Source organism: Artibeus jamaicensis, unplaced genomic scaffold, assembly GCF_021234435.1.
Source record: "Artibeus jamaicensis isolate MK-2021 breed Jamaican fruit bat unplaced genomic scaffold, CSHL_Jam_final contig_64, whole genome shotgun sequence".
Classification (NCBI taxonomy): domain Eukaryota; kingdom Metazoa; phylum Chordata; class Mammalia; order Chiroptera; family Phyllostomidae; genus Artibeus; species Artibeus jamaicensis.
Window position 1 is genome coordinate 4,730,965 of NW_026521911.1, and position 70,485 is coordinate 4,801,449.

The window sequence follows — 70,485 nt, forward strand, 5'->3', positions numbered from 1 at the left end:
CCCCTTCCTGTCTGGAGAAACTGGTGGGCCACATCTCTTCCTCAGCCTTGGTGTCCTCAGCCAAAAAGAGGAGTTCTGGGTGGAAGAAGAGGAGAGAGAGCCCTCGACATGGTGCAGGCACCTTGCAAGCCCTCGAAATGTGGCAATTTTGGTTTTCCACCCTTTAAAAAAACACCACAATTCCTTCTATGGTAGTCCAGAAAGTACTTTTATCTTGTTTTTCCCCAATCCAAAGCTTACCCAGTTCCCTTTCCAAAGCTCACCTAGTCTCCCTTCCTGCTAGGTGGCCAGGACCCCTCCTCTCGCTGAGCCTGCCTCCCCAGGTGGTGTGGGGCTGCATTAGGTGATGCCTGAGGCCTTCTCTGCCTGTTCCGCTGGGTCCCGGGAGCCCCAAAAGGGCTCTAAAGGGCAGGAAGTGAGGTGAGAGGAGCAGGACACTGAGCCCCTGGGAAGGGCTGCCGGGACACCCAGCCTCCCGAAGCAGCCACCCTTTCTGTGTCAGGAGCTTCCAGTCCCAGGTCCAAGTTCAGCTGCCAGAGGGCCTGTCCCTGCCCCAGCACAAACTCCTGGGGTGACTGCCCAACCTCACGGGTGGACCTCGGTGCTCCCTTTTCCCTGTACCCTACAGGGTGACCATAACTTCAGGGCTAGTCTCCCTGGCTTGGGGCAGGAAAAAGGAGCAAAGTGAATCGAACCTGGCCCCCATCCTCAAGAAGTTCCTGGTCTAACAGGTGAGACAGCCTAGGGCCCATTTGTCAATTGCACTGTGAGTTCGACATCGACATGGAGGAGAGTTTGGGGCTGTGGAATCCCAGAAAAGGAAGCAAAGTAAACCAGGTCAGCCTGAGATCAGAAGGGGCGTCCTGAAGGAGGCAGCAGCTGACCTAGGCAGTAATGAGTGAGAGACCTCCCGGCAGGGATGTGGCAGATGGGCCCAAGTCAAGGAGCCCAGTTAGGAAAGGGGATTTGCCCCCAGCAGGGACCCAATCCAGAAAAGCCCCTCCCAGCTGGCCACCCTAAATCCTGTATCACCCAGCTGGACCCACTGGCCTGTGAGAGCAGTTTGGGGGAATGGAGTCCAGTATTGGCCCCTCTAGTCCTAGGTGAATGAAATGACCTTGGGCAAGTCACCTAACCTCTCTAGGCCTCAGCTTCCAACTCTGTAAAATGGGAATGATGGTACTTACCTGGCAAGATTAATAGTAAAAAAGGTACTTAAACATTCTAGCAGGCGCTAATCAAATGCAAGGTTTAAGTGCTTTCCCTTCCCTCTTCTGACTCCTCTAACTTCTGGTTTCTGGGGCGGGGACGGTAGAACCCCCTAGGGCTGGGAGGTGGGGAGGTGGAGCTCACCCTGCCTGGGCAGGGCTTCTTACCGTCTTACAGGGCACCTTGTCTCCGTGTGGGGAGGTGGCCAGGCCCAGGGTCAGCCCCAGGGTCAGCACGGCCAGGAGCGGCAGGATCTGGTGGCTCATGGCTCTGCCTAGGGCAGGGAGGAATGGGGAACACTGTAAAACCTCAGGCTCCTTCCCACGGCCAGGCCCCCCGGTCCTGTCTGCGCCTGCACTCAGGAGCCCCAGACCACAGCTGCATTTGACAATAAGGTGCGGTGAATGGGGCGCCTTGTGAAGCGGGTGGGGGAGCCCCATCACAAAGGGCCCTCCAAAGCCAAGCAGATAGACAGGAGTTGGGCCATTTTCCCCCAGCAAGAGTTTTGGTATGGTATTTTTTAAAAGACTTTATTTATTTATTGTTAGAGAGAAGGAAAGGGAAGGGGAAAAGAGGGAGAGAAACACCAATGTGTGATTGCCTTTTATGCGCCCCAACTGGGGACCTGGCCCGAAATCAGGCATGTGCCCTGACTGGGAATCGAACCAGCAACCCTTTGGTTCACAGGCCAGCACTCAACCACTGAGCCACACCAGCCGGGGCCCCAGCAAGAGTTTTTAAGCAGTGGGTGACATGGTCAGATTTGGGTTTCCGGTGACCCCACCTGGTAGAAGACACCTGGAGGGAGTCAGCAGGAGGCAGAGGGGCCCCACCGGGTGCCCTGGGCCGACCTCGGGGCAGATGAGTAGGGAGCTGGGCCTCCACCTTCACTTCTACCCAAGCCACAAGCAGGTCACCCTATCCTAACTCCTCTGACCCCAAAAAGGTTCCTCAACCCCCCTCCCGCCCTGGACTTTTATTTTGCCTATTTTCTTTTGATTTTCTGATTCTCATGCCCCTGCCATTGTTTGAAGCCTGGGCCCAGAGCCTGGACAGGAAGCCCACTGGGAGCTCTGCCCTGCCCCCAGCATGTGGCTGTGAACTTCCCCAGGAGCTGGCTGCCAGGCCCTTTACTTTCACTGAAGCCACCGCGTGTGCCAGGGCAGGGGACGCTCAGGCCTGCTGGACCCCCCCTTGTCTCTGTGAGCAGTCAGGGTGAGGCTGAGGGGGAGCATGGAGGCCCTCGGCAGGACGGAGTCCCAGGACTGCCAGGGGCTCACTCACCGAAGACCTGGGCCAAGGGCTAGGAATACACAGATGAATCCATCAATTTCATTCATTCATCCATCCATCCGTCCACCCGTTCATTCATTCATTCACTCACACTTTTACTGAATGCTTCCTCACATCAGGCTCTGTGCTGGGAACTGGGGACATAAATAAGTGCACAGAAGTGACCATAGTACCTACAGAGCATTGAGAAGGAGGGGCACATAAAGCCCTCCAAGAGCCCTGGACTCAGAGTCACTTATATCCAACTGTTCCCTCTCACTCCTTCACTTCCCTGTTCTGTGGCCTTATGCAAATCACCTTACCTCTCTGAGCCTCAGTTTCCTTTTCTGAGGTTAATGCTGACTTCATCAAGTTTTGTTGAGGATCAAATGAGATACAAGCCACTTAGAGAGCCCTTACTGTGTGCCAGGCACTCTCCTCCACCCCCCCCACATGTATTATTACCTCATTTAATCCTCACAGCAATCCAATGAAGTGGCCCCATGATTACCATCCCCATTGTATAGACAAGGAAACTAAAGCTCAGAGAGATTAAGAAACTTATCCAAGGTCTCACGGCCCACAAGTCTGGCTGCTGCCTCTGTGCCCTCACCCTCTGCTTTAAGGTCTCCCACCGGTGCTGACCGAATGAGTGCTGAATGGTGACTGAGGGTGCTTCAGAAGGGGAGGCATCTATAGGGCCTTTGAGAGCTGGGCCTTTCTGCCGGAACCCACCAGTGTTTCTATGAGAAATTTTAAATCCAGGTGGCTGCCCTGAGGTCCTCTGGTGCTCCAACAGTGGTCTTTTAAACCCGGTCCCCTGGGCTCCCCTGGGCCGTGGGCCTCCACCCACGGAGAGAGAGAAGAGCTGCTCTCTCTTCTCACCTGCATTACAGGTCAGGCTTTCACCGGAAATTTTGTTCTGCTGTTTAAAAAGCAGAACATCACCCGCCTCTGCAAGCCGGTGAACTCGGACTTGAGAGGAAACCCCTCAGCGGGGCCTTCGAGGCCCTGGGGAGTATGTCGTGCCCAGCCAGCTCCGCTCCCCAGCCTCGGTCTTCACCGTCCCCTCGCCCGGTCTGGGCCCTGGAAGCCTGCTGCCTCCTTCAGTTCTCAGGGCCCCTTTACAATGCCCCAAACCGTCACCTCCTCCCTTCTCTTGTGCTGAATACCTCCTTATCCTTCGGGTCTCAGGCGAGATGTCCCTTCCTCCAAGAAGCCTTCCCTGGTTCCCCAAGTCTGGGCTAGGTGTTGGCTCTTCCTCCAGGTTCCCACAGCCCCGGGGCTTCCAGTGGGCAGGGCGCCGAGCACTCTATGGTTTACCCCGGGGGGGTGCCCCTAGGGCAGAGGGGGCTCACTCTCCTTGGGGGCCCAACACCAACCACTGAGCAGGCGGGGGAGACACTGTGAATTGACATGAGGAGTCTTGGTGACACGGGGACACCAGTGAGAGCAGTTGCTCCCTCTAACTCTCCCTTCCCCTCCCTGCCACACTCCTTTTTGTCAGCAGCTTCTGCCTGTTCTCTCTGAGAAGCAACCCCCAGATCTGCCCACCTCCCTCCTCCATCATTGCCACAGAGACGCCACCATGACCCTGGGCCCGGACCACAGCAACACCCCGCTCCCACCCTGACGCCCCTGCAGTCTGTCCGACACGAAGCTGCCAGCGAGGCATTGTTAAATCGGAGATCCAATCACAAACCTCACTGCTGACAAACCCCCAGTTTAATCCAGGCTCTAGGCTTCTCCCCTCTGACTGGTCTCCCATCTGCCCTTCCCTCAGCAAGCTCCAGCACTCGCCATTCTTCTCGCCGTTCCTCGAACACAGAGAGCGGGTTCCTGCCTCAGAGCCTCTGCCCTGCTGTTTCCCCACCTGCAACGCTCTTCCCCTGACCCACGCAGGCTGCACAGTTTTCATCGCATTGATCATTTCCCGATAATTAATATTTTATTCCCTGAAAACAGGGGTCTATGAAGTGGTGCTCACCACAGGTCTAATGAGCAAACAGCAGAGCGAGGGGTAGGTGCTCTCCCGAAGTGGGCTGAGAGTAAAGAGCAAGGTGAGGACAAGCAAGGGCCCCGGCTTAGCAGAACCGGAAGGCGTCGCTGTGCAAAGGGGCCCTCATTTCCCCCTCCTCTGCTGCCAAATCCCACCCCACCCCCGCGGTGGGCATCAGAGCATCCAGCGGAGACGATCCCTGTGCCAGTGGACCTCTGCACTGGCATCTGACAGGAGGGGGCCCCTCAGCTGTGGGCATCCATCAGCAGTACCCAAAACAAAGAGTGTTGAATTTGAGGGCAACTCACTCTCAAGAGGGAGGACTGGGTCTCTTAGACCCAGGCTCACAGCCAGACTCCACTGCTCTCCCCAGCCTGTTCTCTGGGGCAAGTCCCTTACCTCTTCGCAAGTCCCTTATCTCTTACTTGTCCCATTGGTCAGGTAAGTAGCCTGGTGTCCGTTCTGCTGCAGGCTACCCCAGCCACTGCGATGATCAAGCCGAGAACACCTGCGAAGGTGCCCTGGACATGCATCATCTTTTTTGCTGGGAACAGGCATTGTTTGCAGGGCTGAACAGCCCAGGAGAGGTATGCTGAGAATGGAGGCCTCAGGCCTGCAGATAAGAGGCCCAGGCAAAAGGAGGAAAGAGATAGGAGTCTGCCTGGGAGAACTGTCAAACAATATCTGTGTGTGTGAGAGAGAGAGAGACAGAGAGATAGAAGGGCAGAGGAAATGGGGGGGGCAATGCAATGCCTACTATCATAAATAAACCCATCCATACTACTTAAGGATGTCAGACACTCTTCTAAGTTCCTGACCTATATTATCTCACTTGGTTCTCACAACAAACCAATAACGTAGTTAACTATAATTTCCATTTTGCAGATGAGAAAAAAACGAAGGCTTAGAAAAATGAAATGATTTACCCTGCACTTACCCAGCTCCTAAGCATTTGGGGATATAGCCCAGGTCTGTGTGACCCAAATGCTGTTTTCTCTGGCAGGGGCTGAGCTGCCTGCCCCTTTTAGAACTGTCCTCAATTTGCCCATGAGTACAAGGAGGCTCAGAGAGGTGACCTACCCAAAGCCACACAGTCAGTGCGTAGAGTCAGGACCAGAATCCAGCCTGCCTGCGTCCAGAGCAAACGTTCCCACTGCACCAGGCCATGATGTCCCCTCTAGCCCTCTCTGATGACAGCCCCACCCAATGTCCACCAGCTGACAGACTCATAGTGCTTGGTCTGGGGTGCGTCCCCGCTCCTCTCAGGCAGGATCACCCGCCGAGTAGGGCCCCCCTACACTGCAGTGATTCACTAAGGGCAGACGTGTGCATCCCACAGGGGAATTAGACTTTAACCCAAAGGAATGTGGCTGTGATGGTGGAATTTTAGGCAGCCGGGGGGCAGGGGTTGGTGGGGGGCTCCCTCACATCTTACCACCCATGAAGAAGGTTGGCTTCGGAGCCCCTTGGAGAGAGATGGGGGCCCCCTGCCAGGTGGGCAGGCTCTCTGGTGGGGTGGGATGGAAAGCCCCACCCACGGCTGGGTCAAAGGATGGTAGATCTGTATTCAAATCCTGATTTGCCTTCGACTAGCTCTGTGTTTCCCCCAAGTACTGGCCTTTCTGCCATTATTTTCCCATCTGTCAAATGGGAGCAGGGGCCCATTTCTTTCGGCGGGAAAGATCAGTTGAGACAGGAGCCTAGGAGACCTTTGCGGCAGCAGGCGAGTCAACCCTGGGTCCACTTGCGAGGTGGGGGTTACGGCGGGAGAAGGGGATAGACACCCTGAGGGCTGGCTCCAGTCCAGCTCCACTTCTCCTGCTCTAGGAGGGCGCGGGACAGCCGGTTCCCTAGAGGGCTGGCCAGCCTCGCCGCTGGGCGGCTCCTACCTGGCTCAGCGCGGCCGCCGCTCCTCTCCCGGGCAGCTACTGCACATTTTGCGCAAACCTGCCCCGCGGTCCCACCCCGCGCCAGACCTCGGGGTCACGGCCCCAGGAGGCGCTCGGTCGCTCCACTGCCCCACGGGAGCCCGACCCGCGAGGGGGCGGCTCGAGCTCCAATTTAAATACCTCTCCTGCCCCACCACGCCCCCCCTCGGCCAAGCCGCGGGGTCCTAGCGCCCGGCCGACGCTTCCCCGGCAGGATTTGGTTTGTCCGGAACCCACGAGGGAGCGAGGCATCAGCTTTATGCAGAAACACCGGCTGGGAAGGGGCGGATTGTAGGGGGCGGGATGAAAGGGCCGGAGAGCGGCGGGTCGCTGAGGAAGCCCAGTGGGAGGGAGGCCGGCCCCCGGCCGCCGCACGTGCAGTTCGCGGCCCCGCGGAGTCCGGAGGGGCGGGTGGCTCTACGAGCCGCAGGTCCGCAGAGGAAATCCGGCCTGGCCCCGATTTTCCCGCTGCTGGCGCCGCTGCTCTTAGAACGGTGGTGTTGGAGGGGGGTGGAGCGGGGCGGGGAGCGGGGCCGGGGGAAGGAGGGGGTATTGCGCAAACAGAAGTGACCGCGAGTTTGAACTCGGAAGGAAAAGACCCTTCGCAGGCCCTGGGACGACCACCGAGCGGGTTCCCCACACCGCCGCAGTCTCCTCTGGACAGTCCAGGCAAGTCGCTTCCCTTCTGGATGTGCTCTGGCATCCAGACCTGTCACCGACCCTTGAGCTGCGCTGTGAAATGGTACCATCAAGTTTCCAGGTTTCAGACTGAGAAACTGACAGCGAATTTAATAAAAACCAGTGGTCTGCGATTGGTAAGATCCCCATTTATATCTGGGGATAAGGAGTCTCAGAAAAGTTAAATGGCATATTCAAAGTTATACAGTCCATAAGGCATTTGAGCCTAATTTGTCCTTAAAGCTAATTCCAGGCCAATCTGAGTGCCCCTTTCCAGGCACCATTTTTATTGAATTGTTTCGAAGTGCCCTGCAAAGTAGCAGGATGGCATTACTGTTTTTCATATCAGAGACTGAAGCACATCGTCCCCAAAGCCACCCTCTGTTTTAGATGCCTTGTCCCTACCAAATCACAGGCACATGCCCTGCTGCTGTGGACTCGAGGTCGGGGTGCTTGCAGGAGGAGGGTCACAGACGTCCTTGGGGGTCCTGCCTCTCAGGGTGGAAGGGAATTCTTCCACCGTGTTTCTCTTCCCTGATGGAGGGGCACGGGGTGCCCCATTTTACAGATGAGAACGTTGACACATGAAGCCTGTGGTAAATCCCGGTAAAGCTGGGCTTAGAAGCTGGGGTCCCTGCATGCTAGGTGACTGCTGTCTTTCTTGCCTCCTCTCTGGCTCACTGAGGGGGTGGGCCTGAGCAGAGGGGCTGGCCCAGAGAAGACAAGCTATGATAGCAGGTGGCCCAGGGCCTAACCTAGCCTCACAGGAGGAGACCAGGGAAAAGCTTCCCTAAGGAGGGGCCTAAGCTGCAATGAAGACGTGGGGAGGGAAGGTTGCCAGATGTGGCAGGGCATCCAGACCTCTGCTTCCCTCTCAGCCACCTGAGGCCTGAGATCTACGCTCATGGAAGTCTCAGCTGGTCATCCCAGCTCCCTCTCTGAGCTCTAGTGCCCATCTGGTCAAGTGGAACCTTGGTTTCTCTGTCTGTAAAGTGGTAATGGTAGTAGCTACTTCTCAAGGTTGGTGCCAGAACTAAGTGTAGTGGACTCAGCCTGGGGCCTGCACCCAATGGTTGTTAGGTAACTTCTCCCTGTGTTCAGCAATGGTTGGTGATAACCTCCACTATACCCTGCAGGCTTGCTTCCTTTTCCAAATCCTTATCCAAGAGGCCAATGTCCAGGAAGTGATTGCCAGCAGCCCTCCAGCATGGGCAGAACATGACTGAGTTGGATTCAGGCAGCTCCCGGCGGTCTTACCCAACCTGATCCCCCTATGCCAGCAGATCACTGCCTCGCCCTTTCCTGAGCTGCTGCCAAGCAGCAAATGCTGGGCAAGCCCAGGGCACTGGCTGTGGCTGGAGTCGGCAGGACTGGGGCCGCAGCAGGCTGGGGAGGGTGGCCCGCCTCCCCACACGCTCCTAAAAGCTACGAGTTACGGTTAGTTAGTTCATGGGGTTCCACCTCACTCAGTGCTTACCCAGCTGGGGCTCCCCAGAAGCTAGACACAGTTGGCCAACCAAGTGTGCCTACCTGCTGCAGATCCTCTTGGGACCGGGGGGTGGGGAGGTGGCTACAAGCTGGGAACCCCACGTGCTCGGCACCCTTCCCTTCATCTCTTTACTTCTTTAGTAGTCATGTGGCTGCGTGGCTTTTTTCAGGTTGCCTGATCTTTCTGACCTCAATTTGCTGATCTGCAAAGGAGCACTAATAATAGCACCTGAGGTCCTGGCTGGCTGTGAAGATAAAATGCAACAATGTGTATAAAGTCACGGTTTAGGGTCAGCCCATGGTCCTTGCTCAGTAACCATGATCCTTTCTCTGGTGAGTCCCGGTGAACCAGTAAATAAACACACGCAGGGCTGGCTTACCTTCATGGAGCTCCCAGTCCAGACGGGAGGCAGAGGAGAACAGAGGAGGACTGAGGCCTTGAAGGCCAAGTTTGGCAGTCTGAGCTTGATCTGAAGGGGGAGGAGGAATTGGAACTGAGCAGGATGGGATTTGTCTGGCAACCACGAGAAAGGGAGTTTTCTTTAAACGCCACCAAGGCCGGTGTGCTATCCAATGTTGCTTATTTAGCCCCCGCTCACACACCTCGGGAAACGGGGACTCCTGGGCAGCCCATCAGTGGGTAGCTCACCATGCTGGTATTTTTGCGGATCTGCTCCCAGTCCCACATGCATCCGTCAGTGAAAACAGGAGACACAATCTTTCCCTGTGCCCTTAGCAGTGCCATCCTGAGGTAGGAAACCCCTTTCAGGTACCAAGTCCCTCTCTGCTCAAGGCTCCCTGGGAGGATTTCACCTCAGGCAAAAGTGAAACCCAAGGGTCCCAAGTAGGAGCTGATGACCCAGGAAGGTAATGATGTGCATAACCTGTGTGACCTTGGACAAGCTGCTACCTGTACAGCTGGAGTGAGAAAGATCGTTGCACCTTAGACCCCAATTTAGTCTCCACTACTCATTGGTGAATAGCCACTGCAGGCTAGCCCTTCATCTCATGGGGCAAATTAGGGTAAAGACAGCCACAGCCAGCCTTCTGGTTAGGTGCCTTCATTCTCAGCTACTCCTAAGAAGCTGAGCCTCAGAGAAACCAGGTAACTGGCCCAAGTCACGTAGCTCCGGAACCAGGGACTGAACCCAGGTCCAGATGCCCAGCCAAGATCTCAGTGCAAGGGCGTGGCTGTCCTCACTCCTTGCCCCTGCCCAGCACCTCTGTTGGGCCCCTGGGAGTCAGGAAGTCCCCCCATCAGCCCCTACTGGGGCCTTACGTTTGGGGGCAGAACCCTGGGTTCCCCAGTGCTTCCACCCACTCTCCCTTGCTCCCTGGGGAAATGGGGCTCAGACCTACCAGCTAGGGTCCACCTCCTGGAGGGGCAGTAGGAAAGGAGAGCGCATGTCCCTGGGTGTCACCATCTGTGGGGAGTTTGTGGGCCCAGCCAACTCTGGGTGCTTGGGAAGCACACACTCACACAGGCACTCGTGGGGCAGCCCCCGCTCCGGAGAAGAGCCGAAGTGTTAGATGGGAATAACGAGGGCTTGCAGACGGGCGCACCAGGCACTTTACTTGAATGACGAAGGAAAGGACTCTCATTGCCCGAGTTTTATAGAAAAGGGACTGAGGCTCGGAGGGATGCTATGACTTGTCAGTGGTCACACAGCTAACAGATGGGAAGGGCAGGGCACAACAGACATTCCCACCCAAGGCCTCAGGCCCAAGGCCCTCGGACAGCACAGCCAGCAGCGGGCTCAGCAGGTTTTCTGTTCTCACTGGGGTATGGGTCACCCCTCGCTGCTGCACCTGGAGCAACCAACACGGGCGAGCAGGTGCTGGTGAGGCCCTGTGCCCCCAGCTGCCACACAGGGGGCTTCCAGCCCTGCGTCCCGTTAGGGAGAACTGATGCCCAGGAGTCTGGGGGCTCCCCGCAGCCCCGGGAGAGCGAGGGGCTGTTAGATGAGAAAACTCGAGACTGGGTGAAGCGGGCCGGGAGGGATCAGAAGCGTCTCCACAGCACAGCTCCGCTGTGTCACGGACCGTGAAACCACAGCTCTCGCGCCCGGGCTGCTGGGAACTTTGAGCCACAAAACCTTGTCCTCCATTTTAACCATTTGAAGGTTAAACCCGATGTACCCTTATCTTGATGACTCGGTGTTATTGCTGTGGGCTTTGGCTATGGCCCACCATGTCACAAAATGTCATCTTCACTTTAGTAACAACAGCCAAGGGCCAGGCCCAGGGTGAGGCAGCAGCAGACACCGGTGCCTCTGAAGGCAGCACGACCAGAGGAAGGCCCGCCGTGCGGGGGGCGGATGGCCTCGGACCTGGGCAGTGGTTCTGCCACCTCCGGGGGCGGGGGGGATGGTGGCCCTGTAGACACCTGAGTGGAGGAGGAGTTGGGCCGGTGTAATTATCGATACTGTCTTCCTCTTGTGGAAGTTGGTGGTGAACTGAAGGGACCTGTTGGTGGGTGGAGCACCCAGTGACGGGAGACGAGACTGAGAGGGCGCTGAGCTGGAGGGCCTCTCCCTGCAGGCTCGGTGGTCCCAGAGCAGAGGTGGCCCGGGCTCCTTGCCCTCCAGCGAGATGGGGCGTCGCATGGTTGGGGTGCCTTGCCTTCAGAGGATCCCCGGAGGGCTCTTCCCAACTTCCCAACTTCGGATTCTTTGCCCTGCTGAGCTCCCAGAGGCTGTGGGCTCCTGTCCTCATATGAGCGGCCAAAGCCCCAAGGGCTGGCAGAGCCTCCAGAGCAGACTCACGTACCCGGGCGACCCGGCAGATCTTGGTCACCTCTTGGAGCCTCAGAGAATCCCCTCCCCCCCCTACTCTCACGGTTCACACAGTAAGCCCCTTGGGGTTCTAGCCCGGGTCCTCTGTAACTTTGGAGAGCATCAGAATCCCCAAGGGTGTTAAAGCACACTGCCGGGAGTGGTATTTTCCGCCCTCTGGGGTGGGGTGCAGAGGGCAGAGCCGATGGAGACAAGCAGCCCAGGTTCCCGAGAGGGACCCAGTTCGGTTCCCATCCTCACTGTACTGCTCACTGCGGTGGGACTTTGAGTCAGTGGCCTCACCTCTCTGAACCCATTCTGTCTCTGGAGAGCAGAGCGATGACGATGACTAGGGCCGTTTGAAGAGCGAGCCTCTCGTGTTGAGTGCCTGCCCACCCACGGCCCTCCCCGTCAGTGGCGTGGCTGTGATTCCCGGCTGGGTTATCATTCTCCTGTTTTGGCAGCCGCTCCATCTTCTTCATGCTGGCTTAGTTCAGGGAGCGGGGAAAGTGGTTTGTGACGCTTTCCCAGCTGTGCTGGGGTCAGGGGGGCGTGGGGAGGGGAGTAGCTGAGACTGTCTTTTGGGGGCAGTGAGAGTGGGCAGCATTTCCATTCCGCAGGGGGACAGTGAGGCCCCTGAGGATGGACAAGAAGACGGAGACCTGGCCACACCCAGCTCTCACTGGGACCGTCCTCTTTAGCACAGGCCACTGTGACCCAGTGTCCTACTCGCATCGTCTTCCTCCTGACGTAGGGCCTTCCTAGAATATGCCAAATCCTGGCCTCTGGGGGAGTCCGAGGCTTAAGTAGGGCAGGAATTAGCTCAGGTCTCACATTCAGGAGATACCAAAGCGTGAGCTGCAACTCCGCCCCTCTCTGCCGTGTCAGGCTGCCACGCCTCCCCCCATGACATCCCTACGCACACGCCCACTCCCCCCATGGACACAGTACACTCGCAAAATCGCACTCTCCCCAACACACACTCACACACCCTCCATGTAAGCCCTCACACAGCACAGGCCACACAGGGGCACAATTCATGAAAATAACAAACATGCCTCAACCTCACACGAAAACTTCAGGCAGGAGCACAGGCTAGCCACAAACATTTCACAGAGACACCCTCAAAAGCGACCACACACAGCTGTATACACGCTCACAGATTCAATTCCCATACATACAGCATACATGAAGCACACAACACAAGCATGCACACTGAACACACATGATGTGCACACCAGACACTACAATCACATGCCGTGTCCCATCCGAGCAGGCTCCCAAAGCCAGTGCGTACATGTCAGACACAGCACGACTCTGAGTGTGCGGGCATGGACGTGCACACACGCAGGTGCACACATGCATGTGACTGTGGGAGCCAGGCTGTGACCTTGCATTGCCGGTGACTCTGATGTCCTCAGAAGCAGACCGCACACGAGTGGAGAGACGTTCTCTGGGCCTGCCTTCATCGGGTGTGAATGGGAAGACAGGGAAACGTCCCCGTGTCACAGGCTGCCGTGCCTCCCCGGGGACCCCGAGATTAATCTTCACGGGATGTGAGCTCAGAATCCCTGGAGTCTGGAGGCCCGGCTGGGTCCAGGGTGCAGAGGGCTGGCTCCTGTTTCTCGAGGATTGGGTGCCCACCTTTGTCCCCACAGCCAGCCCCTCTCCGTAAGTCTGGGAGCCTGGGGAGGGGGGTTCAGCCACGCTGCTCTCTGGCCTCTTCTGTGCTTGCCTGTGTGCTGTGCTGGGGCAGGAGACCTGGGCTTGAGGCCTGCACCGGACCCACCTGCATGCACACCCCCATTTCACAAACCCTTCCAGGCCTCTCAGGCCCCAGCCGGCTACTGCCCTTCCCTCCTGTCCCCTCCTAGCCAGGTCTGTCAAGGTTGTCACCTACCCTTGCTATCTCTATTTCCCTGCACTCCCCCCACTTCCTCCTCCACTTGTCTCCACACCCATCATTCCATCAGCTCCTCCCTGGCCCCCACATCAGGAGCTGCAACGGACCGACACTCTTCTGTTTCCGGCGGCCTTGGTCACCGGGTCACTTGGCTGCGTTCTTCACAGCTGCCCCTCCCTCCCTCCTGAATCGTCCTCTTCCCTTGATACCTGGCAAGCCCTCTCCTGGTGCTCTTCCCATTTCTCCAGCATTTCCCCCTGGATCGTGGTGCTGGCCCCTCCTCTTCCTCTTCTTCCTCCGCCTGATCTTCAAAGTGGAAACCCGTGGGTCCCCCCTCCTGCTTTGGTCTGGGCTTCTGTCTCTCCACCCCTCCCCCGGGGGAGCTTCCTGCCCAGGGTCTCCCTCTCCTGTTCATCCATCCAGCCGTTCGCCCTCCAAATGGAGGCCAGATGGAGCCTCTCCAAACACGCGTGGCTCGGTCACGCCCCTGCTGAAAACCCTTTGATGGCCCTAGGGGTCCAAGCGCATGTCACATTTCCCATTTTCCTGCCTCTTTCACTACTCAGGGGCCAGGCTCCATATCATGCACCCACATGCATCCTCCATCTTCCCCTCTCTCCTTCCTGCTGTCTCCCACTGTGCTCAGCCATCTCTGTCAAACTCCCTCCCCACTCTCCCTCTCCCCATTCAGAGTTGCCTGGGGTAAGGGCCGTAGGAACTAACTTATGAGCCTCCCATAGACAGGGGAGACGGTGGACACAAGAGTGAGAAAACCAGCCCCACGTGGGCTGCCCACAGGGGTGACCTTGAAGACATGAGGCCCAGTGCCCGGAAGGCCCACATCAGCTCTTTAAAGGCTCCTGGATGACCAGAGTGAATTGGCTTCCCTGCCTTTTCTCCTTCCTACTGCCCCTCTTTCACTGCAAGGTATGACCTCACCTCTGCTCACAACACACTGTGATGTCTGCCCCATTCAGCTCCTCCATCCGCTGGCCGGATACATGGCTATTGGCCTTGGCTTTCCCTGAGGCCTGGTCTCACCTGCCTGACCCTCTGGGGCTCACCCCAGAACTCATTCCATTTCCTTTGGCTGATCTGGTGGCTGAGGCTGTTGCTGCATCCGCATCACCCTTGTCTGTGTAATGTGTGTCCGTGGCGGGCAAGGCAGCCAGGGTGGTGTGCATGGTGGGGACTTTGGAGTCAAGGTCTAGTTCTGCCACTGGCTTGCTGGGTGACTTTGGACTGGGTCTCAGTAGCTTCACTGAAAATGGGGGAGAATGATGCCTACTTTGTGCACTCATAGCGAGGACTGGAAAGCAGGTATTCCATCCCTCTCAGTTCCTTCTTTTCAATGAAATAAAGACCCTCACATGGGCTGCCTACAGGGCAACCCTTGAAGGCATGTGCCTGGGGAGGCTTGATTCTTACCTTTAAAAGCCCCTGGGCCTTAAATTGAGCTTGTAGTTGCTCTTTGGGTAACTATCAATGAAGCAGGAAGCTGAGACTGGGTGCTGGTTAGCTTGGGACAACAGGGGCTCAGAGAGAAAGAGGTGTGGGGAGAGGGGGTGTTGCTGGGGGTGGGGGGGCCTGGGAGGGAGAACTGGAGGCTTGGAGGGGCTCACAAAGCTTGGCTGCATGCCAGGTGATGACACACTCTCTTCCGTGGTTCCCAGGAAGCCCCCAGCAAACTCTCCATTCCTCGCTGATGCACTGGGAAGCTGGGTCTGGTTTAGGGCTTTGTCAAAGTGTGGAGGGTGGGCTCCAGGTGCGACACAGTGGGGAAGACTGCCCCCACGGCCTGGCTTCCCCAGGCCGTGAACATAATGACTGAGTGGGTGTTGTGGTGCTTCTGCAGCTGGAAAGGTTCTGCACCTGGACACAGCGGTGAAAGGGGAAGGTTAGACAGTCTCCAGGCCGCTGGCTACAGGTCTTGGGAGGTTATTATAATCACTAATGGGAATGTTTTAACGGCGAAAATCTCCTAGGTTGACACTGGGATCTGAGCAATGTGAGAGACAAGATGGGGTCAAGCATGGGGGTCGGAAAGGGCTGGGCGTCAGGGGAGACGGTGGGGCGGGGGGATCTTTTGGCATGATCCGTGGCGTGCTCAGAGGGCAGCAGGGCACCAGCCGCAGACCCAGGGCAGGTCTGAGTGAGCAGTGGAAGAGAAGGGCAAGCGAGAGCCTCTGCCTCCTGCCAGTGCTCGGGGACCGTGACACCTGTCTCCAAGGAGGGGTTGTGGCAGACCGTGTGCACGAGGTCCAGAAAAGCGCTGAATAAGAGAGAGTGGCACCTACGTGGTATTTCATAGGAAAAGCAAATGACTGGAGACTGGACAAAGCTCTGACACACGCCCACTCGGGCCAGGGCTTTTGGGCAGGGACCGTACACCGAGACTGGCTGCCCTCTTGCTGCCCTTTAGTCTTGAAGCAAGACTGCTCTGAGGCATGGGGTCCCACCTATTACCTCGTGCCCCGCCATCCTCCCTCTGCCTGGGAGGTCGAACCCCCCAGGCAACCTGTGGGCTGGGCAGGGGCCAGGAAGCTCAACGTTTTTTGAAGAGCCTTCTGCTTCTTTCTGGAACAGCTTGCCTGCCCCCTAGTGGACTTCTGAAGAGTCTCAAGCACTGGTGCGCGTTGGAATCCAGAGCTCTAGTGCCTTGAAAGCGGGGCCAGGGTCAGAGCAGGACTAAAGGAAGCCTGGCAAGCCCTCAGGTAAGGACCAGGGCTGCAGTGTCCTCCTGCCCCAGGTGGGCGCAGGAGCAACGGGAACGATAGCACCCACTTCCGGGGGCTGCAAACTCGGGTCCCTGAGACAATTCACACACAACAAACTCAGTACGTATGTGGCCCATTGCTGCTGTTCCATGTCACTTCACCTCCCTATGTTAGAGTATAGACTCAGCTTCAACAGCCTTTGAATAAATTTGGATTTTTAAAAAACTTTTCATTTATTTATTTTTAGAGAAATGGAAGGGAGGGAGAAAGAGAGTAAGAGAAACATCAATGTGTGGTTGCCTCTCACAACCCCCCCTACCGGGGACCTGGACGGCAACCCAGGCATGTGCCCTGACTGGGAATCAAACCAGTGACCTTTCAGTTCACAGGCCAGCACTCAATCCACTGAGCCAGGGCCAACCCTGGATTTTCATGCATTTATGTGGGTGAATTCCCTTAAAAGTGAGGTTCACCTGCCCCCACAGTGACTTCCTCCAACTCCCTGACCCTGTTATGTTTCTCCTCTCTCTGGGGTCACAGAAAGAGGGCTTCAACCCAGCCCTGCCCTCCAGAGGCCCAAGTCTGCTAGACACGGTGGCCAGGAGGCTGAGGAGCCAGAGAGGGAGGTGCCCGTCCCATAGCACTTGGGGGTGGAAGGGAAGATCTCAGGGAAGCCTTTCTGGAGGGAATGGTGAAGGAGCAGATGTGTGAAGTGTGAGCAGTTACCCAGAGGGACTGGGAAGCAAAGGGGCGGGGGAAGAGCCCCCAGGCTGGTGCAAGGGTTGGAGGTAGGAGGCCCGTGGCAGCAGGAGGGGTGGTGGCAGGGAGAGAAAGAGCAGCCGGAGAAGCCACCAGCTGGCACACCTGGCACGCAGGATCCCAGCTAAGCCATAGACTAAGCAAGCCCAGGTGCAGAGAGCAGCTGAGGAGTCCTCAGGAGTGGCGATGGGTCGTTACGGGCTTTTGGGCTGACTAGTTCATGAGCTTGCTCCCTCATCCGCTCTCCCTCCCAGTGCCCACCTCTCCCTGGGCATGGGAACGACGGGCTGAACCACATACTGTCGCTACCATCAAGTGAGGGTCGGGCACGGCAACGACCTCGTTACATACAGGGGGCAGTTGGAGAGGGGTTTCAGGAGTAGGTGGCTTTTCAGGGGGACTTTGAAGGACATATAAGAGTTCACCAAATGTGGACGAAGGGATAAGATCATCTAGACAGAGGAAACAGCGAGAGCAGGGTGTGGCATCAGGAGGGACTTGGGGAAGAGCAAGCAGTCAATCATGGCCGAAGGGCTGAGTGTGTAGGGGCAGACGAGGTGAGGGCAGCGGGTGTGGGGCTTTGAATGCCAGGTTCAAGTGTTTGGACTTTTCTAAGAAGCCCATCCCAAACTGTGCCTGCCTGAAGAACCACGAGCCAAGCACGTCCAGATCGCCTGGCCCTGTGCGCCCATTTGTCATCACAAGGACCCCATCCCCTAGGGGTGCCAAGAGTGTCCCATTGCTGGGAACCATCCCCAGGGAACAGGAGGGTGGTCTCAGGCCAGCAGGGGAAGACAAGGGAACTTCAGGGGGACCAGCTAGCACTGACTCATCATGAAAGTCATAACGCGAGGGCCCCATCTTTGGGGTTCCACCTGGGCATGTGCCCGGAAGCCCCATGCAAATGCCGGGTGGCTCCTCATAAGAGGAGGGCCAGCTCTGAGCCTCCTCAGCCTCATCTGTCCTCACCGTTTGCAGAAGAGAAAGCTGTGTGGTCCCCGAGGCCATCCCAGGGAGTTTTGCAGGGACTGTTGCTATTCCTCTGGGCTGTCGCAACGCTGAGTAACCACCTCGGATCAGGAGACCGGCTTCACCCTCTGAACCTCTGCTTCCTCATCTAGAAAGTGGGCAAATAACTCTGCTCTGAAGGTGACTGTGGTTGAGACATCATGAGTGGACACTGCAGGCACAGGGTCTGTCCCACGCAGGCAGTGGGGAAAGGTGGAGTACATGAGCCTAAAGCCTCCCAGGACAGAGGAAACCAGCCCAGCCCCTGGCAGGGGCAAGACACCGGAGCCGGGCGGACACTGGCCTTCCTCCTCAGAGACCTTGTTCCCGGCTGATGGGAGAAAGCTGGGGACAGGTGGGGACCTCAGTGTGCGGTGGTCCATTTATATGCAGTGTGTCAGCTTTGGTGCCAGAGTTCCCTCCCAGAGGCCCCCGGGTCTGCCCTGGGTATTTGTCAGGGGCATCTGAGCACAGAGCTGCCTCAGTCCTTCTCAGAGGGGTGGGCAATGGCCAGGGGCTGCCCCCCTAAACAACTGTTCCGGAGGACGTCAAGAGTAAGGAGACCCATGGCTGGATGCAGACGCACCCAGATATACAGCCCACGCACGTACAGAACAGGGCCTTAGACGCACACCACACACACAGACACACACATTGTGCACAGGGGCACCAATATATGGAGATCCACCAGTGTCCCCAGACAGGCGCCCACACAGATGTACTCGGACACAGGACATACACAGCCAAAGCAGCATATGTGCAGACACACCAAGGCCCACATACACACAAATGCATGTACGCAGCTCACACAGCAAACACAAATACATATGGGCAACACACGCATAGACATTCACAGACATGCACACGCACACTGTCACCTGTGGCTCAGGGCACTTTGAGCTCTGACATTCGGAGGGCACGCACAATGCCACCAGGTCCATGGCCCGTATGTGTGCCCTGAGTCCCAGCAGTAGCACGCTCCTCAGTTGAGAGTACATGTTCACAACTGGAGCTGCCTTCAACTCAGAGCTGCCGTAAGGCAGGCAGGCAGGGGTCTGGTTCTTGTGCAGTGAGGAGGTGAGGCTTGAACAGGCCCACTGACCAGCTCATGGTAGCAGAGCTGGGTCCTGGTTTGAATTCTGGTCCCCTTGTGTTTGCCCACCAGGCTGGGCCCTCACTTACCCAAAGTGTGCCCTTGCATCCTCACGCCCACATGGAGCTCACAGTCACCCAGACCAGACATTCCTTTTATGTGTGAAGAGACTGAGGCCCCAAGAGAAAATCCACAGCCTAAAGTAGGTCAGTGGGGGAGCCAGGGCCATGCTGCCATTCCCCACCCCGTGGCCACACGGCACACACAGACACAATCATGCACACCGCTGGGGGCCTGACCAGCAGACGGGCAGGTGCAGATGCTCCCTTCTCCACACTCCTCAGGCTCGCTCGGGGCCAGCCCCACGTGGCATTTCCACCGTCCTCTCCGTTAATCCCACAGCCACATGGGAGGTAAGGGTGACTGGGCTCATTTTGCATTTGAGGAAACTGAGGTGTAAGAAGGTTAGGCCCAAGGTCATGCAGGTAGGAACTGGCAGTGGCGTCTTCCAAGGCCAAGCCCAGCACTTCCCACACACAACAGCTCATGGTTCCAAACACACATCACCCACAGCCCTTCCCCCCCCCGCCCCATACACACACAGCCTGGCCTCTGTGAGCACAGCCAGCAGGCAGAACATTTCCCCAACAATTCCCAAGGGGTCTTTTGAAGAAGGACAGTTTGTTTAGGGTTGAACCTGCCCCGGCCCCTGCCCTCTCCCGGTCTGCCTGAGGGTTTGGGGGAGCATTCTTTGATGTCAAAAGCCAGTCTAATAAGTTGGCGTGGGTTTGGTTTTTTTCTGTAAGAAGTCTCCTTTTTCTAAGAATCAAGCCACTCTCCTCCCCTCCCCCAGACGTTCTAGGAGCCCAGGACCTGGACTCTCAGCCCAGTGCTCACAGAAGCCCTAAGGATGAGACTGGCTCCGGGAGGAGAGGGAGACGCAGGTAATGTTCTCTGCTTTCTCACCGTGGGCCAGGGCCTGTGTTAGGAAGGAGCCTGCGTAGGCCCTTTCACCCCCATTTTAGAGACAGCAAAACAAAGGCCCCAAGTGGGGAGGTGGCCCTGCTGAGCCTGCAGCCCTCGTCTGCCTGGCTCCACTTCCTGGTACCTGTCTTGCTTCCGTTCTCGCCGACGGGGCAAACGATCCCCCACCCCTGCACCTGGGCACCTTGGCTGTGGGATGGGGACAGAGTTCTTCTTTTTAAAATTATTTTATTGTTGTTCAATTACAGTTGCCTGCATTTTCTACCCCCCTCCCCGCCTCCAAACCCACTGCCCTCCCTTGCTTCCTCATCCCCACCCCTTGGTTTTGTCCATGTGTCCTTTATACTAGTTCCTGAGAACCCTTCTCCCCTCTGGGGGGCAGAGTTCTTGACATGAGGAGTAATGAGCTCTGCTCTGACACGCTCTCAGAGTCAAAATAGTTTGTCGAGGACAAAGCACTGACTGAAAGGACAGGAATATTTCTGTTTTTACTGCTTTTGTGTCAAGAGGCAAGTTTACCCATAGGATTCATTCTAGAACACATCAGTTAATATTGCCCGGGCGCTATGAATGAGCACCCAGCCGGCTGCCAGGGAGCTCAGCGAGGGAATTCTTTGAGGGGAGCGGAGCGGAAAGAGGTGTTGCAGGTGTCCAGGCACCAGAGTCTGGGCTGGTGCAGGCCCCGTCCCCCTTCGTCCCTCTCCTCGGGGCCCAGCCTAGGCCTTCTCTGAGCACAAAGGTCCAGCTGAGCACTGGCGGGCTGGCAAAAGCTGCCCCGATTTCTGGGTTTCTGAGGTCCTTCCAGGAATCCCTAAGAGAAAAGAAGAAACAGGAGCAATAAAACCCACCTGGAATAGCAGGCGTGGGGCTCAGGAGCCCACACTGCTTCCAAGGAGCCCCTTTTCCGGCTCCCCGGCTTCTCCCGACCTCTACACTGGCCCTGCCACGGGCCTGCTGGTGCCTGCCACAGGAACTTAAGGGGGCCAAGACTCAGAGAGGCGAGGTGCTGCTGACTCCCCTGCACATGTGGCTTCCAGTGCAGAGGTGTCCCAGGAGATGGGGAGCTGGGCCCAGCTCTGTCCCTCTTCCTGAGGACATGGTCTAGGAAGGCTATTGGGGTGAGGGGCTCTGTGACTCTCTGGCTATTATGCAAGTCCAGGGCAGAGACACCAGACCCCCGCCCTGCTCACACTCATATTCACATTCGCTTCCCACGCGTGCCTAGAGGAGGGTAGAGCCGGGTTACTGCCTTCACACAGAGAAGGGAACCAGGCTCTGAATGACTCACAGCAACCTGGTGGGGCTGCTTTTGAGCCCGGTTAGCAGAAACGAGGGGAGAGAGGGGCCACCGTGTGGAGTGTCCTGTGACACGTGACAGGAGGCACTTCCGTGGGCCCCACAGCCTGGGCTGTGGCCACACCAAGACATGGAGGGGGCTTTTGCCCCCTTCCCCTAATCTCCACCAGTCTTCCCAAACATGCCCAAATATAAAGATGCATATCTTACTCAGATATGAAGAATGCAGAAGGGGAGGATAAAAGCGTCCTTAGAAAATTTGACTTAAAAAAATCGAGCAATAGCAGTTTAAGTAAAATTTGGTAACTGCCTTATGAATGCAACTCTAAGACAAGTTCCCATCCAACGGGCATCCTAGCGCTTCCTGTGGAGAGTCTGTGTGTCCATGGGTCTGTGGATCTGTCTGTGATATCATTTCTGAGCAGGCTGAGGGGTGTGCGCCTGATGCCCATGATGAGTGTGGTGCGCACAAGCACATTTGTGCACTTGTGCGTGTGTGTCCGTGGGCGGGTTGGTGTGGGATTCTCCCCTTCCTGCCCGGAGGCCTGGGGGAATGATCGCTACTCCCCTCCCTCCCCAAGCTAAGAAGATGGAAATGTTCCTGGCACTTTCTAAGGTTTCTGTCCGAGACTGGAAAAGTCATCAGCTGAGGGAGCTTGGAATGACCAATGGCCACCGGGCCTGCTGGCTCCCACTCCCGGGACAGGGTGGGCTCCGGCACAGGGGGCTGTGCAGGCACAGGGCGGCCAGGACGTCCAGGCTTGTTCATGCGGGGGAGCGTTCCACACACGGGTCAACGGGAAACGTCAGGGAGTAACAAGGGCTGTGGGGACGCAGTGCTGGGAGATGGGGCACAGGGGACAGGAGTGGGAGAGCAGAGCTACCCCATGAAGGAGGAGGCAGCATCGGAGCTGAGACCTGCAGGACAGGAAGGGTCCAGGCCAGGGCCTTCCAGGGACAGGGGACAGAGAGAGCTAAGGCCCTGGGGTGGGAAGAAGCTCAGTGTATATTAAGGGACAGTGAGAAGGCCCCAAGCAGGTGGCATGGCAGTGGAAGGTGGCAGGAGAGACGAGGAGTAGGGTCGGGCCCGGAGGGAGCGGGGCCTCGGAGGCAGCAGGAGAGTTTGGGCTTGAGCCTCAGAGGGGTTGGAAGCCCCAGAGGCGTAAATAAGGACCTTTCATGTTGATCGCGTTTGTTTTCTTTAAAAGATCGCTCTGGCTGCCAGTGGAGACCCATGCAGGCCCAGAGGGTGAGGGGGAATGGCGAGGAGCCCCCCACGGCTGCCAGGAGAGAGGGGGGAGGTGGGGGCCTGGCAGGTCAGGGGTCTGATGGAAGCCGAGCTGTGGGATTGCTCAAGATCCCAGGACAGCATCTGGCTTCCTGAGGGAGGACAGCAAGGCCACCCGTGGGAAGAGAACTCCGGAGGACGGCCGGCCACCAGGTGCACCCAGGGCTCTGCGGTGCCATCAGGGCTCCAGGAGGAAAGAGTGAGGGGCAGTGGACGTTGCAGGGTCCTGGGCTCAGAGGGGCGGCGGGGGCCTGAGGCCCACAAGGGGTATCTTCACAACCGGATGGGATGGAGCCCCAGGGAAGAGCCCTGCGCCCCCCAGCACACACACGAGTTGGGAGGGGAGAGGAACCCCAGGGCGATGAGCCTCAGAGGCTGAGCAGCAGGTGCCCAGGAGGCAGGGAGAGGCGTTTCTAGGAAGCTAAAGGGCAGAGGGGAAACGGGGCTGAGCACTCAGGCCGAAAACTCAAACTGCTCTCAGATCTAGTGACAAGGGTGGAGGTCGCCAGTGACCTTCGCGGAGCACTCTGGGCGTGGGGGTGGAAGTCAGATTTCAGGGCTGGGCAGGGAGTGGGAGGTGAGGAAGTGAAGTCAACACCAGCAGACAGGCCTTCTGAGAAGTGCAGCTCGAGTGGAGGCGACAAGTGGGGTGGGAAGTGGGGCACTCGCTCTCCGAGCAGTGGTGAGAGGGGTGGTTGGAGTAGGGGCCTCAGGAAGGGCCAAAGCCGCTCTCCTGGGGGTGGGCGAGCAGAGGCTGCTGTGGCGCAGGGAGAGGTGCAGAGAGCACAGGGACCCGCCCAAGGTCCTGGATCCAGGCCCCACCCTCACACCCTGCTGCCGCTCCAGCAAGCCACCCACACAGACTTCCTGCAGGACTGAAGGACTCCAGGCTACGTGGAGGTCTTTGTGCGAACGAGCCTGGTTCTGCACCCGGGAGGCTGGCGGTGCTCATGAAACAGGCGTATCTACGCGCCCTGCACCCCAGTGGCTCCTCTGTGCCCATCCATGCCCTGTCCCCTCGCTGCCTCTCTGGTCCCTGCTGTTTGTTGGGGGAGGCCACTTGGAGTTGAATGGGGCCAGTTCCTGTCCTCTGGCACCGCTCCACCCCAGGACCCCGGGGGGTCCCGAGACCTTGGGGCGCCCGGACAGCAGGGGGAAGGGAAGTGGCTGCTGCAGCTGGCTCCCTGCCAATCACGCCCGTCCACATCAATCCACCCACTTAGTGGACACACAGCCCCGGCTCCTCTGGCGTTGGTCCTTTCCCAGGAAGCCCAGGTGTGTCCCACACATTTCTCATCTTTGAGAGACGGCAGGAGGCAGCCAGGGAGGGGCGCAGCCTGGAAGAACTGAGAGGAGCCAGTGGGAAGTTCTGACAAAGGAAAAACTCTAGTCAGGGAGCTGGGACGCGGGGCCCTGTGTGGCCTCTGGCCATCCCCTGGCTCAGCCGCCCCACCGGTGGAATGAACTATAGGCCCTGGGACCTTCTTATTTATAGGAAGCTATAATTCTCAGGAATTGGCAACGCCTGCCCTTGCCCTCCAACCTCCACAAAAAATAGTCTGAATGGCGACAAATGGCCAATAATATTTGTCAATGCCGTTGCCTGTAGGCAGCCGGACACTGGGGACAGGCTGTGGGACTTTGGACAAGTCACCTTGGCTCTCTAATTTAATTTCCTCAACTATAAAATGGGGACACCGGTCCCCCTGTCATTACTGCTGGGAGTAATAAATATGTCGTGTAGGTTGTACGCCAGCACGGGGCCCAGGTCACCCATCAGTGACAGTGGCTTCTCTGCCCGGGCCCTTCTCATGAGGGTCTGCAGGGAGAAGTGTGCCCTCGGCACGTGGGGCGTGGAGAGAACACATAAAGGTGATCGGCTCCACCCCCACCCCAGGCAGGCATCTCCTTCAGCCACAGAGGTCAGACAAAACTCTCCTGGCACCCACTTTCTCTCACCAATACCGGGAAGTAAAGTCTCTCACCTTTAGCTCAGTCTGGCCTCTGGTGTCCACGTTGTGGCCTTTCTCCAGGCCGAGCAGTGTCTGGACAGTGTCTGGACATTGCTTCTGCTGACATGCATTTTGTATGCCGAGAAGGAGGGTGTAATCCACGTCACCACCTGGTGGCAGCGTACCTTGTGTTTGGTGAAATCATTAGGTGCCCGTGATAGCCCCAGTTCCAGCCAGTGAGTAACGCACACAAGTCTGATTCATGCCGTACCCTTTGCCTGGCTCTCTTGTTTCTCTAGAATGTGGTTGGTCCCTAAACTAGAGGCCTTGAGGAAAAGCATAATACAGAGATTAAGGGTTAAGATGAACTCAGGATGAAGTCACAACCTCCAGGAACAGAATTTCCACCTGTAGAGAAGTCTATGAAGGCTGAGTCAGAGCAGATAAGGGGTTTGTTCCTTTTAAAAGCAGGACTGCCCAGTGGAGCTGCCACGTCTGGTTGTGCAGGGCGGGCACTGAACGGCAGTGTGGGGCACACCAGCAGGGCGGCCAGAAGCAGAGGTCTTAGGGCTTCAACTTTTTGGCTGCTCTAACCAAACCACAGAGTGGCTCCTGCTGCCAGCAAGAGCCTAAAACGGCACTGACACCCTGGAAGGGTCTCCTTGCTGTAACAACGGGGGAACTGAGACCTGGAGGAAGAGCGCTGTGCTCCAGGACACCGAGCACACCAGCTGCAGTCAGAACCAGAACCTCGGTTTCCTGCCTCTTGAGTCATTATTTTCCCTGGTAATTTTCTCATGAGATGATCACAAAAACCTCGTGGAAATTTGAAAGAATCTGTGACACACATTATCTCCTTACAGCTAGGGCGCGCCGCCACCAGGTGGTGAACTGTTACTAAGCGCAGGTTCAGACGGCCAGGCTGCAGGGGTCCTTGAGGCCAAGTAGGAACAGGAGACCCGCAGCCCTGTGCACAGCATCCAAGACGCAGCGTTAATGGTATTTCCAAAGAGGCAGAACCGGGTGCCTCGAGCCCCGTGACCCCCGCCACACAGGGCCCTGGAACCCAACGCGCTAAGTGGGCTTCGGCAGGCTCTGCGCGCACAGAAGTCCCTGTGACCGTGTTGCCCCTCCCGCCCGCACAGCCGTCCCCACCCGCATCCCGGGCTCCAGCGAGGGGGTGAGGGGGTGAGGATGCGGCTCTCTGGAGTTTCCAACAACTTCTAGAGAGGACACGCCATCGATGCCAGGTTCTGGGCTGGCGGGGTGGGCAGGGGGTGGGGACACAGATAAATCGAAGCTGGTCTCCACTCCCGGCTCAGCACTGCGAGCCCGGTGAACTCTGGTCAGTGGTGTGAAAACGGAAGCACCAGCACGGTGCCAACCCAGAGAGGGAACTGAGACCCAGCCCGGGGGACTTCCTAGAGGAGGAGGTGCACAAGCTGTCTCTTGAAGGTGAGAGAATGAGTCAACGGGAACAGCAGATGCCAGGGCACAGACGCAGAGCCCACGTGCCTGAGGGAAACTGCAAACGGCTGCATCTGGTTATCGGGCCAAGTGGGGCGTGGTGGGAGGTGAGGTCGGAGAGATTCGCAGGGGCCTTGGTGATGATGGGGGCAGGACGTTTGGCCTTTATCCTGTAGGAGACACTATGGAGGGAGGGAGAATGGGGGCATGGGAAGGATATATCGAAGACCCTGAGGCTTCTCTCAGACTCATCCCAGCAAACATCCAGTTGTTCGCATGACCACAGAAGGTCTCTGCCTGCCTCTTCCGTCGGACTGTCTGCTCCTCGGCAGGAGCTTCTATGCTCTTGATAGATAATGAGGCAAAACAAAGATATGTGAATCTCTAAACACAGGTTCTGTGATTTATAACACCTTAACATAATAGGAAAAAGAAAGAAATGTACATTTTTTCTATCATAGAGTTTTAGAATCCAGAATTCCAGAAGCACATCATTGGGGTTGTCTCAGCCAATAAATACCGCAGGCAGGGGTGGGAGACTGGTCTGGCCCATCACCCGCACGGCCCCCAGCCCTACCTGAGTGCAGCCCAGCCCTGACGTAAATGGGCATGTTGGGCGTGTGCCTCATCCGGAGGTCGCCCATAGAGCTGAGGATGTCCAGGGCCGTATTGGCAGTCTCAGCCTGGGCCAGGCTCCCCTGGTGCCGGGGCAGCCCCAGTGCCACCATGGAGGCGTCCCCAGTGGTCTCCACCCCCAAATCACAGCCTTCACACTCCTGCATGAGAGCACACTCTCCCCGGTCTTCCCCACCTCCCGCACAAGGCCACCCCTCGGGAGCCCGCAGAGACCGTCTCTGCCAGGCCTCTCACGTCAGATGCTCTAGCGATGGCTGGGTCTGCGTCTTTCAGATCAGCCTCGTCTGGGCTGCAGGCGGCCATCCCTGTCTCCTCCCCTCTGGCCCCAGCCCATGAGCTCCTTGGGGGTAGACGCAGGTGCCCTGCCTGCACAATGCCACTGAGGCAGATCAAAGTTTCGTCTGCAAAAGAGCACATGTATATTGAATATATATCCTGTTTCCCAAACCTCACTGGCCTTTCAACATGTATGGAAAATAATGTAGATTTTGAATCAGACAGATGTGGGTTCAAACCCTGGCTCTGCCATTTACTGGGGGCAGACCACTGCGCCCGTGTGAGCCTCTTTCTTCGTATGCGAAACGCCTTGGACAGGTGCCGCATTTCAGGAATCAGGCTCAGCACAGATGCTCAGTAAATGGACACTTTTGTCTGCATCGTCATCATCACTTCCTTGGCTTATGGTTTTGGAGAAGATAGGATCACAGAATCGAAGAAGTGGGAGGGGCTTTAAAGGCCCCCCATACTCCTCCCCAGCCCCAGGGGCCACCCCGGCCTGCTCATCTGTGTTAACAGGAGGGTCCCTCCTTCTTGAAGCAGCCACTTCCCCCTTCGGGTAACCCTGACTTTCAAATATTGAGTTGAATGGAAACTAGCCCCTCACCTGCTGGTTCCAGGTCTACCATCTGAATTTAATCCACACACTTTTCCTAAACGTCTTTTCCGTTCCTAAGGCCCAGTTCCAGGAGTCGAGGACACCTGAACTGTGGCTTTCTCCCCCACCCCACCCCACCCTCCGCCACACACCAGACCAGCCAGGAGCCAGGCTGACAATGGCGACTGCCCCTCCCAAGGTTTCCCCTCTGCAGCTAAAGAACTCAGTTCCTGTGCTGCTACTCCTCCAGCCAGCACGTGCTGGCACCCTGGGGCGGAGGAGCAGAGCCCTCCTCCCAGCCAGGGAGGACCACTCTCCCTCAGCATCTGGTGGATAATAACAGTAGTGGTGATGCTTCCCCCGCCCACAGAGGGCGCCGTAACTCACTACACAACACTAGCGGTGGACCGTGCCCTACTGCTTATGTCCCCCAAATCTCTCCCTCACCCCAGCTGTCTCTACCCTAACACCAGGAAGTAATCTGCCCCAGTCACCCCACAATCTACTCAGATAATTAACTTCGCTGTTTGTGGCCAGTGGCTTAAAATTCATGTCCCATGACCTAGCAATCAGGGACTCCCACAGTCTGCAGAATTTCCCGACTTAATCCTAATAGTTGCTCCTGGTTCCCCATGCTTCAGCCTAACGAGGACCTTTCTACTTTCCGCAGACACCGGGCACTTGCTCAGCTCCAGGATGCGATCATCGCGTCCCTCTGCCTGAAATGCTCCCCGCAAATCCCTGTCTGTTGAGAACCAAGCCCTCCATCAGCCCAGCTCACACTCGATTGAGTCCATAAAATCTTTCTGGGGAAAAGATTTCCCCTTCTCCGGGCTGCGTGAACTCCCTCTCCCTCCATGTCATCTACCGTTGTCCAACCAGCATTTATTGGCCGGTGGTGACTTGGGCAGAGGCAAGGCTACCTCCCCCCAAGAGCTGTGTATATCTCCACAGAGGAAAGAGGCCTCCCAACCCACACCCCAGGAGAGAAAGATATGAGCGAGGCCCGGCTTTCTCCCAGCCTATCCCCTTCTTGGAAGAAGGCAAGACTAAGTGCTGAAATACTTGTGTAGCAGTTATTATATGCTAGACATTGTTCCAAATCCTTTGCAAATATCATGCACTAGATCTTCCCAGGAATTCTGTGAAGTAGGTATTATTACTATTGCCATTTTGCAGATGGAAATTGGGCCAGAGAGGTTAAGTCAGTCACCAATGTCACACAGCGTAGCTCTGAACTTGGTCACTCCAGCTCCAGAGCTCGTTTGCTGTTCTGCCTCTCGGTGCACATGGCTTGGTCCTTTCTCTCTCTCTTTTGGGGAGAGAGGTTCTGCCTGCCGTGCAACGCTTCCCTCGGACCCTGCCCTGCACATGTGTCTGGGCCGAGTTCTGCCTCTCACGCAGCCTGGGAGACCTGCTGCTTGATGGGCCCCACCAGCAGCCCCCCAGCTGTGTGGCTGCAACTCAGTGACAGTGCACCTGCTCTGGGGACCCAGCGTGGCCTCAGATGGGTGACCCAAGGTCCAGACCAGGGAGGAGGAGCAGTAGAAAGTGCCATGGTGGCCACACATCCAGACCACATTCTCCAACTGGGAAAGTTGACCTCTAGCCCTCCCTCTGCCTGCTGACTGAACTGGAAAGGAAAGCGTGATGTAAGCAACCCCAGTGACCGAAAGCTGACCAGGCACCGCATCCACTCGCTAGGAACTCAGCCTCATAAGGATGATCTCTCAGAGACTTAGTTAGATCTTAGGTGGTGGCTGCAAGTGAGGGCCATGCCTGGGTGTGCACAGCTGTGGTCCTGTCACAGATGGGAGAACACAGCCAGGGGAAAGGTGAGAGCAGGGGCTTCCATACTAACAAACACAGATGTGAATTCTAACTCCACACCATTGGCTTGCTGTGTGATCTTGGGCGAGTCACCTACCTCTCTGAGCCTGTGTTTTCATCTGCACAGTAGGGATAATGATCCATCTCTCTGAGGGGCACTTCAAGGGCTAAATGAGATATGCTGTGACAGTCCCTAGGCTGCGCCATCCCTCTGTAGATGCTTAACTAGTGCCGACGCCACCCCTGCCCCAGTCTGTGCTTTCAGGGAGAGGCCTCAGTGGCTGCACCGGCAGAGCTACCCACTGCATCGTGTTGGTGAGCAAAGGAACGAGAGCCCTTTCCTTCCTGTCACTCGTCTGTAGAACAATTGTAAGCCATAAACACTTTCATCTCTGCTCACAAATGGGAGCTTGAGGTTCGGAGTGGTGAAGTGGTTTATCCAGGGTCACTTGGAAGTGTGGCCAGGGCCAGACTCACCCTCCGGGGCAGCCCACGTGGGCTCTGCTCTAGAGTTTCTGTCCATAAAAATGCTCACTCAGCGCGTGCTGGGAGGGAACTGCAGTCCCCGTGGAACCAGGAAATGACTGCCTGGTGGCCTCCCAGCCCAGACTGGATTAAAGAGCAGTAACCAGATCCCGCTGGGGATGGAGGGGAACCGGGGCGGACGGCGTGAGTGATGAGAGACACGCTCGCACATCATGAGGACTGGGCCTCCCGTTCCCCACATCTGGAGGGCTGCGCGGGCCTTGTTTTATTTCATTTCACTCTGCCAGAAAGATGCAGACCTCTTGGCCAGAGTTCAGAGTAGATTAAAGTGCATGATTCAGAGCTGGGAGGGACACGTGTGTGAGAGAAGACTAACAGGGGAAGAAGAGACAGGCCAGGGGTGACTCAGGGCAGATCAAAGCTGCAGGGCTCAGCCAGACCAGACGAGGTGAGGAATCTTTTCCTGGGGCGCACGGGGCCAGGGCGGCTCTGGAGGCAAAAGGGAAGTTCAGCCAGCCCAGGAGACGAGCCCTCAGCGCCACAGACTGGGGCGGGAACGTGGGGTCCTGAACGGGGAACAGCGGGGACGCTGCGTGCTGCGAATGTCAGCGGCCCCGGTCTCTGCAGGTCGGTGTTGGGCAGCGCAGTGCAGCGGGCAGAGCCAGCGGGTGGGCCCTGCAGATTCTTGTTCCGGCTCTGCCACCTACCAGCTGTCCAGCCTCGGGCAAGTCGCTTCTAACTCTGGGCCTCAACAACAACACATTCAGTTAACATACAAGTGTCTTTCCTGAGGACCTACCATGTGTTGGACGTCGGCAGGCACTCGGGACAGAGAGGTTATGTTGGAGCCATAAAGCGTGGCTGTGCTGTCCCGGGGTGGGTGTGAGAGCATCACACAGGGGCTCCTAACCGTGTCTGGAAGGGCGGGAAGCTAACCTGAGTCCAGCATGGCCGTGGTTGGCGGCGGGGATGGGGAACCAGGTGGAGAGGAGGGAGAGCAGTGTTCCAGGAGGAGGGGAAGGCACGTGCAAAGGCCGGAGGCCAGAGAGAGCGCGGCGGGCGTGAGGGAGAGCGAGGCCGTGGAGGTGGCGTGACCAGAGGTGCCGCTGGGGAGGGAGGCGGAGCCGGCTCCTGGAGGACCCTGTGGGCCGCTCTGAACCTGTGGCTTTATTCTGAGGACGACCGTATAATGGGGGTGGTGAGCCGCCCTAATGGGGAGTCTTGGGACTAGAGTGCCCAAGTTCAAATTTCAGCTTCTTATCCCACTGGGAATATGTAATTAGATAGGCTACTTAGTCACTCAGTTCCCTCGTGTATTAATTAGAAGTACCTCATAGATTATTATAACAATTAAATGGGTTAATACACATCTATGAAGTGCTTTGCCTGCTATCCAGTACATAGTGGGCACACAGTAGGTACCAGTTATCATTGAGGTACTACACATAATGCTGTCAGCAGTCTGCCCGGCACTTTGAACTGTTAGTTCTCCCCGTGGAAGCTTCCTGTCCAAGTGTCGTTTTCACTCTGGCTTCAGCCCCAAGGCCTAGACCTCCCCGTCACAGTGTCCTTGGAGAGCCACGGCTGAAAGGGGGTTGGGGGTCACAAATAAAGGCTGAGGCCGGTGGAGGGTGAGTATGGCTGTATCCTGGGGCCTCCCTTCCCACCTCCTCCACCATGTCGGAAGCTGATCTGAGACCCCAGCAATGGGGTCAGAATAAGGGGCAGGGTTGGGATGGGAAGGTCCCCACAGCGAGCTCAGAGGGGCAGGAAGCCAGTCTCGGCACTTCCACAGGGGGTAGGATCCAACCATCCTCTGGGACCCCTTCCCCTTCTGGGGCTGGCGTCCTTATTTCTGTTTTATAGGAATAAAAGAACCGGAGGCCCAGAGAGGGGAAGCCATTTGTCCGAAGCCACATAGAAGCCGGTGGCCAGGCTGGGATTCAAAGCCAGGATCAAGGAGTGCACAGATGTTGGAGGGTCTTGCCAGCTCTGCCAAGGCCCCCATTGCCCTCCCTACACCCCTGCCCACCCTCTGCTCCCACCGCCAGCCCACTCCACGTCCAGCTATCACAGCCCATTCAGTGTTCGTCCCACTCACCAGGCTTGCTCTCTCAAGCCTCAAGCTGCCGTGCATGCTCCCCCACTGCTTACAGGGAGCCACCACACCCAGACTGAGCAACGCTAGGAAGCCGGCACCTCTTCCAAGAAGGCTTCCTTGCTCTTTATTCAGCATGTCTGCCCTTGGCTGGATTGAAGGCCTTCTCTGCCTCTCCTGATCATGCTTTCACCGTGAGTTGCCTTCGTCTTTTACCTTCAGCACCGAGAGCTCTCAGAAAACAGGCACAGGAGCTGACTCACCTGTCTGCCCTTGCCCAACTAGCCTGCTGGAGGCTGGGAGACCACGTGGGCCAGAGCTGAGTTGCGCAGCCAAGGCTCCAGAGAGGTGAGACGCTCAACCAAGGTCAGCAGAGCTTCCTGTCTCATCCACAGCTGACCACAGATGCATGAGTGAGTCCAACTGAGTCCAGAGAACTTTCCAGCCCACCTATAGGCTGGTGAGCAGTAGTCAGTATTTATTGTTTACACTCCCAGAGTCCGGGGTTCTTTGTTACACGGCAGTAGCAACCTGATAAACACACAGGAATAAATGACTGGAAGTAAATGTGTGATGTAAGGATAGTGGTAAAGGGAGGAGAGAGAGAAGGCCAGCCTCCTGGCACCCTCACCCTGCACAGCGGTGGCCGCCCAGAACAGCATCAAAGAGTGCGCAGAGGTCGCTGAGCAAGCCCGCCACTTCAACGAGCCCACCCGGGGCTGAGAGGGCGCTGAAACCCACCATGTCACTGAAGTATGTGGTAACTGGGTCAGAGTACTCCGGCTCCACAGTTGTCCCAATTTTCAAAGCTTCAGCCACTGACCTGCAGGGATGGAAAGGGTCAGAGTCACAGGACAGGAGGACCCCCTTTCCACAGTTTCGAGGGAAGGGGAAATATTAGGGGGAAATCCTGGGTGGAGAGTCAGAGATCTGAGACAACTCTGGTGGTATGCTGACTGGCCTCCAGCAAATATTTTTCTGACAGTATTTTTTCTGAAGCGAGATAAGGGACATTATGGCTCCAAGAATATGAGGGAGCAGAGATTCAATACCCGTGTGCCCAGCATCACAGAGCACTATGAAAATATGTTGGATAAACAATGAATGAATTGAATGAATGCATGGAACCCAGACTCACTAAGCACCCACTGAGTTCCAGGTCCCGTGCCCAGAGCCACCGAAGCCAGGACACGGTGAAGTCCCGAGGGGCCCCTCCCGGAGGGGGCATCTGAAAGGGCAGCCTTTCCATCTTCTGCCTCTGCCACTCCGTTCCTCAGTCCGCTCCCGGATCCGGCGCTCCAGATTCTGGGATTACTTCCCCAATATCCACAGCTCTGAGTTGGCAACGCTGGTCTGCTGGCCTTGGTTGATGCTTTTGAACTGAAGGTGGAATAAAAATCCCAATTTATCCACGAAGATCTGCGGGTTCAGTCCAAAGCGTGGCAGTCTTGGCCCCTCTACCAGACACAGTCCCCGCTTGGAAGAGACAGGTTGATAGGGACCAGCCCTGTAACAGACGGGGGCGGCAGCTCCGATGAGGGGAAGCACGGACAGCTGGGTGGGGGGATGGGGCGAGCAGAGAAGACTTAGCAAAGGAGCCCATGCCCGGCCCAGCATTACCGCTAACAAACACTAACCTACTGCATTTGTTCTTACAGTAACACTGTGGACAGGCGTTCTTCATTCTCAAAGAAGCATGGGTGGGCGGATAAACGGGCAGATGGATGGATACTAAATGGGTGGGTGGATACAATGTATGAATGGATGAATAAGTGAATGAATCAATGCGTGGATAGAAAGGGAAAGAATATATATAGATTATTTACATAATAATCTATTTCTATCTCTCTATTTCTGTCTGTGTTCCAAAAAAGACTTGAGCATTAAGAAAATAAATAAATGACACAAAATAAAACAAGTATATAAGAACACTGGGACCGAAGGAGAGCAAACTTAATCCAGGAGCGAGGTCCCTGTGCACCATGCAGGCTAGAATTTGGTGGCAGGTTTGGATGCGAGCTCCCTAAGAACAACACGGGGAAGAGGAAAGCACAGACTCCACGACCCGGGGGCCCGTGACACAAGGGCCCATTGCACTAGGTGCCCCAGAGAAGCACGCTTCCTGCTGCAGGGAGAAGCACCTCTCCTAGGTCTTCCTACCAGGACACTCACGTGTGGCGGTAAACCGACCTTCAACAGCAACCTCACCACCTCTCCTGGACAGCGCTCCGCCTCGCTGGGAGTGCAGGTGGGAGGGGGAGGCAGGAGGATGTCACCTCAGGCCTGATGGGTTGGCCTTGCAGGAACCATTAGCCAGTTCAGTCAGGCCCACGCACTCCACTGCCCCCACAAACTCGTACAGACTTGCCTCACCCCTCCCACTTCAGTCCCTAAGGCCACCTAGGGACCCAGTGCCCTTCACCTCTCCTGGTCGTCCCGTGGGGAATCAGCAGTGCCACCATAGCCACCAACAGCCTCACTGCTCTGGATCCAGGAGGCCCAGGCCGGGGTCGGGGTTCCCAGGGCCAGCTCTGCAGGCAGATGAACCTGGGCTTGGACTCCAGCCCTCAGTTACTGTGGGCAAGTCCACTCACCTCTCTGAGCCCCAGCGTCTCTCCTGGAAAACCCAGATAATAACAGTGTAGTTCTTCGAACTATAACAAGGATTAAATAAAATAAACGGGGCACTTAGCATGGGGCTTGGCTCTCAGGGAGGCACTCAAAGGTGCACCTCAGGCCCCACCCTCAGGGGTTCTGGGGCTGGCCCATCACCGCCTTTCTGCATAGAGTTCTAGGCCCCAGGGATAGCTTTGGGCTCCCACTGGGCAAAGTGAGGTGAACCGATCAGCCATTTCTCGTAGCACCCAGCTCCTCCGGGGAGCACCAGCTGGGCATAGATCTGGTCCAGGCTGGGTCTGTCCTCCAGAGCCTCCTCTCAACACTGCTGCATCAGCCAGATGCACCCGGATGGCCCCTGGTCAGGGGACACCAGTGGCTGGCACAGGGGAGGGGTGATGCCACCTTCCTGGTGATTTCTGCAATGAACACTGTGCTGGTAGTGGCCTGAGGCCCCCAGGAGGGGGAAGAAGCCTGGGGTCCTGGAGGGACTGCAGGGCAGGCCTGTGGGGTGAGGGGAGGAGGCCTGAGGGCACTCCTTGGCCCTGCCTCTGGCCCCAGAGCTGCTAGCCAGTGGCCCCAGGAGTACTGCTTTCCTGGGTCCACCCTGGGTGTGACTAGGTAGAGGGTCTCAGGTCTCAGGAAAGGGTCAACCTCAGGGAAGAGTGGGGTTTAAATTCTTGGTCTGCCACCAGCTCTGGGTGTGATAATGGGCAAGGCAGTGACCTCTCTGAGTCTCAGTCTCCCCATCTGCGAAATGAGACCAATAAACTATCATTTTGAGAGGGGTGCTGAGGAAGGAGACGATAGACGTTAGGGGCCTGGCACCCAGCAGCCGCTCTGCCACCCCCAGGCGCTGTGGCTGCTCCGCTGCCCGCGATGCCCACCAGCTCCGCCTCCTGGAGGCCTGCTGGGGCCCACTCCCCCCAGGGGTGAAGCAAACTGCCTGCTTATCATTACCACCCTCTCCATCATCGTTGTTTCCCCACGGCCGCTCCTGCCGTTGACCTCCCGGCCCAGCTGCGTGGGATAGAGACCGCCACGCTAAGTCGAGGGCAGGCAGATCTGTGTTCCAGTGCTGGCTCTGCCACTTGGCCTCACTCGGTGCCTGGTCTCCCCACCTAACAAGCAGGCAGAGAACCTCGGGAAGCAGTTCGGCAGCCTGGGAGAGGTGAGAGATTCGCAAGCACACTGGGAGGAAGAGGGGCTGGGCCCAAGTTCAGGCTTTCAACGAATCAGGAGGGAACTTTGAGAGTAATGTACATTCCGTACAAGTTCCATCACCTCTCCCAGCCTCAGTTGCCTCACGGATAAAAGGGGCATAACAACAGTGCAGACCCCATGGGGCTCTCACCAGGCGCAGCTGGTTCATCTCCAAGGGTGACTGGATCCTCCTCTGCTCAGCGAGGAGGAGGGCATCCTGGGAGCCCGGGAGAAGCTTCCTTCTGGATTGCACCCTCCTCCCCCTCCCCACATTGGCCTGCTTGTTGCAGGGTAGTACCCGCCTCTACGGACTGGGAAACTCAGGTTTCTGGAGTTAAGTCAGCCACCCACAGCCACAGGGCAGCTAAAAAGCAGACTCTGGAACTGGGCTGGGTCTCCTGCCGACCTGCTGGGTTTCCTCCATCCGCCCAGAGTTTCCCAGCCTGTGGCCTCGGACCGGAGGGCCCCTGACTACAGGGTCCGGAAGCTGTATGTGCTCATGGAGGAGTGTGAGCAGATGGAACCAATAACACATCACGCACACATGCACACAACACTTTTTCAAAAGTGTTCAGATGGTGCCGTGATGACTAAAATACAAAGCCATTTCAAAGTGTTACTGCTTTCAGAGCAGATTTTGTCTTCAGGTATTTTCTCAGTCAGCGGATATTGAAAGTCAAAATAGCAGCGTGGAAGGCTCCCACCTTTTCTGACGTGGAGATGGAGCCCTCCTCTGCAAACCTGCTGGGCAGCGCTGGCCCAGGCCTGGCAGGGCCTTGTGCTCCCTGCACTGTGCTGGCCGGCTGTCCATGCCCAGCGCATCTCCCTGACCTTTGGACTCTGCAGGTGGCTGAGGGAGAAGGCACGCCCAGCTCCATCAGGAAGATGCTCCGTGGATGAGGCCTGGAGGCTTTAGGGCAGGAGCACTGAGCTTGGATCAGGGGGCTTTGGCCCAAATCCTGACCCCCTGCTTGCCACAGAGAAGTCCCTTCTTGTGTCTGAGCCTCACTGAACTGTCTCTGAACAGGGTGCACTTACCCCCTCAAAAGTGCCCCCCCCTACAGGCTCTAAAAAGATGTTATTCTCACAAAGTCGGCTTCCTGGGGGGACAGTCAGGAGAGAACCTGAGATCCTCACTAGCTCAGCCCTAACGCCACCCAGGCAGATTTTTATTGGGTGCCACGTGAGCCAGGCTCTCGGTCTCAAGTATGCCCCTGAATCCTCACCACTGCTCCGGGAGGCAGGCACGGTGGCCCCATTTCACGGAGGAGGGAGCTGATGCTCAGAGCCTGAAAGAATTTACTCTGAGTTGTGAGGTGAACTGGTGTGGTGCCGAGTGCCGGTTGGTGTTCCCTAGTGGTAGCGCCCTTAACAGTTAACCCCTGAGATCAGGGAGAGCACCCCAGGAAGCAGCAGCCCAACCTCAGTCCTGGTGTGGCCGTGGGGTTCCGGGCCTGGTCCCTGCACCTAAGGCAGGGTAGAGCTGTGGCCTGCAGCACCCTGCACGGACGGCAGGACTGGCAAGCCCATCTGGCCGGTCTTTCCTCTCTCAGCAGGCAGATGGGGGGGGTGGCAGCTGCAGAGTGTTGAACAAATGGCCTGACGAACCCTCCTCCTTCCCACTCCTCCACCTCATAAATCTGGGGCCTGGAATGCTCATTATTTACTGAGCGCTGCTTTGATGGAGGATGGAAGTGGGGCCAGGCCTCCTTGTGAGTTAAAGATTGGCCACTGCGGGTGGGAGGGATGGTGGGCTCGGTATCCTTATCAATTGTTACCCTACTTCTTTTTTAAATATATTTTATTGATTATGCCATTATGGTTGTCCCATTTCCCCCTTCATTCCCCTCCATCCTGCACACCCCTCCCCCTTCATTCCCCCCCTTAGTTCATGTCCATGTGTCACAAATTCTTTAGCTTCTACATTTCCCATACTATTCTTGCCCTCCCCCTATTTTCTACCTACTGTCTATGCTACTTATTCTCTGTACCTTCTCCCCCTTCTCCTCCTCCCACTCCCCTGTTGCTAACCCTCCATGTGATCTCCATTTCTATGGTTCTGCTCCTGATCTAGCTGTCCTCTTAGTTTGCTTTTGTTGTAGGTGTGGTTGTTAATAACTGTGAGTTTGCTGTCCTTTCACTGTTCATACTTTTTATCTTCTTTTTCTTAGATAAGTCCCTTTAATATTTTATATAATAAGGGCTTGGTGATGATGAACTGCTAGAACTTGACCGTATCTGAGAAGCACTTTATCTGCCCTTCCATTCTAAATGAAAGCTTTGCTGGATAGAGCAATCTTGGATGGAGGTCCTTGCCTTTCATGACCTGGAATACTTCTTTCCAGCCCCTTTTTGCCTGTAAGGTGTCTTTTAAGAAATCATCTGACAGTCTGATGGGAACTCCTTTGTAGGTGACTGTCCCCTTATGTCTTGCTGATTCTAGAATTCTCTCCTTCATTTTAATCTTGGCTAATGTAACTATGATGTGCCTTGGTGTGTTCCTTCTTGGGTCCACCTTCTTTAGGACTCTCTGACCATCCTGGACTTCCTGGAAGTCTATTTCCTTTGCCAGATTAGGGAATTTCTCCTTTATTATTTGTTCAAATAAGTTTTCCACTTGTTGCTCTTCCTCTTCCCCTTCTGGTACCTCTATAATTCAGATGTTGGAAGGGTTAAAGATGTCCTGGAGGTTCCTAAGCCTCTTCTCATTTTTTTGATTTCTTGTTTCTTTATTCTTTTCTGTTTGGTTGTTTCTTTCTTCCTTCTGGTCTACTCCCTTGATATGAGTCCCAGTTTTCTTCCCATCACTATTGGTTCCCTGTGCATTTTCCTTCATTTCACTTAGTGTAGCCTCAATTTTTTCATCTAATTTGCAACTAAAATCAACCAGTTCTGTGAGCATCCTGATCACCAGTGTTTTGAACTGTGCATCCGATAGGTTGACTATCTCTTGGTCACTTAGAAGTATTGGCTCTGGGGCTTTGAGCTGTTCTTCTTCTTGAGCCATAATGTTTTGGTCTGTTTGCACCTGTTATATATGAAGGGCAGAGCCTTAGGTGTTCACCAGGGCGGGGCAACCCAGGTCCCTGGGTTGTGACACTGTATGTGGGGGCGGGGTTAGAGAGGGAACAATGGCACTTGTTCTGCTCTCTCTCAGATTTCAGTCCCTTCTGCCACTTCCCACAAGCAAATTGGGCCCTTCTGGTGCTGGTTCCTGGGTGGGTGGGCTTGTGTACGTTCTAGGACCCTGTGGGTCTCTCCAACAAACTCTCCTGTGAGGCTTGGAGTCTCTATTGGCAGCTCAACCCCTACACGTGTTTTCAATCAGTGCTTTTAGGCTTTATTTACCATCCCTGGGTCCTGGGTTGCACGGTCTGTCTCACTGTTCGTTTTTTGCCTGGTTTATCTGCGCACGAGAATGTGTGTCTGTGGTCAGCCAGCTACCTTGCGTGCCTCACTGGGTTTGCTTGTTTCACCCCCACACCCACCCGGGTCTGCCAACCACCACCTTTTCCCTGCTGGGACCCCTTTCTGATGGCCGTAGATTCCACCCCTCTTACTGGTCTGGATGAATGGTTCATTGTTGTCGGACTTCGGTACAGTTCAATTTTCTGTCTGTTTTGGTTGAATTTTTGTTTCTAAATCTTTGTCGTCCTTAAATTTGGTTGTATGAGGAGGTACAGTATTTCCACCTATGCCTCCATCTTAGCTGGAAGTCCTACCCTACTTCTTTTTACATGGCCTTCACATTGGCCACTCACTACTTGTTTTGGCAGTCAGCTTCGCTGTCACCCACTTTGACTATTAGAAGTGTCCTCCCGACACTGGGTCCAAGTCTCAAGCCCTGATGTCAGGAGCGGGGTGGAAAGAGGCTGCTTAGGACCACATGCCATGTAAATGTTTTGGCCCACTCAGCTGAGGGGCAGGCAGCCTTGCTAACATCGCCACCACTGCACAGCTGTTGGTTCAGTCCTCTCAACAGGGTGACAAGTAACTCACTTGCTTTGCCTGCTCCTACACCTCATGTGACTAACATGACCATCCACATGGAAAGCCTTAGTGAGGGATGGATGGGTGGGTGGATGGATGACCTCTCATGCATAAGGTATCAGGGTCGAACCAGCAGCTGGAGTCGCCAGCCAGAGGGGCTCCTCCAGGGAAGTGTATGGCCTTCCCAGGCCACACTTGCCCTGTGCCTGTGTCCAGAATGTGGGTGGGGACCAGCTGGCTTTCCCGGTGTCCATGTCCAAAATGACTTACTGAACCAGCCTCCTGCCCTTCTCATCCATGTGGATCTTCTGGCTAAAGCCAGCAACACCCAGAGCCCTGTGTGGCCCAGTGTCTCTCAGAGCGGTTCAAGGTGTGGCCAGCAGGACAACCGCATCACAGATGGTTTCAAAGAGCAGGACACCTGAGGAAGAGAAGGCGCTTCAACTCCAGACCCCACAGCACAGGCTCCCAGACGGCTCAGAGCCCTGGCCTCTGCCAGCAGCGATTGTTTGGATCATCATTCCCTAACCATCACCCCCCAACACTCAGCGGCCTCCCAGTCTCCATGACAACCACCGCTACCAACTCTGACATCTCAGGCTCCTCGAACCCACCTCACATGTCCCAACAGAGCTCCTGGTTCTGTGAGATTCTGCCTGGCTCTACCACACCAAACCCCATTCCTCCTGCACTTTAGGAAACGAACTACCACCTGCCCGGGGTCTCGGTCCTCAGCTTGACTCCCAACTCCTCTCTTTCTGTCTTCCCACCCATCACCCGTCTGTTTGGCTCTATTTCAGAATGCATTCCACACTCGGCCACCCGCTCACCAGCTGTACCCCTGGGCTGAGCCACACTCCCTGCTCACCTGGGCCACTCAGGAGCTCCCGAGGGCCTCCTTCCTTCATTTAGCCCTCTCTTCAGGCCACTCCCTATAAAGCAACCAAAGCAGTTTAAAAAACAAACAAACCAAAGCATTTCTTACTTGAAACCCATTGATGGTTTCCTTATGAGATGTTCAGGCTCCTAACCGCAGTCTACAACGCCTTACGTGACCAGGCCCAGGCTCATCTCGGACCCCTCTCCCAGGCACACGTAATAGCCCAGCCGCTGCACACTCCCTTCTGCCTGCCCCGTGAGCCTTGACGCTCACGCTGCCTTGGGGCCTTTGCACTTACTGTTTCCCCTACCTGGTCGTTCTTCATCCAGACCTCCACCTGGCTGCCTCCTTACCACTCCACACTCAGCGCAAGTGCCATCTCCAAAGCAGGCTTCCCTGCCTGTCCTACTCCACCCTGGCCACCCTCTGTCACTGTCCTATTTTATTTTCTTGGCAATGTCATCACTATAAAATTTTGTCATTAGGTTGCTTGCTTATTGTCTATCTCACCATGACAGCATGGAAGTTCCTTGAAAGCCAGATCTGTCTTGTCCATCACTGTGTCCCTGCCACCTGGCCCAGTGGCACATGAGAAGGACTCAGTGCACATTTGTCACAGGAATCACTGGTTGAATAACCTTCCTTAACAACTGAATATCTGTCGCCACCTCTAGACGCCATTGTCTTCTTGTCATCAAGATGCATGGTTGGTACCGGCAGCCCAACCGGTACCCCACCCACACTCTGCAGCGACTTCAGAAAACCTTCCCACCCTCCCACCCGCCAAAACTCTCCGTCTGACCCTCACAACTTGCTGAAGCTACAGAGGAAGGAGGGGAAGAATGTTTGCAAGAGAAGACCTGCTGGGCCAGAAGTGACAGATAGAAAAATTAAGTCAGAGATAGAAAAATGGAAGCAAAAGAGACCCAAGAGGAGAGCTGACCAAGGAGGCCAAAAGAGTGAATAACAGGAGAAAGAAAACAGAAACACACAGATGCACCCACATAAACACAAACACACGCACAAAAAACCCTATGAAAGAAAAGAAAAAGGACACCAGAGACCAGACAGTCACTTTGTCAAAGAAGGGACAGGTCATGGGCTCACAGTGGAGGTGGGACCAGTAGGCCAGGCGGGCAGCTGGCCAAGGCCAGGAAGGCCTGGAGTGGGGGAGGAGCACACACACACCTGCCCACGGCCCAGGCTCTGAATCCACTGAGGGTCAGCACTGACCTCCCTGCTCCAGCTCCAGGTGGGCAGCCACTTCTCCACTGGCTCCAAAGTCTTTGAAGGCCTCACCCATGGGGCCAGACTCCAGGGTGATGCTGAACACTGCATCACAGACCTCTCAAAGGGGTCCACTCTGGCCAAGGGCTTGGCAGGAGCAGTTCTGGTAGGGCAAGGCCGAGAGTATGGTGCCATAGGGCAGGAAGACCAGCCTCCCATCCACCAGGCCCTGGGCCCAGGCTTGTCTCAGCAGGGCCATCTGCTCGGAGCCACCCAGGAGCACGGAGTGCACACACAGCACCATGACTGGAAGCAGAAGTGGCAGGTGCACTTTTACAGACCTTCCCTGAAGCCCAGAAGCCCGTGGTGCTGGAGAGCTGCTTGGAGCTTGGAGGTCCACCCCCACCCCTCTACGGCCACTACCCAGCTCCCTCCCTGCCTAACTGGGGAAAGGAGAAATATCCCCTCTATCCATTCCCTCTGTAAGAGTAACATCCAGGGCCATCCAGGGCCAACCTGGGTTCAACCTGATAGAAAAAAAGGTCCCTTCAATGGAGGATAGATCTGCATGAATTCGTCCCTTCTAGCCTGCACAGTTGATCATTTTGACCAGCTTCCACCTTCCCGCCGCCCTGCCATCAGTGACAGTCTCTGACATGTGCTGACAACTTGATCTGAGTTGTCCTAAAGTACTTCTGCAAACATTCAGTTATTTGGCATTACAACAGTACTAAGAATTATGTTTATCCTTGTCTCTCTTTTGAAATGAAAAAACCAAGGCCCCGGGGAGTTTCGGGAGTGGTCCAGGCGCACTTACACCCCTGGTGTCAGGGCCGGGATCTGACCATGGGCAGCCAGGCTCCCTGCTCGTACTCCTTATTTTTTACATGAAAAAATTCAATATAATGTATATACCATCAAATTTGCCCTTTAAAAAAATTACAACTGAAAAAAAAAAAGCCCTGCTGGTCTAGCTCAGTAGATTGAGTGCCAGCCTGTGAACCAAAGGGCAGCCAGTTCAATTCCCAGTCAGGGCACATGCCTGGGCTGTGGGCCAGGTGCCCAGTAGGGGGCGCATGAGAGGCACCCACAAGAGGCACCCACACATTGATGTTTTTCTCCCTCTCTCTTCACATACTCTTCTCTTCTCTAAGAATAAATAAATAAATAAATTTTTAAAATGTACCATTTTAAAAAAGCGAACCCAGTGGTTTGAGGATACACATATGTTGCGTAGCCATCACCACGACTTAATTCTGGAACACGACTTATCGCCCCGGAACCAACCCATTAGTAGTCACTCCCCATTCCTCCCTCCCCCGAAGCCCAGTGAAGCTTTGTCTCTACGGATTTGCCTATTCTGGACATTTCATATAAATGGAATCAAGCAATTACGTGGTCCTTCGTGACTGGTTTCTTTCCCCAAGCATGAGGTTTTCCAGGTTCGTCCATATAATAACCTGCACCAGTACTTCATCCGCTGTATGGCTACACAACACTCCCCTGTATGGGCAGACCACGTTTTGTTTATCCGTTTGTCATCAGCTTGGAAATCAAACCGTGGCTCTGGGTGCATCCTCAAGGTCTAGGCAGACATGAGTGCACCCCCCTTCACCTCAGTAAAATATGTCGGCTCTGGGAAACAAGTTAGCCAATTCTGAAGCCCCAGTCCTGAAGGGACCCTGTCTAACGTAAGTGTGCCACACATCTGCCCAAAGCAAAGGTGCTCTGTATGTTGGGCCCCTGACCTGGGCTGCAACCCCAGGCAGAAAAGGACCATCACTCATTCTGAATGTGGCCCAGGTTCCTACCTGCAATCCCTTTCTCAAGAAACCCAGGAACGTGGAGCCACCAAGGAAGGCTGAGAGTCTCCTTGCTGGAGCCTCAGGGCCCGACAGCCCAGCCTCTGCTGAGCCCCTGGGTGGCCCTGCTACCCCCAACCTTGTCCCCTGAGTAGTGGGGGGAGGCCTTCCGAAGGAGACCCACTAGGACCCCACCAGGACAGGGCGGTGACCAAACCTGGGCTTCCTCTGTCCCATCTCCTCTCCCTGGTTTCTGTTCCACTTCTCACCAAACCTCCCCTTTGTCTTAGGAGGAGCCAGAGCCAGGGTTTTATATTTGACCACAAGACAGAGTCTATGCACAAACCTGGAAGGTTAATGGGTAAAAGCCTGCACTGATTTCAAGCAGTGCTCACTGTGTGCAGAGCAGGATTCTGAACCCTTTAGCTGCAGTAGTTTACCTCATCTTCACAACACTATGAAGTAAGGACTTTTATTAGGCTCCTATCACTAATGAGGAAACAATAGCACAGAGAGGGTTAGTGATTTGCCTGAGGTCACACAGCTGGTAGGAAGTGAGGCCAGATCTGGGATCCTGATTATCTGAGTGCAGAGAGTGTGCCCCTAACCACTCTGCTCCTGGCTCTGAAAGTCAGCACGGTGGCTGAACTCGATCTCCTGCGACAGTGCTGGGGAAAGAATCTGGTTGGTCCCCCCACCGACTGCCACCGTGCTCCAACTGCCCTGAGGAGACCTGCTTGTTCTCCTAGTCCCAGTAGCCTGCTGCCTCTGCTCTTTCGCACTAGCTGACCCCTCAGCATGGAATGCCTTGCCCTCACCCCTCCTGCAATCAGCTTCTCATGTTCAGGCCCTGCCCCAAAGTCACTTCCTCTGTGAAGCCCAGTCCATCCCCAAGTAGGTCCGCTCCCCCAGCCGCTGGGCTCCTCTATTGCCTAAATACACGTCTATCTCCTGCTGGGCTCCAGTACCTCACAGCTGGGTGGAGTCCGGCCCGCTGCTCCCCACGTGCTCAGAGCCAGGCCGGGGTCCACGCAGAGAAGTGCTCAGTGACCGTTGGTTGAACCGTGTTTGCAAAGTGCTTGGTCACGTACATCTGCAGTGCACACTCACAGTCACTGCATTCATTCCATTCTATTTTCTTCTGTTCCTCTCAATTCCATCCTTCTCTATCACTTTCTACTTCTCTCTCTCTCTGTCTCTGTCTCATGCTCATCTTGATTCACTAAATTGGTTTATGGACCCAAATGGCCCACAGCTTGAAAAACCCCAGTTTAGATGAACTTTAAGATTCCAGGTCATACTTCTTTCTATACCCTACTCTACCAGGCCTCTCCCTGGCTACCTACTTCCTTAAAGGCAGGTCAAGTGTCACCTCCTCAGAACCCACAGGGCCTACCTAGCCCCGTGCCTCCTCTGATTCTCCAGATCTTTGTTTCTGTGATGGCCTTGACCTCTCTGCCATAACCACCTGTCTGTTCATCACACAGTCATCCCACGGGGACCAGCCACCTGATTGTCCTGTTCACCCATGCAACCCAGCACCCCGCATAGCACAGGCTTGATGAATTCAGGAAGCTATCAATCAATCAACAAATTCATGAAAGTTCTGACTCTAACTCCAAGAAACCGAAAATGGCTCTGCCTGCCTTCCCAGGGCACCCCTCCTCCTCTCTCATTTCCCTCACTGTACCAGGCAACAACTAAGGAAGCTTTTGGCTCCCACTCCACATGCGATGTCTGAATCAAAACTCAAAATCTGGCTGAACTGCCTGCCAGCTTTGTGACTCGGGCATGTTACTCCCCTTCTCTGAGCTTGGACTCAGCAGGACTGGCTCCCAGAGCTGCTGGGAGGTGAAATGTAGGTCACTGTCAAGTGCTCAGCCTAGTGTCTGATGTGGGGGAAACTCCCCATCTGCAGGCATATAGAGTCCAGGCCGCCCACGAGAGGAAGGCACCCCGCACACTTACTTTTCAGGCCATCCACGCTGTGGGGCTGCTTCAGTACCTCTGGCCCCCTGCCCCCTGGGTCCCAGAGAAGTCACCAGCACTGCAGGCAACCCGTGTGTCCTGAAAGTTATGGCCACCTGCTGGGCTGTGGCCACCCAGATGTCCTGGTGGGAAAACACGACGGCCACATGAGCTCGGCTGAAGTGTCCCATGGTGCACAGCAGCACCGGGCAGCCGAAGGCAGAGTGGACCCCAGCTCACTGCCACCCTCTGGAGCCCTGCATGCCCAGAAGAGGAGGGTCTGACCCAGCCTTGGGCCTGCAGGACTGCTGCTGGGCAGTAACCAGAACTGATGGGGCCCACAAAAGCAGCTACAAGCACACGGTAGCTGCTTTCGTGGGCCAGAAATGTGGCCGGGGCGTGAGGGGTGTCACAGCCTGTGGGAAGGACCACGGAAGTCAGCACCTGTGAGGAGTCCTGGTTAGCTCGGTCCACAGCCATCTGGGCAGCCACACTGCAGAGAGCCTGGGCAAATTTGGTTTTGCTGTCTCAGGGACTGAGCACCCCCAGGGTGAAGGTCCCCACCCCACAGGCCAGATTGAGGAGGGAGCCGCCCACAGGAGGGCACCCCAAAGAACCAGGGAGAGAAGCAGCAGGGGAGGGGCCCACCTTGGGTGGCCGAAAGTGGACTCCCGCAGGCCCTGGCAGGTCCCTCTCTTCCTGTGTGGAACAGCTGACACCAGCCCTCAGGGCACCAGCCTGCAGTCCTGGGAAAGGGGGACGAGGACGAGGCCTCCGACATTTTCTGCCAGCACTTTCTACATAAATTTGACGCAGACAACCCTGCCCACACCTCAGCCTCCTGGTTGGTAAGACAGGGATTTGGACCCATGATGCAGAAAGAGCCCCGGCCTCGGGAGGCCCACACGAGGTCCGGGGCTGCAGCCCAGGGGCTCAGGGTGTGGCCTCTGGGGGGATTTGGGGGCCCCTCTCACCGTTTCCCATCCTTGTGGCCCTATACCATTCTCTGAAGTTTTAAGCCCCTTCCCCTTCTTCTGTAAAAGGTGGATAATGAAACCTACTTTGTGAAGTTACTGTGATAATTAAGCGACATAATGTGACGTACCTATCACAGCCCCTGGGACTTAGGTGTTCCATAAATCTTACCTCTTTCAATCTGTTACTATTATTTCTTCCTGCGCTGATCCTCCAAGGGGGCCGAGTTCTCCTGGTGCCCCTCGGAGCCTCCCCTGCCTCTTACCCTCAATCTTGGCACCCTTTTATAGCACTTGACTCTGCTGGCATCCACGGGTCCCTAGTGCAAGGAGGGCCAAGGTACAAGGAGCTCCCCACTGAGTGCCTGCGGCCAGACGGCTCACAATGCATAAGCACAGTTCCCCCTCTGACGCCACACAGCCCTGTGCAGAGGGCTTTCTACCCTTACTGTACAGATGAGGAAACTGAGGGGAACTGGATGGAGGCCTCCTTGACCAGGACATGTGGACTGGGGCATCTCCGCCCCATCCTACTCTTCCAGGACCTCGATGCCACCCTGTGGCCCGATGGCTCATGCCTGACCTCTGCCTGCATCTCCGTCCTTGCCCCTTCCCCACCCACAGCACTCGGCAGGCCTCCCACACCACCACTCATGCAGCCAGCAGCCCCCACTGTGGGTGCCCCCGGAAGGCGTCAGACTTAATCTCACCCTGCAGAAACTGCCAGCCTGATGAGGAGGCCAGTCCCAGCCGACAGCAGAGCTGGCCGCAGGCGGGCAGCAGTCAGGGCCAGGGTCAAGGCCTGGAGGGCCTTCTGAGAAGGCTCAGGAGGGGCTTCCCAGGGGAGGCCCAGCTGGAACTGGCTGACACTTGGAAGGGTAGATGGAGAGAGTAAGAGGACACCGTCTCGATGCCAACAGTGATGTTCTGTTCAGAGCCAGGAATAAGAAGGGTCTTGGAATTACGCAGAGCAATAACCTCCCATTCTATCACTCACTAGCCCCTGCCCTTGGGCGTGGGTTTCCTCATCTGTAAAATTGAGATGAGAATAACTGCCTGGTAGTGTTGTGTGAAGACTGAATTGTGTAGAGCACAGCGGGGAGACTCCTCGTGGTAAGCAGGTAAGTAAGTAGCACATACTAAAGGGAAGTAAGTAGGTACTTACTAACTGGTGTAGTTTCACAATCACCATCATCACTATCTTTGGCTCTCTGAGCAGAGGCAGCTGCTCTGTGGTGTAAAGAGAGCTGAAAGGGAGCTGGGGGTGTGAGTTCCAGCCGCCCTCCTGCCTCTGCCCCACTCAAAGCCGCAGCCTCTCCAGTTTGCAGGGCTGGCCAATGCGGCTCCTCCGGGGCTGCAACACTAAGGCTGCCCCAGCTCAGGGCTCGGCGACTTGGGGACTGCTGCTCTTCTGCCAGCCTCTGAGGAGCCCTCTGTGCCGTGCTGCTCAAAGCGGTTTCCTAGCATCCCTGCCCCCGAGGACGGGCCCCTTGGGGGAGCTGGGCTTGTTCTGGGCTCACAGAGAACTAATCACTTCCAGTTGGGAACATAAGCATAGGTGGCTGGTAGTAATGATAGCCACCTTGTCCCACAATCGGAACTTTCCAAAGCACCTGCGACCCACTGCTTTGCCTCTGTTCTCAGAGGCCCTGAGAAGAGACAAAGTGACTCTGAGTGGGACAGTGACTTATCTGAGGTCTTGCAGAAACTTAGGGCTGAGCTGGACCAGGGCTTGACTTCCCATGGCCCAGTCAAAGACAAACATCACCTCTCTTTATTGAGTACCTGGGACATCAGAGCTGAAGCATCCTTGGAAATCTGAACATGTGGACCAACCCCTCCAAGGCACAGAAAGGAGTAGGAAGAAGGGCCTTCCCTGGGTCCCACAAAGCAGCAGCAGGCCGGCCATGCCCAGTATCCCAGGAATTCTGCATCTGATGGCCAGCAGGGGCTCAGGCCTGCCTCGGGCCAGTGGGACGCCAGTTTCAGCCCCAGCTCTGCTGCTGATGTGTGGAATGGAGACCATATTTCTTTCTATGCTTCCGTTGTTCCATTTGTACAGGGAAGACTTAATTCAGATGTTTAGGTCTCCAAAGTCCTTCAGCTCTGATGTTCTGGCTGTTAATAAAAATTAGGAAACAGGTGGCTTTTGTCTCTGAAGTTGGCCCCATCCCCTCTGCCAGCCCTTCCCCCGGGAGTAAGTGGGCTGGCAGCGCTCCCACCTCCCGGGCAGTGGATTAACGCACCACCTGCCTGGTGTTTTGTGGGGAAGGTCATTGGTATTTTTAGAATCAAGGAGATTGACACCAGGGATTAGCCACAGATTACTTGGCTCACAGGGCCAAGTTCATGGAGTTAGCCAACTCCACACTATCATAACCCAAAAAGATGAAAACAACTTTAGCTACACTGACAGACAAAACACTGAAACAGGGAGGATGATTGGAAACCAGGGAAGGGGGATGGGCAAGTCCGGTCAGGGCCAGGGCTCCTTTGCCTTCTGTATCCAAGGGTCGCCCTCCTGACCCCCAACCTGGTCCTGCTGGCCTTTCTTCAGGGCGGGATTCCTGAAGACCCACCTGCCAGACTGTGCTATGGGGGCTGATTTGCTGTCTCTTTGGGATCCTAGGTTTCTGCACAGTGTCCTCAGACATCAAACAGACTCTGGCCTGGGGAGCCCCCATTGCCACCGCAGCCAGCGTGGCCACTGTCGCTCTTGCCCATCAGCTTCCAGAGAATCCTGCCTGGGGAGCACTTCATAAACGGCTTGTCCCCTTCCTGTCCCCCCAGGAACATGAGGAAGCCACTTGGAAAATTTGATTCGTTTAGATCCTAGGGCTCTTGGGAGCCAAGCCAGAAAGGAAGGAGGGAATGAAGGAGTACCTGTGGGAGGGCGGGAGGCAGGGAGGATGTCTTCAGCACTCCGGACAGCTCCAGGGCTGGCTGGGACTCCCAGGAGGAAGGGGATGGGCCAGCACTAAAGAAACTAGCATCCCTGGACATCCGCTATGTGCCAACACTATTTATACAACCCGCCAAGACAGGTATTATTATTGCTGTATCCCCACCTTATAGATAAGGAAAGTACAACTCAGAGAGGTTAAGTAATTTGACCAAGGACACAGTGCTAGCAAGTGGAGCGGTGATTAGAGATCCAGGTTTCTGCTCATCGTACCACATTGGTTCTTTGGGAATTATGAGGAAGACTTTTCTATCTTCCCTTCTAGGGGACCCTTACGAGGAGACAGGCGCAACTCTCCAGGGGCCTCTCCGCTGTTCCTCCCGCCCTGCTCCCTTCCACCCAGATGCAAGCAGAGTCCCCTGGCCAAGTGCACCAAGTGCCCACCGTGTGGCAGGGGTCACACACTCTCCTCTCATTGAACCCTTGCAACAACCTTGTGAAGTAAGTGCTGTATTTGCCTTCTTCACATCACTTCATTCACTCAGCCATGTTTACTGAGCACCAACTCTGTTTCAGGCATGGTTCACTTGAGATATATCAACAAAGAAACAAAAAGACCCAAAGATTTTGCCCCTCACAAAGCTAACTTTATAGCAGAAGTAGAGAAAGATGTGTGTGTGAGCCAACAAACAATCAACACAAAAGCAAGTAGATTTATCTTTTATGTCAGAAAGTGATCGGTGGCATACACACGAAAAGATAAAGCCTGGTAATAATGCCATATCATAATTCAGCACAAGCGTTTTCCATAATTCTACACAAGCTTCATAATAATAATTTTAATGGTCAAGGAACACACCGAGTGGATGTTGCTGGATACTTTTATTTATCCCTTTTTTTGTTCTGGAGGGAGGGTAGAGTCCTTGTCAACATGCCAGACAGATGCCTGTTGCTCCCAGACCCATGCCCTGACCTTCCCACCCTGACAGGGCTTCCAAGAGGGAGGTTAGAGGGACCCCTGGCCCTCAGGGAGCTACCCCGACAGCTGCACTTCCCAGCATCCTCTGCCACTGGCTTCTGCTGGGTTCAGCCAACAGGAGACACTCACAGGAAACTGGAGGACAGAAAAACGGGAGAAGCCAGGAGGTGGCTCGCTCTTTTCCTGTGTGCGCACGCGCATTTGCGAGACAGGGTGGAGGGGACGCTTTGGAGAGTGTTCCAATGACAACTTGGTCTCCTCTCGAGTTCTGGCCTTGTCATATGCCCTTCCAAGGTGGCCCCTGTTTGTGGACTCGGGTATGACCACCTCCTCCCTCACTCTTGTCCCTCCCCGCCAGGGGTGAAAGAGACTTCCTGCTGTGACCAATTCCGGAACCGCTTCTGATCCCAGCACCTTTCCCCACTTTAGTTTCCCACTATGGGACCCCTGGGGAGGACTCCAGTTCCCAGAGTGTACCCGACTGATACATTACATATCCAATTTGCTTGCAATTTCTCACCATTGTGAATACTTCTTTACCAGATACCACGCTTTCACAGTGTTTTGAAATTTCTTCTTATGCTAAATCTTCAGAATAGCCATACTGGATCAAAGAATAGGAACATTATTAAGGCTTTTGTTGCATACAGCTTCATATTGCAAGTTCCAAAAAATGTACTGAGTCAAGATATTCTTTAAATAATTAGAGATATTTGAATATGGACTGAGCATTTTAGGGTTTTCTGGAGATAATAACGGCAAGGTTGTTATGCAAGAAATCAGGCATTTTTTCGAGTAGGCATACCCGAATGTGTGAGAGGGGAAATGACAGGATGTCTGGGGTTTGTTTGAAATTATTATACAAAAAGAGGAGGGATAAATGAAGTGTAGAAAAACCTTAATTTCTGAATCTAGGCCATGGTTGTACTTGGGTTTACTGTAGTATTCTCCTTACTTTTGTGTATGTTTGAAAACCCTCATAACAAAAGAAAATAGTGTTAAAGTCTATTAAAAATGCACAAGTTTTGCCATATCCTCTCTGGCATTTAGTACTCTAATTTAACCAGCATTTAAAAATATCACGCATTGTATTCGTTTTCCATATTGTACAACAAATTGCCACAAACTCAGCAACGTAAAGCCAGGCACGTGTGTTGGATGGAGTTGCTGCAGGTCAGACGTCTGGGCACAGCCTAATGGGAACCTCCCCTCCGGGTCTCTCAGGCCGCAGCCAAGGCATCGGGCCGGGCGGGGCCTCACCTGGAGGCTCCAGGAGGGAAGGACCCGCTTCCGGACCCCTCGGGTTGTAGGCGGCAGGATTCCTGCAGGGTCCTTCATCGAAGCAGCAGCAGAGCCACTGTGCAGCAGCCTCTGGGATGGGCGGGGTGCTGTCCTCTTCCCAGAGGACAGTCATTCTGGTGAGCGACAGCAGGACCCCTTGGAGGGGGATGGATGACATACACTCTGCTCAAAGGGACCCAGAATTCAGCACAGCCCGGAGCTCTGAGCCTGTGAGCTGCTCAGCCTGGGACCTGGGCGAAAGGCAATGCGTCCACATGGTGAGGACTCCAGACAGGTTTCCGCCCAGCAGGCCCAGGGACCCTGCGGTTAACCGAACACCCTAAACACCCCAAGGACTGGTAACCACTGCATGTCTGTGGCTGATTATCGTCATCATGTTCGTCTTGCTTCTGGTGGTGAAGTGCTGCCATCTGCCTGGGCTCCCAGTATCCACACGGAGATCAGGAACTTCGTTACAGCACCCGCCGAGGCCACCTGCGGCTTGCAGAGGACGAGCACCACCGGGAGTTCTTCAAGGACAGCGAGGAGCCCCACGGCGGCCGACAGTGCATTCCTTAGCGCCTTGGGGACGGGTGTCCTCAGCTCCTCCTAGGGGTGTGAGCAGATCCCTGTATCCAGTAGATCCTAGATGTAGTAGATCCACTCCGACCCGCCCACTGTCCTGAGCCCTCCGACTCTTTCCCAGACAGTGCCCCAAGGGAGCTCTGGCATTTCAATCTCATTTAATGAGGCAAGTGACCCCGGTGACATTGCTTATACAGATCAGCCTCCTGGGGCCCAGAAGAGGTGGGTAAAGGCAGGGGGGTTCTGGGCGGGCAAATGGAAGACACTGGCACCACTCTTCCCTGAGATGGTCAGCGGCGGGCAGCGTTGGCCCACCCAGGCCCTGACAAAAAGGAGGTTCTCCCAGGAGCGGGTCGTAGGAGGTCCTCCACGAGGAGAAAGGAATGACACGAGCAACTGTGACGTGCAGATCAGAGTGCCAGGTGCCAGCTGTGTGCCTGAAAGGGAAGGGTCGGGGCCAACATGCGCAGCTGGCAGGCCGGCCTGGGCCAGGCCTGGGCCCAGCTCTTGTGTTGGGAAGACACTCTATTTCTGAAGTCTGTCCGTCTTCCTGGCTCAGCCCCTCCTGCACGAGGCCCCTGGAGACCTCAGGAGACTCGACTCACCGTGGTCCACTCAGGGCTGACACCCCCAGCTGGAGCCCCACTCATTCCATCCTGCCGTCCACTCAGCAGCCATGGCCTTCCGGGTCCTGCTCCTGCCAGGGCTCATCTGACCAAACTTGGCCTTGAACTGATTTGTGCTGGGTGCCCAGCCCCGCAGTCAGGCAGGGTGTCTGTGTTGCCCTGGTGTGTGCCTGCAGAGAGTCCTGTAGCAGTGACAACTCTGACAGGAAGGACAAGGTGACGCAGAGTGAGGAGAGACCAACCACCTGGCTAGAGGCGAGGAAGGCTTTGAGGAGCTGTCACGCTCTAGCTAACGCTGGGAAAGCACCTCACACTTCAAGGCTTACCACAGCAACTCTTTATTTTGCTCATGAATCTGCCACCTGGGCAGGGCTTGGCGGGGGAGCTTTGCCTCCACACCACAGTGTTAGCTGCAGCCGCTGCTCGGCCTGAGACAAGTCGTGGGGAGGGTACATCTAGCACCAGGAGGCAGGTCTTGCAAAGGGTGGTCAGGTCTTGGACACAAGCAGAGGGCAGTGTCCTGGCATCAGGGTTGGAACCAGGAGGTGGCCGCCAGATGCCTTGGTGGCCGTCACCAGGAGGCAGCACTTCCCTGACTGGTTCCCCTCCATTCTGGGGGCTCTCTCCAAGAGTATTAGAGTTTGTCCCAGAAGCCCTTGGTTGAAGAAGGAGCACTGAGTGGTCTCTGTGTACCTCTCTGCCAGGGTAGGGGCTTCCTGGGGTGTCACTGCCAGTGTTCGCACACCTCCTGTGGTCACTCCCCACATTCCCTGGGCTGGTTGCCCTGTTGTGGGCTGCTCACTATTAAGGCTTCTTTCCTCTTAAGTTGAGAAACATGCCTCTCTCCGACCTTGACCCCCTGGTCCCTGCTCTACACTCTGCCCGCAGAACAACCTTGGCCCCTGTCCTCTTCATCAGCTCCAGAGAGTCAAGCATCACGACATAAAGGTTCAATATAGGACACCCACGGAGCCTTCACAGCAGCCGGGGCCATCACCAGAGCGAACACGCAGCACGCATTGCACTTAGGGCTAATCATCACACTCCCGTGAGACAGGGCAGGACTTTTCTGCCTCGCTCACGTTGGGGTCCCCAACACCCTGCCTGGCACTTATGAGTGCAGTCAGTATGTATTTCATTACATTATCCCTATTTTGCTGATGAGAAGCCCTAAGCACAGGGAAGTTATTACTTGCTGAAGATCACACAGCTCTTAAGTGTCAGAGTCTGGAATCTCAAACTAGGCAATCCAGCTCCAGAGCCCATGCCCTGAGCCCCATGTGCTGCTTTAAAAAAATACCTTTTGTTTTCCCAGGAAAGCAGGGAAGCATCCTGGTAATGACAACGACAGGACGTCAGAGGCACTTCCATGGCCTCGTGATATGTTCTCAGCTCACTTACGCTCACTACAACCTCCACAGTGTGAAGTTGGGAGAAGCAGGGGCCTTTCCAGGGCTGCTCACTGCTGTGCCCCCAGCACCAAGCCTGGCACATAAACTATGCACAATAAATCAGGCTGGGTGAGGTAACTTTACAGGTGAGAGACTGAGGTTCATATCATTTCAGAAACTTGCCCCATGTGACAGATTTAGTAAATGAGAAAGCCCTAATTTGAAACCAGTCTCTGTCCCAAAAGCAGTTTCCACGGCACCGTGCTGTCTGGCCTCCCTCAGCCTCAGCTTCCTCACCAGGGAAGAGGGGACCCTAATGCTCCCTAGGGCTACACTGGGGACAAAGGATGTAATGGACGAGAAGGTGCTGTGCAAACAGGAGAGGGGCACCCAGGTGTGATGTCTCCTTGTTCTGTGTCCGCGTCACTGAAGCCTGCACAAGATCTGGTACAAGGCAGGAGTTGGGGGTGTTGCATGAGAGCCCGAGTGAATGGCAGTGATGCCTACAGTACCTCATGAAACTGGGGTGGTGGATGGATGGATGGATGGATGGATGGATGGATGGATGGATGGATGAGTGGATGGATAGGTAGGTAGATGGATAGGTGGTTAAGTGGATGGGTAGATGGAGGGCTGAATGGAAGGAGGGACAAATGGATAGATGAAATCAATACCCTCTTGAAAAAGACAGTATACCAGCATGGACTCAAGCTGCTATTTTAGATTTTATCCAGCAGAGGGCACCAAAGCCCAGTAATTGGCCTAAAACAGAATTTCTCGGCTGTAAGAGGCTCCCTACAGCAGGGCTCTGCTGTAGCCAGCACTAGGCCTGGCCTAGAGCTTGATGGCAGCTGTGGAAGGTGAAAGGATCAAAGACACAGGGGACCTGGCCGGAGTCCGTGGGGAGCTGAGGGGAGGAGTAAAGAGCACAGGTTTAGAGGCAGACTCAGATGCCCCGTCTCGCCACAGGACCTCAGGGAGAGGACTGCATACCCCGGAGCCCAGTTCCCTTCTATAAAATGGAGCGGTAAGTGCGCCTTCTAGGTGAGGATTAAATGAGATACACCCCAGAGAATGCTCAGTACCTGGAGGCCCTCCACACTCGCAGGTGAGGCGTTCATGGCTCACACAGGTTTGTGTGACTTACAAGCAGGAGGTGGGAAGTAAAGACGGCCTCTAACGTCCCCAGTGAAATTTCTATGAGAATAGGAAACGTCCTGTTAGGGTCCAAGTGCTTCCGGGGAATGAAGACACTTCTAGGGAAGCGCAGAAGTTTTGTGGGGGGTGCTGCTCAGCGGCTGGGAAGGATCTTAGAGACAGAATTAGGTGAGCCCACCAGGGCTGGATACCAAATACCCACTGAACAGCCCACCCAGGAGCTTCGGGTGCGCCTGCTTAATGTGGAAAATTAACGTTTTTAATGTGGAACTAGACTTTCATTTGCCATCTTAAGGAGTGTTTCGGGAGGCTGAGCTTTTCCTCCAGCATTTAGTTCCCGTGTTACTGTCACTCCCCATCGTGGCTGCTGGGGGGTTGTCACGGGGACCAGGTCTGACTTTCACTGGCTTGGAATGAGCTTGGGGCAGGCGGCACCCTGCAGAAAGCTACGCCCAGCTCTACACACTTTAAAAAATAAACAGAAAGCCAATGTTTTCTGGAGCAAGCAACCTTGCTGGGCTGAGGGAGCATCCGGCCCAGAACACAAACAGAGAGTGAGCTCCGGATGGAAACCTGGCCTGGGCGGCGGCTGGTCCTGGGAGGGACGCTGTCCAGGCTGCAGCGCTCCTATTGCAGAAACAGCGTACACCAGACAGGCCACGAGACCGGGAGGGGGAGGGGCCCCAAAGAGGGCCGATGCTTTCAGCTTGCCCTTTTTTCTTTTCACTCGGTGTCTGCAACCTGCCAAGGTGCCACAGGTGTAGGTAACATTGAGCGGGGTCATACCTACCACAGTCTAAACCTGCTTCTGCTGGGTTTCAGCAGCTCCTGGCGCTGCTCACGTGTGTGGAGTGTCACTGAGAGCTTCTGCCTCTCCGCCAGCAGCACAGGGCCCAGTTCCCTGGCCCAGCTCAAGCAGGATCTTGGCACGCATTCTCAATAAAGTTACTCTGCGCACCTCCCATTCACAAGTCCAGCCTGTTGAGATTCTCCCCTTCATTCATTGGTGACTTCAACATTTTCTGATCCCCTAATCCAGCTCTGTCTTTGGTTCCCAGGGAGACGGGCAATTAGGCCAGACGCCCCCATTCCCCCCCCCTTCACCCCTGCTATAACCCAGTGGGGAAGCAGAGGATTGCAACCTAGCGGAGGGTGGAGGCACAAAGGCGGTGGGAACGGCGACTGACTGAATGGATTCTGTGGTCTGGTGAGCCTGGGCCCCTCCCCTCCTCGGGCGAGTACGGGCTGATGAGCTGGGCTGCGGCTCTAGCCCAATCTCGGCATGATGACTGCACAGGACAGAGGCAGCAGAGGGCAGCCTGGCAAGCCCCACAGCTGACAAAGAGCCAGCAGCAAGTACAGAGGAGTGGATGGGAGAATCTAGAAAACCTTGAGCAGCAGCATAATGAGAAAATGAGCCACACTTGTCAGGTGGATCCCAGCCAGCACCCCAGAGGACAAGGGGCTGAGAGTTTGCAGTCTGAGGCACTGTCCGATTATCTCCCGGGGCCCCAGGGCCCCAGTCAGGGCAGGGCCAGCAGTGTCTGCAGAACTAGCCACAGGCTAAGAGCAGGACCGAAAGCACAGAGCCCACACTGGGCCATGAAGGCCTGAGGAGCTCCCTTGGACTCCATGTCAAGGAGCCTGAGCAGTCGGTCGGAGAGAGGGCTGCTCCTCCCGGTAAAAATCTTACCACCAGCCGGGCACCTCCGAACAGGGGCTGCCACTCTTCGTCCTGACGTCTGAGGCCACTCTTTGGGGCCTTCTTGCTTCCTTGAAGGGTGTGCTACCAGTGAAGTGGCCTGGCTTCAATTCCAAGCTCCGTCACCCTTCCTCACCCTGCCACACAGATCTGAGATCACATTTGGTCAGGAACCTGACTGTAACTGGGTGCCTACGAGGACAGCAGACTCAACTGCATTTAGTCCAGCCATTCCTCTTCCAGGACTTGGACCAGCTGCCAGTGGTTGGCTTCCACATGATCCCTCAGCTTCTCCTGTCATTGCTGGGTTGTCACGGAGGATAGAGGATACTGTGGGAAGAACAGACCTGTGTGGGCTGTGCATTCTGCCTCTGACTGGCCTGTGATCTTGGGAGCCTGAGTCTCCTCACTGTGCAATGGAGGACAATTGTGGCTGCCTCAGGGGTCACTGTGAGGTTTGTGTGGGTACTGACCGGTGCTCCTGGCGCTGGTAGGGAGTTGCCCAGGAAATGCATGTTAGCTCTGGATTCTGGAAAGCATGGGGCCAGGCTGCAAGGTGTAGAACCTGTGGGTTTAGTGGGAGCGAAGCCAGATCCTAACTTATGACGGATCAGCATTCTCTCTCCTGAGTCTCGATCCCTGTCTACTCAGAGAACATGCCGAGGGCTGGAAACTGGCAACGAAGGCCAGAGTAGCCTCCAAAGAGAAGCAGCAGTGTTTAGGTGAGGTGGTGCTGGTACCAAACAGAGTTCCGGGGGGGTGCAATATTTGGCCCACCAAGGGATGCCAAGAACTGCTACAGAACAACAGGGGCCCCTCCCAAGGATGGTATACTGATACCTACTGGGCTCGTCTGTCTGCCACCAATTGGAAAGACATCTCTCAATGCCAGAGATTTGTCAAAAGGAAATGAAATGTTTATTTAATGATACTCAGGCCTCACGCCTCCATTAAAATATTAAAGTCCTTCAAGATAACCACAGGTACCCACAGTGCTTCCTTCCCCCCTGCCCTAATTCGGGGTACCATATCTCAGGAAAAGAAGCACACATCTGTGTTTCACGTTGCTGCCACTGTGAGCTGTGTTGCCGTCCACGCAGGATCTCCAGTTAATCCAAAGTACTTGTGGTACCCTCTCATGGTCCACTGGCAAGAGTTCTTTGTACCCATTTTTCCAGTCAAAGTCTCTCCTGCTTCCCAGGCCACGCGGCCAAAGGGGGCATCCAAAAGCCACGTGGGCCTCTTCTACCAAAGCTGCAGGGGTCAGCACTCTGACCAAAAGCATGTGGCTTTCTTCTTCACCTGGCTGCAGGGATCTCCATTCTGACAAAGCTGCGTGGTTTTCCCTTTCACCTGGGAAAGAGGGGGTCTGCACTATTCCAAAACCATATGGCTCCCACTTTTACCTCGCCAAGAGGGGGTCCTCACTCTGCCCCAAACCGTGTTGCTCTCTCTCCTGGCTGCAGGGGTCTGCGCTCTGGCCAAAACCGCATGGTTCTCTCTCAATGGCTGCCGTGTCTGGGTTTAAATTCCCATGCCAATCTTCCTCTGTACCCCTATTTCTGACTCCTCTCACAATCAGTTACACCTGCCAGTATTTCTGTATTATTACAAGTTTACTGGGCTGCCATCTTTAGTCTGGGCAGGTGTGGCCCCATAGTATGGAGCCAATTAACTCCAAGCTCCCACACAGGCGCTGTAACTCAGGGGATCTGCCCCTAGTTACATTTTGGATGGAAGTCACTTCCTTCTCCCTGGCTCAAAACTTGGCCACAGCTATTTAACGTATCTATGAAACCAGTTAAAGGCTATAGATACATTAAATGACCATTCCAGAGGTTAGCTGCAAAACTGTTGCTATGCAAAACAGCTCTCAATGGCCTTGCTCCATTTGTTCCTTCCCCCAACTGACACCTGGGGGAGGGGTGAGGACATCGTAATATTATCTGGACACCCTGAGCTCTGGACCCCATCCCAAATCCTTTTCTGGGGCCCCCCTCTTGGCTACACCCTGTTACAGTGCCAGCAGCCGTGCCCCATGAGAGAGGACCGCCGTGCTCATGCCCCAACCGTGTGTGTGCAACACGGGGTGGGATCACATGGGTGGCCGCTGCCCACTCTGCGGGTTTGGGCTTTGGGAGGATGGGACACTCCACCTAAGCGAAGGCGGCGTCTGATTTTCTGAGCTTCTCTGAGTCCCAGGCCGATAACGGGGCCCCGACGTGCCTCCTGGAGGCAGCCTCACAGCTGCTGTTCCCACTGCCGGGAGGAGCCTGGCTCTGGCGGGGCCCCTGGCACAGGCTCGCAGCTCCTGGCCCCCGGCCGGGACACAGATGGGAAAAGGGACTCTCCTCGGCAGGGCTAGGAAAGGCCTGGGGACCTAGGGACACCGACTCGGGAATAGGCTGAGAAAGCAACACCAGGCAGGGCGTCGGGGGGGAGGGGGTCGAGTAGTAATGGACAAGAAGGAGGAACAGAATTCAGAACAAAATTGTAGATGAGGAGGAGATAGAGAGCCAAAGGGAAGGGCAGAGAGAGGTAGAAACTAGAGTTGGAAGCAGTAGAAGCACAGAAAGGGGAAAAAGAGAGGAATAGATTCAAGAAAGAAAAGTTGAGATAGGAAGTAGGTGTTCGGAAAGGGAAATAAAGTCACAGAAAGAGGAAGCAGAGAGCCTGGGAGAGAATCGGAGCCAGGAAGGGTGTGTGGTCGGGGCACAGACACAGGGCGAATAAAAGGCCGTGCCCAGAGTCGGGGGCTGGGCGAGGGGGAAGCCAGCGAGGGCCTTAGAGTCTACCACGGTCCACCCTCCCCATTTCACAGATGAGAAGACCAAGGCCCAGCAAATCAGAGGCAGAATCAAGCTTAGAATACAGGGGACAAAGAGAGTAAAAGAAGAAAGAAACTCGTCAAAAAGCTGAGAGACGAGAAGAAACCCCCAAGGGAAGAGGGCAGGGCCGCAGGCCGGGCCACTGTGGCGGGGAGACTCGGGACACCCAGAGCCTGACCATGTGGCCTCTCCCGAAGCTGAGGGTCCAGCTGGGGCCGCAGACCAGAGAACCTCCTGCCTAATCCATGTCCCTGCCGCGGGCGGAGGAACTGAGGGGCCTCGCGGGCTGAGCAACACCAACAGCGGTTCTCATTCTCACACATCCTTATGTGTGACCCCCGTCGTTTGCTCCTCAGACCTTGGATTAACACCAGGAAACTGGAGGACGCACACTGGGGACAGGAGGCTGGTGGACCTGGAAAACGGGAACTGACGGTGAAGAAGGAGATGGTATAATTATGAACGACAGATACAGAAGTCACCCTGATTCTTCGTCTGGGGCCATGCAGGCCAGGGGCGTCAGAACTACAACACTGAGTGTGCTCAGTAACGGTCCCCAGCTGTCTGGGACAGGTGAGCAGCCACCTTCGTGAACGCCACTTACAAAGGTATAGAAGCGAAACAGGCACCTTGGAGAGAGAGTCTCACATCAGGAGTCCAGCGATGTGCCCCGAGGGTGCGAGACGTCTGTGTGGATTTTCAAGTGAGTGTTTTCCTTCTCTGACATGACTCTAAAAACTGTCTCCCAATTATGAATGCAAATTGCTTCCTTATCAGTGGTAACCCCAAATTAGAAGAGATGTTTGTGGAGCAAGACTTAAATTCCTTGGTCAGGATTACTCAAGAAAGACTGAGTACTGAGTGAGCCGGTCAGCCACCGCCGACTTCTACTTCCCCTTGCTAGGTCGCGGGCCCGAGGGGGCTGGCTGTCAGGGAGTGTCATCAGAGCACAGAGCGATGTCCACATACAGCAGGGGCAGTGGCTGTGACGGAAGGTCGGTTAGATGTGATCAAACAAGTAACTGCATGGAGGACCATGGGGGCCAGGTTCCTCACCAATGCAAGAGGAATCACCAATATGGAAAGGGAGGAAAATAGAATGAGCCCTCTGGAGTTGGACTGAGCACCAGTCCCTGATATAAATTCGTGATTTTTCCAGGGAGAGATGCATTCTAGCTCTCACCAGTGAGAGGATCTGGGCGCAGCAACACCCCCACGGCAGTGTGCATCCCTACCACTTAGATCTTGGCTTCTAAAGGAACCAGGGCTCCTTGTAGAAATGGCTTATTTCAGGCCTGAGGTAGGAGAGGATGGGATAATCCCAGAATGGCTTGTTGTTCTGGAAAGTAAGGAAGGGCTCAAAGAATGATGAGGACGTATAAAAAAGGCACAGAACTCTAGTCAAATCCAGATCACTCTGTGCATCAAAATAAATAACAGATTATAACTCACTGAATAAAATAAGAAGGCATGAATCTAAACTGTCAGGCAGGAAGGGAAGGAAGGAGGAGAGAGGGAGATTTTGATGAGGAATGGAATATTTATATAGTTTCAAAATACTTCCCCACATAATACTTACTCATTACAAATAGAAAAGGAATAATTTTCTCAGCAATTTTCCTGTTGAGAAGCTTGGCAAACACCATCAAAGTGATCGGACGTCACCACTAATGGGACAAGGTGAAGTTATGTGCCACCTGATAAGGTGCAATGAGAAGACTACAGTGTCACCGCTGTGATACTCCTGCTAAAGTGCAAGACCTAAAACTGATCGTGAGAAAACAAACATCTGACAATCCAAAACTGACAGGTGTTTAAAAGTATCAAGATCACTAAAGTCAGGGAGGGACTGAGGAACCACTTCAACCTGAAGGAGAATAAGAGACATGTCGTAACAACACAAGGTTTTAAACTGGATCCTTTGGCTTTAAAGGATGTTGTTGGGACGGTGGGAGAAAGGCGCCGAAGCCCATGCGGTCCAGGGGGAAGGGCCTGCCGACGTGCACGTGTGCCTCCTGGTTCCGACGGTCCTCTCGTGATTAGGTAAGAAACTGTCCTTGTTTGTAGGAAACGCTAAAATAGACCTTCAGGGAAAAATAAACTATGTGTGCTTTTCTGTAAATGTCAAATTGTTAAAAAGGAGTTTTTCATTTTCCCACAATAAAAATCACGAGATAAAGAGTTTTTCATATAAGCAATGTCAAACCTTCAATGAATGAATAACTCTTCAATTCGTACAACTCTTCCATACAAAAATTGAAGTTAGTGTGGTAAAGGACAATGATAAGAATATAGAACTTACAGACATGTGTGTAAAAATCCCCAGTAAAATACAAGCAAAGTCTAGGACACCAGATTCCAAGGCCCTTTCTTGAGAGCAGCTCACCAGCCCTTTACCCTGTGGTCCTCCAGCTCCTGCAGCAGGTGACTGTGCCCCAGGGGTGCCATCCTGGGTCAGGAGAGCGAGCCCCCTTGAGAGGCGACCGAGTGTGGAGTGGCAGAGCCTGGAGCACCTGCAGCACAGAGGCCAAGCCGCTCCTGAACTGCCTGCTCCGGACTTGGGTGTGAGCAAGACAAACGCCTCTTCTGTGTAAGCCCCTAATGTTTGGGAGTTTCTGTCACTCAGTGAAGCCAAATCTTGTCTTAACTAATGAGCCACGAGAGCATATTAAAGGAGAAATGCCATGTTTTTATCTTAGATGAAAAAGTTTCAATCCAAGTCAATGTTCATTCACGATTAAGAAACACTTGGTAGCTGAGAACTGCAGTGCAGGTGGAGGGGGAAAGGGGGATTTGCCGAATGGCGCGGACGCTTTTGGTTAACCTTCTGGGAAAAAGCAAAACGTGATCTGCCCCTTACACCACACACAGAAATCAATTCCAGGTGGATCAAGAACTTAAATGTGAAAGCCAACTTTTGCTAATTTTAGGAGAAAATACAGAAACGTTCCTTTGTGAACTGAAGATAGAGAAGGACTTCTTAACCGAGACATTTAAAAATGCAAACGTGCCCTGACTGGGGTGGCTCAGTGGGTTGGGCGTCATCTGGCAAAACGAGAGTTCACCTGTTCGATTCCGGGTCCGGGCACTTGCTTGGGCTGCAGAATTGGGGTCATGTGGGAGGCAACCCGATGGGATGTTTGTCTCCCTCTCCTTCTCCCTCCTTTCCGTCTTTCTAAAGATGAATAAATAAAATCTTGTAAAAAATGTAAACATGAAGGGAAGGAAAGGTGCAATAAAGTGGACTGCCTTAGAGTTTAGATATTCAACTCATCACAAGACACCACAGAGAAAGTGAATGTGAAAGCTGGGAGGTAGTGTGGCGAACCGTCTTTTCCGCAGATGATGGCAAGGGCATCTCCATCCCACAGGCTCTTTGAAACCTTGCCACTCCCTGTCAAGAAGTGGAATTTGTACTTGGACCGGGCAGGTCCTTGCAACTGCCTTGACGATAGGGTACAGCCAGTGATGCTGCGTGACTTCCAAGGCGAGTTCGTACAAATGCCGCACATACAGGTCGACCTCCGCCCCCTGCTCCTGGCCTTCTCCCCACCCCCACCCCCTGGACTTGGCAGGTGATACAGGGCTGCTTTCTGGCTCAGAGCCTGGCTTCACCACACCTGACATGGTGTTCAGTTCTCCAACTGTCTCAGCAAGACCCTCCCCCGGACCACCTGGCCCTCAGACCCGCTTTGGCCTTACCTGGGGGCAGACACTTGCACAGTCTCCAACCTGACAGGTGGAGGGAGGCACAGAAAACAAAAATCAAAGGCACATCCAACACCCATTTGTGCTGAAGAGTTGAGGGAAGAGGTGGCCTAGGGCCAGCCTGTGCGGGTGCACTCAGAGTGGGGAGCCATGCCCCCACTAGCTGCCCGGTGCTGTCCTCCAGAGCCGTGCCCAGGAAGGGCAGGAAAAGGGTGGGACTTGGAGAGTGTGGGTCCTTGCTCTGCCCCTGACTGTGCTGTCTGACTGTGAGCACGTCGCTTTGCCCTCTGGGGCTCAGGTTCCTCAGCACCAGAGTTCTAGCATTTCTCGTTTTCATGCAGCTACTACCTCCAGGGGGCCTGCTATATCGAGCAGGTGCTCCCCAAAGGGAGCCGAAGGCACGCCCTCCTCCCCTACCCCCACCTCCATCCGAGCGGCAAACTTCCGTTCACTCCTCAAGACCCACCTCGTTTCCCATCCTTGCAGGAAGTCCCCCTCGACTCACCAAGCGACTCGGGGGTCTCCATGCTTCCGTCCATCACGGCACCAAATTCTGTCTCTCATCTCGGCCACGCCTGCTGGTGAACTCTCGGAGAGCAGAAATCATGTCTGAACCGCCTCTGTGTCCCAGCCCCAGCCCAGGGCCTGGCACGAAGCAGGCACCAGGAAATGGCCACTGAACTAATTATTTGATTAGCACATTATGACATCTTTTCCTATAAGAGGACCCAGAAGGTTCTGCCCTGGCTGGGGGCCATGCAGCATGTTTCCAAAGAGTCCCAGGCTTCTCTGAGGTCCCCGGGAGTCACGGGGCTGTTGGGAAAGTCGCCAGCTTCCAGGCAGCTGCCTTCTCAGCGGGTCTCATGATACACATGAGTCTCTCATTCATTCATTTATTTTCCAGTATTGGCAATATTCCAATACTGGCATTCTTTCTTTCTCCGGTAAGATCTACAGACATATCAAAGGGTATTAATTGGCACCAATGTTGATTTTTTAAAAGATCTTATTTTAGAGCCAGGGGAAAGGAGAGAGAAAGAGAGGGAGAGAAACATCAGCGTAAGGCTGTCTCTCACATGCCCCCTGTTGGGGACCTGGCCCCGCCACCCAGGCATGTGCCCTGACTGGGAATCGAACCAGTGACCCTTTGGGTTACAGGCTGACACTCCGTCCACTGAGCCACACCAGCCAGGGCATAATTTAAACACATGTTCAGCCCGGGCTTCTGTGGCTTGGTGGGTTGGGCATCATCCTGTGAACTGAAAGGTCCACTGGTTCAATTCTCAGTTGGGGCGTGCGCCCAGGTTGTGGGCCAGGTCCCCCATAGGGGGCGTGAGAGAAGGGACCAGTCGATGTTTCTTGCACACATGGATGTTTGTCCCCCTCTCTTTATCCCTCCCTCCCCTCTCTCTGAAAATAAGTAAAACCTTTAAATACATCCTCATACCTTTTGAGGTCTGAGGGTAAACCTCTCAATCTGAGTGCGGATTGCCCATGGCCACCACAGGCTCCCGGGGGGCCTCCCCTGCTCATCAGAAGCCGAGCACCCAGCCTGTCCCGTGTCGCCTGCACGGGATACAACCCGGCGTCCTGAGACTTGCTCACACGCCTCTGGCCCGTTTCAGTTCACTCTTACAAGATTTTATAAAGATACAAGTTGGTGTAGACATAGGATTGCATGACAATCAATGGAACGTTAAAGGCGATTGTAAAAATAATGTGGAGCAATATTTAACTTAATGACAGGGAAAGATGTTTACAGGATTTTATGAAGTTAAAAAACCTCGCCTACAAATTAGTGTTTGTGGATGCGAGTTCACGTGCGATTCCACACACGCACAGCTGCCTGCCACAAGCTCCGGTCGCAGGCCATGCCGACTCCGGGGTGCAGAACAGCGTGATAGCTTCATGGGGTAAAACTGATTTTCTACTGTGGGCCTCCATTCTACGAGACAGAAACTTACTCTCAGTCACTCCTGAGTCCCCCACCCCCACAGACCCCTCCCTCTCCTTTTGCCTGTTCTTACAGGTGGGTCCTCGAGTGTCACCTGCTCACAGTGGTGTCCCCCGAGACCTCCCACCAGCTTGTCTGAGTGCCGGCTGTCAGGCCCCAGGGGCTGCTGCGTGGTCCAGCCTCGTTCCCCACCGCGCGGCCCTTCAGTTCCAGGCAGCTTTCACGGCGGCTTCAGGGCCCCTGTGGTAGGCAGGGAAAACCGTTCCCTCCACCAAGACGAACTCGCTTTCCAATCTCCCAGAACCTTGTGATATAACCTCCTATGATAAGAGATGAAATTGCTTTATATGGCAAAATATGTAATTAAGATAAAGATCTTGAGAATTTATCATGGATTATCCACATGGGACCTCACTGTAATCACACATGTGCTTACAAGCGAGAGGCGAAAGCTCCGAACGGTGTGGCTCCGTTGGTTGGTCATCATCCCGCAAAGTGAAAGGTTGCCGGTTTGATTCCCAGTCAGGGCGCATGTCTGGGTTATAGGTTCAGCCCCCAGTTGGAGCACTAATGAGAGACAACCAATTGGTGTTTCTCTTTCCCACCAGTGTTTCTCTCCACCCCTTCCCCTCTCTCTAAAAATAAATAAATAAAATCTAATCTGAAAAGAGAGAGAGAGGAGGAAGCAGACTGGACGCAAATGAAGATGGAACAGAGAAAGATGAAGCCATAAGCTAAAGAATGCCAACAGCTAGAAGTCCTCCCCGCCAACCCCCAGCCCCCAAGAGCCTCAGAGGGAGCATGGCCCGGCCAGCACCTTCATCTCAGTTCAGTGAAACTGATTTCAGCCCTCTGGCCTCCAGAATAGTGAAAGAACAATTTTCTGTGGTTTTAAGCCAGTGAGTATGTGACAACTGGTTGCAGCAGCCGCAGGAAACTGAAACAGCTACGCATCGGGTGCACTGAAATCTTTCCCCTGGGTGTGAGCCAAGGGGACCCCTGGGAGCTTCCCCTTGTGCCCCACACCCCTCTCCCCCTGGGCCAGGACCTCCCTGTCTCTCCCTCAAGCCTCTCCTGGGCCCATCTGCTTGGACTTCTGCACTCATGTTCATTCTGCTCTCCAGAGCCTCAGCCGGGTACGAGGAAGTCAAGTGCCTTGGCCTCCTCCCTCCTCCTGGAGTCTCCCTGCACCCCTCTGCCTCCCTGGGGCTGCTCCAGCACACCAGCGTCCTGGGGAAGTTGAGAACTTCCTGGGAACTGAGGTGGGGTGGGGGTTGGGGTAGCTGATGCCGGGCACCTTCTTAGGAACCCCCATTCTTCACCTTGCCTCCTCTCTCCTTCTGTCCATTACAACATTCCTTATCTGGTCTAGAATCTGACTCTTCATCAACTCTTTATTTTTTTAATATATTGTATTGATTATGCCATTACAGTTGTTTCATTCCCACCCATATTCCCCCCTTTTAGTTCATGTTCATGCGTCGTAAGTTCTTTAGCTTCTACATTTCCTATACTATTCTCGCCCTCCCCCTATCTATTTTCTACCTACCATCTATGCTACTTATTCTCTGCACCTTTTGCCCCCTCTTTCCCCCTACCACTCCCCCTGTTGCTAAGCCTCCATGTGACCTCCATTTCTGTGGTTCTGTTCCTGGTATATTTGTTTGCTTAGTTTGTTTCTGTTTTTGTTTTAGGTGTGGTTGTTAGTAATTGTGAGTTTGCTGTCATTTTACTGTACATGTTTTTTATCTTCTTTTTCTTAGATAAGTCCCTGTAACATTTCATATAATAAGGGCTTGGTGATGATGAACTGCTTGAACTTGACCTTATCTGAGAAGCACTTTATCCGTCGTTCCATTCTAAATGAAAGCTTTGCTGGATAAATCAATCTTGGATGGAGGTCCTTGCCTTTCATGACTTGGAATACTTTCCAGCCCCTTCTTGCCTGTAAGGTCTCTTTTGAGAAATCAGCTGACAGTCTGATGGGAACTCCTTTGTAGGTGACTGTCCCCTTAGCTCTTGCTGCTTCTAGGATTCTCTCCTTCATTTTAATCTTGGCTTATATAATGATGATGTGCCTTTGTGTGTTGCTCTTTGGGTCCAACTTCTTTGGGACTCTCTGAGCTTCCTGGACTTCCTGGAAGTCTATTTCCTTTGCCAGACTGGGGAAGTTCTCCTTTATTATTTGTTCAAATAAGTTTTCCACTTGTTGCTCTTTCTCTTCTCCTTCTGGTACCCCTATAATTAGGATGCTGGAACATTTAAAGATGTCCTGGAGGTTCCTAAGCCTCTCCTCATTTTTTTGAAATCTTGTTTCTTCATTCTTTTCTGTTTGTTTCTTCCTTCTGGTCCACTCAATTGATTTTAGTCCCAGTTTTCTTCCCATCACCGTTGGTTTCCTGTGCATTTTCCTTCATTTCACTTAGTGTAGCCTTTATTTTTTCATCTAACTTGCAATTAAATCAACCAGTTCTGTGAGCATCTTGGTCACCAGTGCTTTGAACTGTGCATCTGACAGGCTGGCTGTCTCTTGGTTGCTTAGTTGTATTTGCTGTGGAGCTTTGATCTGTTCTTCCATTTGGGCCATTTTTTTTTGTCTTGTTGCACCTGTTACTTATGAGGAGTGGAGCCTTAAGTGTTCACCAGGGCAGGGCAACCCATGTTGCTGGGTTGTGATGCTGTATGTGGGGGCAGGGTCAGAGAGGTAACAATGGCACTCACTCTGCTCTCTTTCTCAATCCCCTCTGCCACTTTCCCCAAGCAAACTGGGCCCTTTCTGGCGCTGATTCCTGGGTGGGTGGGCTTGTGTACATTCTAGGACCCTGTGGGTCTCTCCAATGAACTCTCCTGTGAGCCTGGGAGTCTCTCCCTGCACCTCAGCCCCCACAGGTGTTTTCAGTTGGTGTTTTGAGGCTTTATTTCCTGGTGCTGGGACCCTGGGTTGCACGATCTGTCTCGCTCCCCAGTTTCCCCTGGTTTATCTGTGCACGAATGTGGGACCGCCCGGTCAGCCAGCCACCTTGCACACCATGCCCTGCTTCACAATCACCGCCTCGCTGGGTCTGCCCATTGCCACGCCTTGCCCAGGGTCTGCCAGCCGCTGCCTGCACACCCAGGGTCCTCCCACTGCTATCTTGCATGCCTCGGGTGCCTTTTGTGCCTGGTGCCACCGCTTTCTGTGCTGCAACCCCTCTCCATCTGGCCGACTGACTCTACCCCTCCTTCCTGTCTGGATGAATGTGTCTATTTTATCTCCTTGGTTGTCAGACTTCCATAAAGTTCAATTTTCTGTCAGTTCTGCTTATTATTTTGTTTCTAAATTGTTGTTGTCTTTATTTTGGTTGTGGGAGGAGGCACAGTGTATCTACTTATGCCTCCATCTTGGCCATAAACCTCTTCATCAATTCTTTCAAATGTGTTGCTTACACTCAAACCTCAAAAGCCAACAGTTTGCTGCCTTCCTTATCTGTGTCCCGGCATGGCCTGAAGGCACAGTTCCCCAGCAGCCTTGTGGGGACAAGGCCATGGAGATAAAAGATTAAAAGTAATTATCTTTGGGTCACATATATTTTCTTCATGATACTTTACTCAACCTTTTCCTAAAATATCTAACATTAACATATATTATTTTTATAATTGAGGAAAAATTATTATGTTCAGGAAGTTGTTTAAAGTGTATAACATTGAAAATATTTTTTAAAGTAGGCACGGAAAAGAACAAGTGCAAGAATAAAGCTGAAAACCGTGTTTGCTCCATGTAGGACACCCGCTTTGCTCTGGGCTTCTCAACAACCAGCGAGCAGGAGAAATGCCACCACCATGCCTGTGAGATTGCAATGGACCAACTGCTCGGAAGGACTGCTATTCTTAGGCCTCAGAGCAGACAGGAGTTTCTGCCAAGGATCTGTTAGACACATATTCTTAATCTGCTTTTTTACAGAGAGGAAACCGAAGCAGAGTGGTAAAATGTCTCACCCAGTGATGCAGCTACAAAGAAATGGAGCTGGATTGAAACCCACAGAGGAGTCACGCAGGGCGATCCTTTTAAAAGACATGTCTATCACCCTGGTCCTCGTGACTCAGTTGGCTGGAGCGTGGTCCCATAAAACTGCAAAGTTGTGGGTTTGATTCCCTGTCCAGTCACACACCTGAGTTGCAGGTTTGGTCCCCAGTGGGGGTGCATATGAGAGGCAACTGATTCATGTTTCTCTCTTGCATTGATGTTCCTCTCCCTCCCCTCCTTTCTCTCTAAAATCAGTAAGTGTGCCCTCAAATATTAAAAAAAAAAAAAAACGATGTGTCAAATTGTGTCATTCCTGTACTCAAAATCTCCAATAGCTCCTTAGTTTCTTCAGGGCAAAGAGCAAAGCCCTTTGACTGACCCAATAATGCCCTGGCATCATGCCCTAAAGTTTTCTGCTCCACTTCTCCACCTCAACAGGTCAGATCAGTTCACCTGAGGACCTTTGTCCTGGCTGTTCCCCTGGCCAGGAGCACACCTCCCACAGATAAATCAGTACAGTGAACTCCCTTGCTTCTCCAAACCTCGACGCAGAGGTCCTCTTCGAAGGAACCCTACACTGACCTCCCGATTTAAAGTTGTAACCCACTCCCCTTCCCCGCCCTCCCCCTTGCTCGGCTCTGTTTTTGTTCATAGCACTTGTCACTCTCTAACACTGTTTGCTGTTCATCGGCTGCTCCCTCTGCCAGAAGGCAAGCTCCAGGAGGACACACTCTGTGAATTCGGTTTACTGAGGTTACCTGAGTGCTGTTGATGGAACCTGGCACACGGCAGATGCTTGCTAGGTGTCTATGGAGTGGCAGAATGATGCTCAGAGAATGCATCCTGTGTTGCCTGGCACATAGCCAGTGTTCAGAGAACGTGGATTAATTTATCTCATGACGGTCAGGGCCAGGGCCACTTCCCTTTGTGTGTGTTGTGTTCGGTAGGTCCTGTGTTTGGCAGTGGGGA

The 70,485-nt window shown here is 54.6% G+C and overlaps 1 protein-coding gene and 1 pseudogene across 5 annotated transcripts in view; both read right to left on the reverse strand.

The window, feature by feature from the left end:
* Positions 1-6,771, reverse strand: part of LRRC32 (leucine rich repeat containing 32) — a 14,790-nt gene extending 8,019 nt beyond the window's left edge. The window contains exons 1-3 of one of the 5 annotated variants that reach the window (XM_053670861.1): positions 6,370-6,538; positions 3,654-3,885; positions 1,377-1,483 (exon numbers count right to left, since the gene is read on the reverse strand). In XM_053670861.1, the coding sequence (XP_053526836.1) occupies positions 1,377-1,475 (99 nt within the window). In that variant the 5' untranslated portion in view covers positions 1,476-1,483; positions 3,654-3,885; positions 6,370-6,538. The other 4 variants (XM_037131526.2, XM_037131523.2, XM_037131524.2 and 1 more) reach the window with 4 other exon arrangements.
* A 13,639-nt stretch (positions 6,772-20,410) lies between these two features.
* LOC119038936 (guanylate cyclase D-like) lies at positions 20,411-35,727 on the reverse strand (annotated as a pseudogene).
* Between the last annotated feature and the right edge of the window lie 34,758 nt (positions 35,728-70,485).